This window comes from Euprymna scolopes, chromosome 2, assembly GCF_053919585.1.
Source record: "Euprymna scolopes isolate OS-2025 chromosome 2, ASM5391958v1, whole genome shotgun sequence".
Taxonomy (NCBI): Eukaryota; Metazoa; Mollusca; class Cephalopoda; order Sepiida; family Sepiolidae; genus Euprymna; species Euprymna scolopes.
In genome coordinates, this window is record NC_136483.1 from 107,715,395 (window position 1) to 107,787,483 (window position 72,089).

Here is a 72,089-nt window from a genome sequence, read left to right on the forward strand (position 1 = left end):
GAATAGTATATGAGATGCATTACAAGATAAAACAGGAATACTATATGAGATGCATTACAAGATAAAACAGTAATACTATATGAGATGCATTACAAGATAAAACAGGAATACTATATGAGATGCATTACAAGATAAAACAGGAATACTATATGAGATGCATTACAAGATAAAACAGGAATAATATATGAGATGCATTACAAGATAAAACAGTAATACTATATGAGATGCATTACAAGATAAAACAGGAATACTATATGAGATGCATTACAAGATAAAACAGGAATACTATATGAGATGCATTACAAGATAAAACAGTAATACTATATGAGATGCATTACAAGATAAAACAGTAATACTATATGAGATGCATTACAAGATAAAACAGGAATACTATATGAGATGCATTACAAGATAAAACAGGAATACTATATGAGATGCATTACAAGATAAAACAGGAATACTATATGAGATGCATTACAAGATAAAACAGTAATACTATATGAGATGCATTACAAGATAAAACAGTAATACTATATGAGATGCATTACAAGATAACACAGGAATACTATATGAGATGCATTACAAGATAAAACAGGAATACTATATGAGATGCATTACAAGATAAAACAGGAATACTATATGAGATGCATTACAAGATAAAACAGGAATACTATATGAGATGCATTACAAGATAAAACAGTAATACTATATGAGATGCATTACAAGATAAAACAGTAATACTATATGAGATGCATTACAAGATAAAACAGTAATACTATATGAGATGCATTACAAGATAAAACAGTAATACTATATGAGATGCATTACAAGATAACACAGGAATACTATATGAGATGCATTACAAGATAAAACAGGACTACTATATGAGATGCATTACAAGATATAACAGGAATACTATATGAGATGCATTACAAGATAAAACAGGAATACTATATGAGATGCATTACAAGATAAAACAGGAATACTATATGAGATGCATTACAAGATAAAACAGGAATACTATATGAGATGCATTACAAGATAAAACAGTAATACTATATGAGATGCATTACAAGATAAAACAGTAATACTATATGAGATGCATTACAAGATAAAACAGGAATACTATATGAGATGCATTACAAGATAAAACAGTAATACTATATGAGATGCATTACAAGATAAAACAGGAATACTATATGAGATGCATTACAAGATAAAACAGGAATACTATATGAGATGCATTACAAGATAAAACAGGAATACTATATGAGATGCATTACAAGATAAAACAGGAATACTATATGAGATGCATTACAAGATAAAACAGGAATACTATATGAGATGCATTACAAGATAAAACAGGAATACTATATGAGATGCATTACAAGATAAAACAGGAATACTATATGAGATGCATTACAAGATAAAACAGGAATACTATATGAGATGCATTACAAGATAAAACAGTAATACTATATGAGATGCATTACAAGATAAAACAGGAATACTATATGAGATGCATTACAAGATAAAACAGGAATACTATATGAGATGCATTACAAGATAAAACAGGAATACTATATGAGATGCATTACAAGATAAAACAGTAATACTATATGAGATGCATTACAAGATAAAACAGGAATACTATATGAGATGCATTACAAGATAAAACAGGAATACTATATGAGATGCATTACAAGATAAAACAGGAATACTATATGAGATGCATTACAAGATAAAACAGTAATACTATATGAGATGCATTACAAGATAAAACAGTAATACTATATGAGATGCATTACAAGATAACACAGGAATACTATATGAGATGCATTACAAGATAAAACAGGAATACTATATGAGATGCATTACAAGATAAAACAGGAATACTATATGAGATGCATTACAAGATAAAACAGGAATACTATATGAGATGCATTACAAGAAAAAACAGGAATACTATATGAGATGCATTACAAGATAAAACAGGAATAGTATATAAGATGCATTACAAGATAAAACAGGAATACTATATGAGATGCATTACAAGATAAAACAGGAATACTATATGAGATGCATTACAAGATAAAACAGGAATACTATATGAGATGCATTACAAGATAAAACAGGAATACTATATGAGATGCATTACAAGATAAAACAGGAATACTATATGAGATGCATTACAAGATAAAACAGGAATACTATATGAGATGCATTACAAGATAAAACAGGAATAGTATATAAGATGCATTACAAGATAAAACAGGAATACTATATGAGTGTCATTACAAGATAAAACAGGAATACTATATGAGATGCATTACAAGATAAAAACAGGAATACTATATGAGATGCATTACAAGATAAAACAGTAATACTATATGAGATGCATTACAAGATAAAACAGGAATACTATATGAGATGCATTACAAGATAAAACAGGAATACTATATGAGATGCATTACAAGATAAAACAGGAATACTATATGAGATGCATTACAAGATAAAACAGTAATACTATATGAGATGCATTACAAGATAAAACAGTAATACTATATGAGATGCATTACAAGATAACACAGGAATACTATATGAGATGCATTACAAGATAAAACAGGAATACTATATGAGATGCATTACAAGATAAAACAGGAATACTATATGAGATGCATTACAAGATAAAACAGGAATACTATATGAGATGCATTACAAGATAAAACAGGAATACTATATGAGATGCATTACAAGATAAAACAGGAATAGTATATAAGATGCATTACAAGATAAAACAGGAATACTATATGAGATGCATTACAAGATAAAACAGGAATACTATATGAGATGCATTACAAGATAAAACAGGAATACTATATGAGATGCATTACAAGATAAAACAAGAATACTATATGAGATGCATTACAAGATAAAACAGGAATACTATATGAGATGCATTACAAGATAAAACAGGAATACTATATGAGATGCATTACAAGATAAAACAGGAATAGTATATAAGATGCATTACAAGATAAAACAGGAATACTATATGAGATGCATTACAAGATAAAACAGGAATACTATATGAGATGCATTACAAGATAAAACAGGAATAGTATATAAGATGCATTACAAGATAAAACAGGAATACTATATGAGATGCATTACAAGATAAAACAGGAATACTATATGAGATGCATTACAAGATAAAACAGGAATACTATATGAGATGCATTACAAGATAAAACAGGAATACTATATGAGATGCATTACAAGATAAAACAGGAATACTATATGAGATGCATTACAAGATAAAACAGGAATACTATATGAGATGCATTACAAGATAAAACAGGAATACTATATGAGATGCATTACAAGATAAAACAGGAATACTATATGAGATGCATTACAAGATAAAACAGGAATAGTATATAAGATGCATTACAAGATAAAACAGGAATACTATATGAGATGCATTACAAGATAAAACAGGAATACTATATGAGATGCATTACAAGATAAAACAGGAATACTATATGAGATGCATTACAAGATAAAACAGGAATACTATATGAGATGCATTACAAGATAAAACAGGAATACTATATGAAATGCATTACAAGATAAAACAGGAATAGTATATAAGATGCATTACAAGATAAAACAGGAATACTATATGAGATGCATTACAAGATAAAACAGGAATACTATATGAGATGCATTACAAGATAAAACAGGAATAGTATATGAGATGCATTACAAGATAAAACAGTAATACTATATGAGATGCATTACAAGATAAAACAGTAATACTATATGAGATGCATTACAAGATAAAACAGTAATACTATATGAGATGCATTACAAGATAAAACAGGAATAGTATATGAGATGCATTACAAGATAAAACAGGAATACTATATGAGATGCATTACAAGATAAAACAGGAATACTATATGAGATGCATTACAAGATAAAACAGTAATAGTATATGAGATGCATTACAAGATAAAACAGTAATACTATATGAGATGCATTACAAGATAAAACAGTCATACTATATGAGATGCATTACAAGATAAAACAGGAATAATATATGAGATGCATTACAAGATAAAACAGTAATACTATATGAGATGCATTACAAGATAAAACAGGAATACTATATGAGATGCATTACAAGATAAAACAGGAATAGTATATGAGATGCATTACAAGATAAAACAGGAATACTATATGAGATGCATTACAAGATAAAACAGTAATACTATATGAGATGCATTACAAGATAAAACAGGAATACTATATGAGATGCATTACAAGATAAAAACAGGAATACTATATGAGATGCATTACAAGATAAAACAGGAATATTATATGAGATGCATTACAAGATAAAACAGTAATACTATATGAGATGCATTACAAGATAAAACAGGAATACTATATGAGATGCATTACAAGATAAAACAGGAATACTATATGAGATGCATTACAAGATAAAACAGGAATACTATATGAGATGCATTACAAGATAAAACAGTAATACTATATGAGATGCATTACAAGATAAAACAGGAATACTATATGAGATGCATTACAAGATAAAACAGGAATACTATATGAGATGCATTACAAGATAAAACAGGAATACTATATGAGATGCATTACAAGATAAAACAGTAATACTATATGAGATGCATTACAAGATAAAACAGTAATAATATATGAGATGCATTACAAGATAACACAGGAATACTATATGAGATGCATTACAAGATAAAACAGGAATACTATATGAGATGCATTACAAGATAAAACAGGAATACTATATGAGATGCATTACAAGATAAAACAGGAATACTATATGAGATGCATTACAAGATAAAACAGGAATACTATATGAGATGCATTACAAGATAAAAACAGGAATACTATATGAGATGCATTACAAGATAAAACAGGAATACTATATGAGATGCATTACAAGATAAAACAGTAATACTATATGAGATGCATTACAAGATAAAACAGGAATACTATATGAGATGCATTACAAGATAAAACAGGAATACTATATGAGATGCATTACAAGATAAAACAGGAATACTATATGAGATGCATTACAAGATAAAACAGGAATACTATATGAGATGCATTACAAGATAAAACAGGAATACTATATGAGATGCATTACAAGATAAAACAGGAATACTATATGAGATGCATTACAAGATAAAACAGGAATACTATATGAGATGCATTACAAGATAAAACAGGAATACTATATGAGATGCATTACAAGATAAAACAGGAATACTATATGAGATGCATTACAAGATAAAACAGTAATACTATATGAGATGCATTACAAGATAAAACAGTAATACTATATGAGATGCATTACAAGATAAAACAGGAATACTATATGAGATGCATTACAAGATAAAACAGTAATACTATATGAGATGCATTACAAGATAAAACAGGAATACTATATGAGATGCATTACAAGATAAAACAGGAATACTATATGAGATGCATTACAAGATAAAACAGGAATACTATATGAGATGCATTACAAGATAAAACAGGAATACTATATGAGATGCATTACAAGATAAAACAGGAATACTATATGAGATGCATTACAAGATAAAACAGGAATACTATATGAGATGCATTACAAGATAAAACAGGAATACTATATGAGATGCATTACAAGATAAAACAGGAATACTATATGAGATGCATTACAAGATAAAACAGGAATAGTATATGAGATGCATTACAAGATAAAACAGGAATACTATATGAGATGCATTACAAGATAAAACAGGAATACTATATGAGATGCATTACAAGATAAAACAGGAATACTATATGAGATGCATTACAAGATAAAACAGGAATACTATATGAGATGCATTACAAGATAAAACGGGAATACTATATGAGATGCATTACAAGATAAAACAGGAATAGTATATAAGATGCATTACAAGATAAAACAGGAATACTATATGAGATGCATTACAAGATAAAACAGGAATACTATATGAGATGCATTACAAGATAAAACAGGAATACTATATGAGATGCATTACAAGATAAAACAGTAATACTATATGAGATGCATTACAAGATAAAACAGGAATACTATATGAGATGCATTACAAGATAAAACAGGAATACTATATGAGATGCATTACAAGATAAAACAGGAATACTATATGAGATGCATTACAAGATAAAACAGTAATACTATATGAGATGCATTACAAGATAAAACAGTAATACTATATGAGATGCATTACAAGATAACACAGGAATACTATATGAGATGCATTACAAGATAAAACAGGAATACTATATGAGATGCATTACAAGATAAAACAGGAATACTATATGAGATGCATTACAAGATAAAACAGGAATACTATATGAGATGCATTACAAGATAAAACAGGAATAATATATGAGATGCATTACAAGATAAAACAGTAATACTATATGAGATGCATTACAAGATAAAACAGGAATACTATATGAGATGCATTACAAGATAAAACAGGAATACTATATGAGATGGCATTACAAGATAAAACAGGAATACTATATGAGATGCATTACAAGATAAAACAGTAATACTATATGAGATGCATTACAAGATAAAACAGGAATACTATATGAGATGCATTACAAGATAAAACAGGAATACTATATGAGATGCATTACAAGATAAAACAGGAATACTATATGAGATGCATTACAAGATAAAACAGTAATACTATATGAGATGCATTACAAGATAAAACAGGAATACTATATGAGATGCATTACAAGATAAAACAGGAATACTATATGAGATGCATTACAAGATAAAACAGGAATACTATATGAGATGCATTACAAGATAAAACAGTAATACTATATGAGATGCATTACAAGATAAAACAGTAATACTATATGAGATGCATTACAAGATAACACAGGAATACTATATGAGATGCATTACAAGATAAAACAGGAATACTATATGAGATGCATTACAAGATAAAACAGGAATACTATATGAGATGCATTACAAGATAAAACAGGAATACTATATGAGATGCATTACAAGATAAAACAGGAATAATATATGAGATGCATTACAAGATAAAACAGTAATACTATATGAGATGCATTACAAGATAAAACAGGAATACTATATGAGATGCATTACAAGATAAAACAGGAATACTATATGAGATGCATTACAAGATAAAACAGGAATACTATATGAGATGCATTACAAGATAAAACAGTAATACTATATGAGATGCATTACAAGATAAAACAGGAATACTATATGAGATGCATTACAAGATAAAACAGGAATACTATATGAGATGCATTACAAGATAAAACAGGAATACTATATGAGATGCATTACAAGATAAAACAGTAATACTATATGAGATGCATTACAAGATAAAACAGTAATACTATATGAGATGCATTACAAGATAAAACAGGAATACTATATGAGATGCATTACAAGATAAAACAGGAATACTATATGAGATGCATTACAAGATAAAACAGGAATACTATATGAGATGCATTACAAGATAAAACAGGAATACTATATGAGATGCATTACAAGATAAAACAGGAATACTATATGAGATGCATTACAAGATAAAACAGGAATACTATATGAGATGCATTACAAGATAAAACAGGAATACTATATGAGATGCATTACAAGATAAAACAGGAATACTATATGAGATGCATTACAAGATAAAACAGGAATACTATATGAGATGCATTACAAGATAAAACAGTAATACTATATGAGATGCATTACAAGATAAAACAGGAATACTATATGAGATGCATTACAAGATAAAACAGGAATACTATATGAGATGCATTACAAGATAAAACAGGAATACTATATGAGATGCATTACAAGATAAAACAGGAATACTATATGAGATGCATTACAAGATAAAACAGGAATACTATATGAGATGCATTACAAGATAAAACAGGAATACTATATGAGATGCATTACAAGATAAAACAGGAATACTATATGAGATGCATTACAAGATAAAACAGGAATACTATATGAGATGCATTACAAGATAAAACAGGAATACTATATGAGATGCATTACAAGATAAAACAGGAATACTATATGAGATGCATTACAAGATAAAACAGGAATACTATATGAGATGCATTACAAGATAAAACAGGAATACTATATGAGATGCATTACAAGATAAAAACAGGAATACTATATGAGATGCATTACAAGATAAAACAGGAATACTATATGAGATGCATTACAAGATAAAACAGGAATACTATATGAGATGCATTACAAGATAAAACAGGAATACTATATGAGATGCATTACAAGATAAAACAGGAATACTATATAAGATGCATTACAAGATAAAACAGGAATACTATATGAGATGCATTACAAGATAAAACAGGAATACTATATGAGATGCATTACAAGATAAAACAGGAATAGTATAAGATGCATTACAAGATAAAACAGGAATACTATATGAGATGCATTACAAGATAAAACAGGAATACTATATGAGATGCATTACAAGATAAAACAGGAATAGTATATGAGATGCATTACAAGATAAAACAGGAATACTATATGAGATGCATTACAAGATAAAACAGGAATACTATATGAGATGCATTACAAGATAAAACAGGAATACTATATGAGATGCATTACAAGATAAAACAGGAATACTATATGAGATGCATTACAAGATAAAACAGGAATACTATATGAGATGCATTACAAGATAAAACAGGAATACTATATGAGATGCCTTACAAGATAAAACAGGAATAGTATATAAGATGCATTACAAGATAAAACAGGAATACTATATGAGATGCATTACAAGATAAAACAGGAATACTATATGAGATGCATTACAAGATAAAACAGGAATAGTATATGAGATGCATTACAAGATAAAACAGGAATACTATATGAGATGCATTACAAGATAAAACAGGAATACTATATGAGATGCATTACAAGATAAAACAGGAATACTATATGAGATGCATTACAAGATAAAACAGGAATACTATATGAGATGCATTACAAGATAAAACAGGAATACTATATGAGATGCATTACAAGATAAAACAGGAATACTATATGAGATGCATTACAAGATAAAACAGGAATACTATATGAGATGCATTACAAGATAAAACAGGAATACTATATGAGATGCATTACAAGATAAAACAGGAATAGTATATAAGATGCATTACAAGATAAAACAGGAATACTATATGAGATGCATTACAAGATAAAACAGGAATACTATATGAGATGCATTACAAGATAAAACAGGAATACTATATGAGATGCATTACAAGATAAAACAGGAATACTATATGAGATGCATTACAAGATAAAACAGGAATACTATATGAGATGCATTACAAGATAAAACAGGAATAGTATATAAGATGCATTACAAGATAAAACAGGAATACTATATGAGATGCATTACAAGATAAAACAGGAATACTATATGAGATGCATTACAAGATAAAACAGGAATAGTATATAAGATGCATTACAAGATAAAACAGGAATACTATATGAGATGCATTACAAGATAAAACAGGAATACTATATGAGATGCATTACAAGATAAAACAGGAATAGTATATAAGATGCATTACAAGATAAAACAGGAATACTATATGAGATGCATTACAAGATAAAACAGGAATACTATATGAGATGCATTACAAGATAAAACAGGAATACTATATGAGATGCATTACAAGATAAAACAGGAATAGTATATGAGATGCATTACAAGATAAAACAGGAATACTATATGAGATGCATTACAAGATAAAACAGGAATACTATATGAGATGCATTACAAGATAAAACAGGAATACTATATGAGATGCATTACAAGATAAAACAGGAATACTATATGAGATGCATTACAAGATAAAACAGGAATAGTATATAAGATGCATTACAAGATAAAACAGGAATACTATATGAGATGCATTACAAGATAAAACAGGAATACTATATGAGATGCATTACAAGATAAAACAGGAATACTATATGAGATGCATTACAAGATAAAACAGGAATACTATATGAGATGCATTACAAGATAAAACAGGAATAGTATATAAGATGCATTACAAGATAAAACAGGAATACTATATGAGATGCATTACAAGATAAAACAGGAATACTATATGAGATGCATTACAAGATAAAACAGGAATACTATATGAGATGCATTACAAGATAAAACAGGAATACTATATGAGATGCATTACAAGATAAAACAAGATAAAAAGTACAGGACTGTACTATAATCAAGCATGTCTCTGACAGCATAGATGTAGCACTCTTCATTGAAACTTATTTTTTGTGTATTGATATTCATATTAAACCCCCTTATCTAGGGGTTTTCCTTGCTTCCCTACGAAAGCAAAATGTGACACAAGGTCGTTTTTGATGTGGGGAAAACAGATCCTCAAAAGTAAGGGCAAAATGAGCACTTTGGTAAGGATAAAAAATAGTAATTGTCTCAGTTTAGAGGGTTTCCTCTCCATTGATGAAAGACAAATTAACTTAAGTGTAGCATCAGAACAGATACTACACTTTGATCTTGGCTGTTGAAGTACTGCTGACACATTTGGGCTGGTGCATCTGCTACTAGTCTCTCGCTTCTTGACAGGGTCCAAAAGAGAGTCACCAACCTGATAGGTCCCGAACTGTTATCCAAGCTTCATTCCCTGTCCCCTCGACGAAATGTTGCATCCCTCTTCCTGTTTTACAAGTATTGTAATGGTGAATGCTCTGACGAACTGCAAGCCCTTGTGCGTCCTCGACGAAAATACCTCCAACAAACCCGACAAGCAGAGTAATCCCACCCCTACACAGTAGAGATCCCTAGATGTAGGAAGGCCTTCTACTCTAATAGCTTCTTCCTCAGAACTGATAGACTTTTGAATTCTCTTTCGGTTTCCTGCTTCCCCAACTATACTGACATGCAGTTCAAGTGTAATATGAACAGACATCTTAGCTAAACTCCTTACATGTTACGCCTGCAGCTTAGGTCCCTGATAGTCGCCCCCTAAATCAAAGTGGCAACTTTGACATTATATGGCCCACTCATGTTGTGGAAAAAGCTCACAACGTTACCCACGTTACAGACATCTAGAAGTGTGAAGATGTGCGGATGGATACACACGAGTCACATTTAAACTTCTCTTTCATCTCATCAACTGCACTCTTTTTTCCTGTTACTTCCACCCACCGTACACACATATTTCTCTAAATATGCAGGACCGGTCAGTTATTTTAGAAAAAAAAATCCTATACGTTAACAAATAAGTAATAAATAAAGAAAAGATACACACATTTAGATATTCCTCATATTAATTTTTATACGCACTCATATACGCATGTGTGTGTGTTAATTTGTCAGTGGCCATGTGTACTTTTGTAAGATTGTGTGCATTATATTAACGTATGTGTTTACGAGTGCATTTTTATGGTTGTGTAGTCTATTGCATCTAAGAACGTATAAGCGGCAGCGACTTGGTAAATCAACTAGTATATATATATATATATATATATATATATATATATATATATATATATATATATATATATATATATATGGGGGGGCTGCTTGAATTTGCGATAAGAGACTTTTTGAATCTGCGCTTATCGCAAATTCAAGCACAATTAAACACCGTGCAGGTTTCTATAACATAGCTCCATTAATAAGTAAACTTTTATTAAAAGAACATAATTTAACTGGAGACACAGGTTAACCTGCTCACACCATTCAAACACCCCCTGTCATAATTAATACATATAATCTCAATCAATAAATTACATAACAAAAAACACTCATTTCATTTCTGTTACAAACCTATATTTGAATTTCAACAGATATATTTCTTTCCAGTAAGAATATTAACTGCGTTCATATCTTTTAAAATTACATTAACGACTATATGACGTCACTAAAATTTCCCTCTCTTTAACAGCGCAAGTCCCCCCCTCCTTTTTGAATTTCCAACGTCTTTTTCCGTTTTTTTTCTGAAATAGAACAGCGTCACACTTTTCACGTGAAACATTTTCAAATATTTTGTACTGGTGTTTTTGGTTCTTAATCTCATTCATCCAGAGGAAGTCTCGAAATAAAGACGAAACGTTGATGGACACATAATACGGTTTGTTCCTTTTTATTTCTCTATTTTGTCGAAATACTATTTTTCCATTATTTTCATCACACACACACACACACACACACACACACACATATATATATATATATATATATATATATATATATATATATATATATATATATATAAATGAAGAGGCGACGCAAATGAACAAGGAGCAATTACCTCACTTGCCGCTTAGTAAGCGAACCAATTAAATACAACAGAATCGTTAATAAAAACTTTAAAAATAATAGATCTTATATGTGTGTGCGTGTGTGTGTGTGTGTGTGTGTGTGCATATATTTGCATACTTTTATATGATTGTGGATATTATATTAACGCATGTGTTTACGTGAGTTCTGTTGGTTCTTGAGTCTATCACATCAAAGCACATGTAAATCATCCGAAGCAAGTCTTTTGTCGCTTGTCCGTAAATAAAGATTTCATGCTAAGATAAATGACATTCAAAATTGTCAGCAGAGGACGTTAAAGCAATACCATTGTTTTATCAGCATTCCGTTTCCCTTCATTTTCTTTCTCCCATCCCTCTTTATGATATTATCATTCGTTATCCTTTAAACATTAGAATTACTTATACGATTATATTTTAAGAGATCTGATAAGACGCAACTTTTGGTCGAACGCATACATAGCAGATTTTCAGTAATCTAACACCGAATGGCGACAGTAACGAAAAATATATCGGCCGTTGTCTAGAGTGCTCGTATTTTCAATGTACAAGCAGCTCTGAACAACTGCACATATGTGCATGCATAAGAATGCGATTATATGCACATTGGAATAATGTTGTGACATTGTGGCTGCTGCATCTGGCACTAGTGACTAACTCTTAGGCAGAGTTCAAAAGAAAAAGTTTCAAATCCAACATGCCTCACACCATAGGCCAGGACTTAATCTCTGTCCCATCGGCGCAATTTTGCATCCCTGTGCCTGTTTTAATGGAATGTGATTTAATGAAATCATAGCACCTGTGCCCTCTTGACGTGCATACTCACGACTAACCCGACAAGCAACAAAATTCCACACCTTCATTAATAAGGTCGCTAGTTGCCGGAAAACCTTCTTTTCCCTCTGGTGACTAGACGTTGGAATTCCCTCTCTGTTTGCTGTTTCTCTGGCTGTACTAACCTGCAGAAGTTTAAATGTACCGTAAATAAATAGCTCGCTGCTCAACTTCCCACAGTCCACTGTTAAACATGATGCTCAGTAGTGGCCCTTTACGTCCATGTGGCAATATGCTTGTTTGGGCTGAAAAGAGTAAAAACAAGTGAAGTATGCGTTGTCCCCTGTGAGTGCACAGTTAACGAGGCATGAAAAATTACTAAGTTCAGTATTCACCCCCTCATTTAGCCCTAAAAGTCCCCAAGGGACCTCAAATCTTGGTGAAAATGAACAAACGGTGCAGTTTTAGGCCTTAACATATGTAAATTTGAATTCTACACCAGTCAAAAAGAAATGACTAGGTCCATCATTTGAAATCCCGTCCATTTAGCCCCCAAAGTCCCCAAGGTCTTAACATATTTAAATTTGAGTTCAGCACCATGCAAAACTGCTAAATAGACATACACAGAAAATTTTAACAAATATGGTGAAATAGTCCCAAAAATGGAGTTTTTTTATTAGCCATAAAAGAGCTCCCGGGACACACCCAAGAGTTATCGCGAAGTATAGACAAACAAAATTATATAGAAATCAGTTAGTTACAACTTTTCAGAAAGTTTTATAAAAATCCAAGGCATCAATTTTTTTAATAAGCACAAAATGTCAATTTTTAGCCATTTTAACCCGAAAGGTACTCCTAGGGGATAACCGAAGTTTTCCCGGAAAATTCGTTCTGTTACTTTTTTACGCATGTCATGTTTAATATTTGTGCAAATTTTTTTAAAAAATCCAAGGCGTAGTTATTGAGAAAAGTGCAGACAGACGAATGGACGAACGGACGAACGGTCAAAGGTGAATTTGCAGGTCCACCTTCCTTTTGTCGGGAGACCAAAAACAAAAATAAAATTCACATACGAAGGTTGTTCATGCCTAATGTAAAAAGTACATTTCCAGTCATTTGCCCGCTTGCCATTGTAACACGTTTATGCAGGGGATCGTATTGCGGAAGTAACAGACAATAGGTTAACTTAGTAAAAAAATGAAAGACTAGACGCTTACTGTTTCTTTCTGCGAAACGATGCAGACGTGTTCCGAAATACTTTTTCCTTCTCTCTATGTTTCACATAAAACAATCTGAGATCATTTAAACGTTTCCTACTGCAACAAGGTGAGACATAAAGTCAGTTTAACGTCGGAAGCGGGATCTAGTTTCGTCAACTATAGATATAATAATATTTAACGTGAGATAAGTACTTTAATCAAAATATAGATTAGTAAATTGAAGTCACTTGAATTAGAAACGAGTAGCGATTAGTAAGTCGCCTTCCGGAAGTGACGGAGAAAAGATTTGCTCTAAGAGGAATTTAAAGTAAAATAAAACTAAGAAAATTATTAAACTCAAGTATATGAGCTGTTGTTATTATACATTGGTGACTACTGCGAGGAACGGCGCTATGCTCTAACTTCTTACGAACAACGCCATGCAGTAAACACAACACTACATTAGAGACGCTAATCATAATTTTTACGTGGCGAAAATTCGAAAAAAAAATTTACGATGCGAAAATTGTGTTCCAAACGACCTCTTGAAGTCGTGATGCCCTTTAAGAAAGCTAAGAGCTATGCTACAGAGAGAAAATCTGAATGGATGCAAACTTTGCCGTGATCAAATCCGTCACTATTTCTTGGACGGGGCGCTTCAGGCGACTGACAATAAAGCAGTCCATGTTCCAAATGAGGATGTAATAGTCTTCTAAAACCTCGATCCACATAAGGATCTGACCCTCAGCTATTCATAGGCTTGTGTAAGAATGAGACAGATAAAAACAAATACATAAGGCGTGAGGCGAGTTTTAGAGAGCAGAGAAACAAGCAAGGAGAAAATGATTGTGTTAGAAATCGATTTGAAGTGCCTTTTTTATTGCGGAAAATTTACAAGCTATTTCGGCCTAAAATGAACAACGGTTTCTAGTTAAATATCATTCCTGAGTTTGATGAGATTAGATCAGATTTACGATGTATGAAAATTTCGATGTACGTTTGTTGCGTCCGGACGAGACCAAAGCGCTTATATGGAATATTTTTGGGAGCTATCAGTCCTATTTGAAGAAATACCAGATAATGGGGTGGCGTGTGAGTTTATGCGGAGGTTACCTGGCCCTGTGAAAAGGCTGTTATCTTCTTCCTCCGGGATTAATGGCCTGATCTTAGAGGATCTTTTGATTTGATCGAGTGTTGATGAAATACAATGTTGAATTGAAGGAACTAGATGTGGCTGCGGCACAGCCTTTCCTTATTACTAAAGCACATGTGGACATGCGCCGATATGTTTATAAGTGCTATAAATAAAATTGGCCTAATTATTTTGTGAGAGACTGCATACAGAGGACACAGGTCACTATCAACTCTATTATTGGTGCAACAAGATCGGTCATCTTGTCAGAGATTGTCCGGGAAACTAAGTTGAGAAAGACATATCAGAACCAGTCGCTTTCCTACTCAAAATGTGGACAGCGTTATTTATATGTACTGTTTATATTGATGACATACCATGCTTAGCTTTTCACGACATTATTTTGAGCATAAAGCTATGTCAGTCTTAGTCAACGTGTAACGTTGTACACACATGTACACATATGTTAACATGTAGACACTTGAAACCAACACGTTGTATACTCCGTCGTAAAGGGGACAATGACAAGAAATGATTCACTTTTTTCCATTGAAACAATGCCGTTTATTTTCGGGTACTTTCCCGCGTAAAACGCATTCCTTTTTGTTCTTTTTGTATATTTTTTCTTTTCTTCCTTGCAGTGACGTCACTTCGCACACACCTCGGCATTTGCATGCAGCTGACATACGTGTGCCTGCGCTCTTTTACAAAAGCAAAAGGGAACGGTAACATGCGACACACAGAACAACTGCAAAAATAGCACCATTATGACTCGTACAGAGATAAATAACATTGCCAGAATCGACGTGTTGATTATAAAAGAAAATTTTCTTAATTCTGGCATGTTACTTGGCATTAAAGCATTCAGCGATGTTCGCATCATGTAGTCTGAGAACCTGGATTTTGGAGACACATCCTATCTGTGCAGTGCTCTGTATAAACAAATTTAATTTTTTTTTTTTGCTAAATTTTACATTCAGAAGGGAGTGTGTTACATCCGGGACATGCACCAGAGAACTTGAAACACTTGAAATTATTAATATAATGAACATGAGTAACAGACCTGGATGAATAAATAAATTGGTTACGGGATGCAGAGAGTTTGGTTCAACAACAAAATAAAAGTCTTTATACATGCATGCGGTGTTTATACGCATTGGTCTTTCACGCGCTTTCCACTTCTTTTCATGATTGCTGTTCTGTCTAGTGTTCATTGCATCATTCACTCCATCTTTTTTTCCTTCTGATCGTGATTCGACATCAGGTCTGCAAGGCGAATAAAACTTTTTTCGTGCGGAAAAGTAAGACACGGATACTTCGCTGAGATTTCTTCATGGTTTTATTTAGTGAGAATGGACTTAGGAGAGAGAAACAAATTTTATCCTGATAATTATTCACTTCTGTAACTTAACTTTCTAATTTAAGAAATGAGGGACGCAGATGGACAGAAACATCGATAACATCTACCGAGATTATCAGTTTTCTACATGATTGACCGTGTCTCATTCGCATAGTTACTAATCTAAGAATCGTTTTTACTTTGCTTGAAACCATCATTGTTCGAGTCCATTGTGTCTACTGCGTTTGACCTCTGCCTCCCGCCTTATAATATGCACTAAATATTGCCCTTGCCAAAATTCACTTTAGTTAACTTAATTGCTACTAAAATAAACGCTCCAATATGCAACAGACGGACGATGATTACTTCAAAGATGCGACGATGCATTGAACACTTACTTTGTCTTCAACCGCAAATGTTGGTTCAATTAAAATAGCATATGGATTAAAAATATTAAATAGATTTTATATGCTGATCTTTAATAAATATTGCAGAAAAAAGATCGTCATCGAATGCCTAGCTTTCGTTTTCTAAACAAACTGTCAGTTTTTATATAATAACTAGCAGGAAGATGCGATGTTTTCCCTGATTGAATGATCAACGAATGTTTCAGACTCCCATATTTTTTATGGTCTTCGAAATCGGTGAAAACGTCAATTTTTCAATCAAATCGATTGATTGACTGCTTTAATTAGTTGGGGTGGGTATCGTCGTGCACAGGAAGAAAGCGGCACGTACTTTCCCGCGGTGACTTAGTCCAAAATACATTGTAGTCTACATTGCATCGTAGAAGAATCTACTTTTCATTTTATAAAATTATTTTATATACAATGGCTTGAAATAATGTTTAAATAAAAAAGTCAAGTAGCATGGCGCAATTATGCTTTAAACAGAGACATTTATTTAGAACGCATCTCTGTGATATCCAATAACCTACTGCTGATTTTATACGTCGGTCTTTTCTGCTTGTGTGGTAATAAAACTTTTTAAATGCATTGTTGATGTTAAGTTGTGTAATGTTTTGGTAAAAATCACTTCCTTCTTTCATCGGATTACTTCGATTATCGATACTTTTCTATGAAAAAAATTCAAATTCAGCCGAAATGTTGGATAATTGAGGGTAGCCAACACAAAGTAAACCCCATGCATTGATCCACCTTTCGTTCGATTTTTCCCGTAGTTTTTGCTTTCTTTCCGACAGCCATCTTGAATTATGTCTGCAAAGGTGTCGACCCATCAGAAAAGTTTTTAAAGAAACAACGACACTTTTTGTTACGGTTCGCTTGTTTATTAATTATTTTCCGAAAAATTAAGCAAACAATAGTTGAAGTACCTCAGAAGGATGCAAGCCCTTTAACTGGATAGACATCAACTCACAAGAAAATGTGAATCACATGAACAGAGATAGCAAGGAAGAGGAAGTGACTTCACTGTCTTTCCGGATCTGACATAATGCACTACAGCACAGTTTTCTACAATGGCCGACAGAAAAGCTTAATAACTTGCCTTTCCTCAATTGTAGCAGTAGCCGTAAGAAGAATGAAGGAGGCGAATGGTCGATAGTCCTTAATATATGCCATTATTTAACGAAACTTAAGAAACCAATAAATAAGCAGCATCTAAGTGGAGCCTTCGGACTGTCAAAATAAAAGTTAACAGCAATATATTAAGGGGCCTAACTCATGTCTAACGGACATAACCAATAATAGCGATGCGATGTCCGCATCAAGAAATGACACAGCTGAGTCACCAAACGACTATATTACTACTTCCGGTATATCGTCTTTATTTTAGGCCACAGAAATAACGAATAATGAATAATAAAAGCTCTTCGCAATCTTGCTAATTAAGGAAACTTGTTTCACTGTTGATAATATCTAATTTATTTGTTCAGTGTCCATTTATCAAGCAATGTTCAATTTTCACGTATTTGCTTTGTTTTGAAACTTTCTGATTGGTCAAGCGATGGTGCCAGATATCATCCAGGTTATTGTACTTTGTCTTGCCCGCCATCCAAGTCTACATTGCAAACAATTTTAATCGATAGTCAAGAAATGTTAAATATGAGAACGAAAGAACCTGCCTTCGGTGGAACCACATAAGTTTTAGATTTCGTATATGATAATAACCATCTTGCGAAAGATTTTTAATCAAGCTATATCCATGTTCATAACTATATATATATATATATATAGTTATATATATATACTAGCAAAAGTACCCGTCGTTGACAGGGTTCGATAACAGCCTACAGAAAATGGACTCTGATTTATGAAAGTATGAAAGGTTATGAAAACGAAGGGTTATAAAGAGATAGCTTCGAATTTGAGGGTATCAAAACCAAAGCAAAATATAATGAAAGTAAAAATAAAGTGGATAAACCCCATAATTTATTAAACCATACCTATTCACACCGGAACACTTATCACAATATTCTGTGGATCTATATTAAAAAACCTTGTTAAACTTTGTGACATATTTCCATTCTATGGAGGTCAGGCGCGAACGAACACCCCATAATTATATTATACCAATTTCTTCAAACTGAAACATAATTATCAAAGTATACTTACGCAGATAGATATGAAAAGTATGTATTAAAGTTTGTGCCTATTTCCATTCTATAGAAGTCAGGCGCGAAGGCAGACCAACAATTTTATTATACCATCCCTATTTAAGTTAAAACATACTTATCAAAGTATTATTATGTACGCGGGGCGTGCAATAAGTAATGCCTCTGACCCACTTCCAATTGTCTGATCTAGCTGAAATTTTGCATGTGCAATGATATATATCTCTACGGGTTATGTGGCAAATTACAGCTCTGAACTAATTGTGATTTCTGTTTTACAGGTGTTTGAACTGAGTCAGGTGTGAAATGGAACCTGTTGAATGTCGAGCAGTGATCCGGTTTTTGTATTTGAAAGGACGCACACCACAGGGGACTTTTGATGAAATGAAAGAAACTTATGGCGAGTATTCCCCATAAACTGACCTTGTAAAACGCTAGAATCGTGAATTCAAACATGGCCGGAAGTCTGTGGAAACAGCTCCCAGACCTGGTTGCCCCCCCCCCCTTCTGCCATTGATGAGGCATCTGTCCGTCAAGTTTAGGCTGCCATTTTGGAAGATCAACGCATTACTATTCGCCAAATAGCCCAGGATGTCAAGATTAGTACAGGGTCTGTGGAAACCATCATTTATGACCATTTGCATATGCATAAGGTGTCTGCCAGATGGATTTCCAAGTTGCTCACACCATTCCAGAAGCGAGAACGCATCGAGTGCTCGAGGATGAATTCGGAGATGTGCCGAGAAAATGAGTCAAAGTTTTTCTAAAGACTGATTACACAGGATGAAACCTGGGTCCATCACTATGATCCCGTGACCAAAGCTCAGTCAATGCAATGGAAGCACTTGGAGTCACCACCTCCAAAGAAGGGAAGGGTGCAGCCCTCCGCTGGCAAGGTCATGCTCACAGCCTTCTGGGACCAGGACGGAGTAGTGATGACAGATTTCCTGGCAAAGGGTACCACAATTACAGGAGCCTATTATGCTTGACTTTTGAGGAAATTAAGGGAAGCTATCAAAATCAAAAGGCGGGGCAAGATCAGCAAAAGTACCCTCCTCCTGCAGGACAACGCTCCGGTCCACAACTCGCATGTCGCTAGATCAGAAGCACGGGCATTTGGTTATGAAATCCTCACCCATCCTCCCTACTCTCCTGACCTTGCACCCTCTGACTTCCACCTCTTCCCAGCCATGAAGTTGTTTTAGCGTTTCCTAGATGATGTAGCCTTTATTTCTGAAGTCACGTCGTGGTTGGAAGACCAACATGGGGTGTTCTACAAAAACGGTCTCCAGAGCTGCATCAAACGATGGGAGAAATGCATAACTGTGGGTGGTTCCTATATAGAGAATGACTAATAACTGTGACAAGTTTCGTTGCTCTACTTTTATGGGAAGTGGGTCAGGGGCATTACTTATTGCACGCCCCTCGTACATCTATATAAAAAAAAACTTGTAAACGCTTTTTTTTATTTTTTATTTCCATACTTTGTGGACCAGGCGCGTACGTAGACCCCACAATTTTAATGAATCATCATTATGCCAGATCAAACATACCCATTTCTGTTTCTCGATACATCTTCTACCATTATATGTGATCAGTTTTCTATAATAGTCAACCATATAGGAGCCTATTCGTGACCAGACACACACACACAGACGTTCAGCTTTATATATATATATATATATATATACACGAGCTTTTCTGTTTTCACCGTCTGTCCGTTTCACTTTTCTCAGGAACTACTTGGATTATCTAGCTTAAACTGTGTTATAAGATGCAGCGACCTAAGTATTATAGTATCTGTTCGATGCACCATTAGGGATTAATTGAGATTAGTCACCATCACCATAATACCACATTTACTCTAGAAGTTTTCTCGGAAAATACTAAGTCAATCTTTCTGAAATTTTGTATGAACCTTTGTTATGATATCGAACTAAGTATTATTGTATCCGATCGATGAACAGTTGCGGATTAATACAGATTTATAGGAATACGTTTTTTTATGCGAAAATGGACACTAATGTAACTATATTCCACCGCAAATTGGCACACATCACCCAACGGATAAAAGTCTAGTATATAAATATAGGGTAACAATGGCTAAGTGGTTAACGAACTGAAAACTTGGTTGTGCCAAATTCGAATCCAGTTCGTTTTACAGACATACTTTCATCAGATCCACACTTGACCTTGTGTCAAACGTCCTGAAAAATAAATAAATAATACATATTAAGCTAATTGATAAATGAACTTAAAACCAATATTGCTAAGTGCTCACAACAAGGTAGAGCTTTATAAAAACAAATTACACACGCACGCGCGCACGCACATATATATAAGTTAAAGGTTAATGTTTATATAAAAAGAACTGTATATATCACTTACTAAAAGTGTGGTCTAGTGGTTAGAGCTACCGATTGTTATTTAGATTTTGTAGTTTTGTATGGATCTTTGTTATTATGAGGTGTAGCGAACTAAATATCATGGTACCGTTCGTTTCACAGTCCGGGATTAATTAAGATTGATACAAATTAGTATTTAAGTTCAATTTTTCTTAGAAGCTGCTGTGATTATCTGACTGAAATTTTGTATAATGAGGTGCAGCGAACTAAGTATTATGGTATCCGTTCGATGCATAGTTAGGAATTAATAGAGATTATTATTATTAATATAAAAATGAGCACACATTTAATCATGTTCACCCATCAATTTGGCATAAAGCATTAATTCTAAAGCAACTAGCTATAATTTTTGTCTGTCTTTAACGTATACCAGGAGCGACATGTAACAAGTTCTGGCATGCTACTTCAATGAGTGACGGGGCCGTGCAATAAAATGGAGACTCAGCCATGCTCGGTTATAAAAAGTTCCAACGGTTAAAACACGAAGCCTCACTCGTATCGTATAACTGTTCTTAGACGTTGACTGCAAAAGTTTTAGTGTACCTGAGACTCCACGATGTAAAATGCAATAAGATCGTGATACGTACTGTTACCTAAGGAAGGTTCTCGCTTAACATGTTGATGTGTCGTTATTCATGGGAGGTCCTCGACAAACAGGTTTATGTGTCGATATTTTCGGCTAGGGGGTAAAGAGAAAGAAAGGCAAAACAAAACGAAAGTGGCGTTCGTTCACTTCTGTCAGCAGCGATATGTTTAAAATGGATGACACGAGCCGTTGTTTGGTTTTCGAACATACATATTATAAAACAATGTCGATCGCAACAGTTTAGGTCTGTAAAACAAAATAACAAAGAAAAAAATAGTTAATGAAAGAAAAGAGAAACAGAATGAATGTATCAACGTTTTCGCTCAACAAGTCTAGTGATGGGCGCCATTGTTTTCTCTCCCTTTCTTTTTTTTTCCTTCCCTCTGCTATTCATATTTTCATCTATAGCAGTCATCACTGCTGGAGAGATGAAGTGGTGGGTTCACTCCCATACGTTATTAAGAAATCAAGTTTAAACTTAATGTTTCCTTCGCTTTCTGGGTTTTCTATCGTCGGCCGCATCCGTGCATGCAAGCTTTTTAATGTTCTTTATCGATGTCGGGGGAATATCTTTGTTGCTTCGAGTTAGTTACGATGGTTTTCGTTCTGGGTTTACTGAGTTGCTATTCCTCGGAGAGATTTCACAAACCTCCTAAATATCTTAAAGATTTATATATATATATATATATATATATATATATATATATATATATATATATATATATATATATATATATATATATATATATATATCTTTGTGGAACTGAGCTGCTTTATTCTTCTTGAGAACCTTAACCACCAGGCTCCCTCCAGAGCAACTCCGTTCAATTTCTAACTCAATTGACTGACCAAACTCTCTCTGTCTAACTAAAAATGGATGTGCAGTGCAATTTATGCTAAGGGAGGTGGTCAGTTCTAGGGAGACGATTTCCTTTCATCCACTAATCATTACTTACCATATCGATTCTCGCTAGAAGATGATTGGTCAACCGTCGATGCCAGACTAGTTGCCCTCAACCAGGCTTCCTAATGATCTCATGTCCCGGTTACAGCTTGGGTATAAACGGTCTCAATCTCTGGACTGACATATTTTTTGTCAACAACCGAAATCTTAAAACGAACTGACATTTCCTCTTAGTTCGGCAACCAATATTAACTAAACAAATCATTTTTTTCCTATTTTCGCTTAATCGTTGCGTTCAATCCATTTTCACTTGGTCGTAACGTCCAATCTATTATTCAGCAAACACACATATACATCTTCCCTGATATCTACCGATGGATGTATAGCTAATGTAATTAGGGCCTGTGGGCATTATCACAATTAGCGGGTGGTTCCAGTCCCACTTTGCTTTGCTTAAGGGTTGAATATCTTTGGACTAGCTACACCGATGAGGTACTAGGGTTCCGCTCAAGCGACAGCGTCGCAAACGATCTAAAATCCTATTATATAAATAATTTAGTAAATATTTCGAATTTCTTTTAGAATAAACATTTTAATTCAAACAATTATCTCTTCATTTCATTTGACTGTTGTGGTAAAAAATATAATCACTGATGAAAACTTATGTAAAATACATTGGATCTAATTATCAAAAGAATGTATGCTTTTGGAAAGGCAAAAACAATCGTTCAAATTTAATTTGCTTTTAAAACAAATTCGAGACCAGAGTCTAGTTGAATGTCGAAAAAAAAAGCTGAGTTTTAAAGCATACGGACAGACAGTGAAAAGCTACTAAACCAGGCACATAGTTTAATCTATGCGTTATAACTGCTCGCATATCATTCGCAAAAGAATACAAGTCATATATTGATAGACCGTTTTATTCACACAAGTTGTAGCTAGACACGTATCACAATCATTCTTACTATTAACACAGAAAGATTGTTATAGTTATTCAGTTTATTAAACTAATATGTATATTTTTCTATGTAAATAGACTTATTATCTTATATCATTATGTGTATAGTTGTGTTTGTCTATTCTCTAAACTTTCGTTTTCATTTGCTACAAAATATAATGATGCGAAAAAAATCGCAGCTAATTATGCATCAGGAATTTTAAAGGGAACAATTATTTTTGATAATTAAATATAGGACAAGCCCGGTAGAATAGTACATAAATACAGTAATTCGTATTATTTGGATTCTTCATACTACTGTTCTCGTCTTGAGTGTCATTTTCACGTTTCGATCGATGTAACCTTGTATTTTTCAGTCGCCCACACTGAGACTTGAACCTTTATCTTTAGGAGAATATCACTTTTACAATTGATTTTTTTTTCCAAATACTCTAACCACTGTGCCACGGTTCCGCAGTAAAAAATACATTTTCGAATTGTTTAGGACCTCTATCAAGTCATGGCTGACGGAAAGAGAGTATGCTACTCCCGTGAAGTAAATAAATAGTTCCGTTCGAAATTCCGTCCAAATTCCCGAGTTCGACAGAAATATTCCCGAGTTCGACATGATACACCTGAAGAAGACTGAAGATTACGTTGTAAAAATGACACTCAAGATGAGAACAATAGTCCGAAGAACCCTAATAATACACACAACCAGTCCTCATCTCAAAAATTCAAAAACTAAATACAGTAATATTAATAAAGACAACTTATTGCTCCCTTTTAACCTTGAGTAGAACAAAAGTTCTTGTTACCTCCCTTTACCGTCTCATTTACTAAGTATAATAAGGCAATGTTATTAGGTTGGTGCAAAAATAATGTCGTTTTTGACGCTCAACTTCATGACAAAAACGACATTGTTTTTGCATCAAAATAATAATAAGGAGCGTTCAAATCAACTCATGAAGAGAAACGATGTCGATAATAAAAATGCATTTGCTACCAGACAACATCTAGTAGATCGAAAGTTTCTGCTACCCCCACCCATCACTTAATGAATATAATCATTTAATGTTAGTCACAAAGTCTTCACGACACTACAAAAATTATTTAAATTGTGATACAACATTATATCTCTTTTGAATATTTTAATTCACATCATAATTTCTTTCGATATTATTGGACTAAATAGGTGAGGAGGAAGGGACAAATTACGCGGAATCAAGAATGTCATTTGTTTTCTTGTACTTGGCATTGTCCAGGAGCAATGAATATAGGATTACATTATTACATTTAAAAGGGACATACCCAATATATGAATTGTATTCTTGTTTTTCTTCACACTGAAAGAAGAAAAACCTACGTATCGACGTTGCCCGGGCAAATTTTGAAACCCAATAAACTCCTTCCCGTGTCTCTGTCACTAAGGTTGCTAGAAAAATGGTTGGACAGAGCACAAAATCGATTTGAAATCTAGTGAGGAATAATCTCTTCCGTTTTTAGGCACCTTTCTCACTAAAGGAATGTTGCGTTAGCTTCCCCCATCTCATTTTCTACCCTTCTCTACTTCGCCCCCCCTCTCTCTCTCTGTCTCATTATTTCCATGGAAAGTTCTCGACTGAGCTCCCATACATGATTTAGTTTCTCCTTGTAAAACATCCACAGCAAAGGCTCATCTAGCTACCACAATGGAAAAAAATCATCGTGTGTCTCGCGTCAGATGGAATTTCAATGAACAAAACTTCTTTGAGAGGATCTACCGCAAGTAGAACAGATTACTATGGGACTGCTTCGCTGTAGATTACAAAATGGTCGTCTTCATATCAAATCTAAACAAATAGTTAACATAAAACTTCTCCATAAGAACATTATTTTATATAGAAAAAAATGTCCCATCAGCATTCCTCAGTAGGGATGCCTCATATGATCGGCAATAAACATACACTTGAAGGAAGAGGTCGTGCCTGGAAGGATGATAAAAGAAAGGTTTGCACACCAGAATCAGGGCAAACATATATTTTTACCGGTGAATCAGTCATTATGAATTTTCATTAATCACGAGTATGTTAAAGCTGATGGAGTAGTTCTGAGTATTGTTGCCACATCTGAGCTGGTGCGCCAATCATTTGCCCCCAGTTGGGCAACATACAAAAAAGTGCCTCTAAGTCCCGCACTTTGATAGAATTCAGTGCACTTTTACCTTCCTCGAAGTAAATACACCTTAAAATAGTGGCGATTACCAGATACCGGATGACGACTTACTTTAACACTTGCCTTTAAACTTTCCTCCTTGCTCCCTGTTTTCATGGTTATACCGTCATGCTAAAATTTAAAGGTAATGTGAACAAATTTCACAACCCACTATAAATCTGGCCCATAATAACCACGACTCCTTGCGTTAAAGTTGTAATATATTAGACAAATAGTGATTTTTGTGAATTTTAAATTTAACCCGACACATCGAACCATTACACCACGTCACCTCCATATGGTGTGTGTGTGTGTGTGTGTGTGTGTGTGTGTGTGTGTGTGTGTGTGTGTGTGTGTGTGTGTGTGTGTGTAGGTTTACCATTAAAATCACATTCTGTCACATCTTCACAATAAGCACTAAATAATACAGCCCGTTTTAAATGAAATCTAACTCCGTATAAACATCGATAATTGTCACATCATTAAAATAAGACAAGTCTCCGATGGAATTACCATTTTTGTTTTCCGGGTGAAATATTCTTATCTTAGGCGTCATTCGTTCTTATAAGTTCTCTTATTGTATCTTCATCAGTGGATCTAATTCTGTACTTTTGAAATGGAGGATACAAATCGTTTATCCAAAGAATTTTTCGGGGTATTTTTTATTATAAAAATCGCTTTAGACAATGCACGAATACATTTGACGTAAAGGTTGAAGATGGCGTGATAAGTGTTAGACGACATATTTTGACTCAGAAAACCGCAATTTTCCCCCTTTGTCAGGAACATCTTACATGGAATATCAGGACTAAGGAGTTAATAAGGGAAGTGAGAATTACGAGGCTGTTGAAAGTAAATCTAAAGTTCACTTTCTCCTCATCATTATTACCATCCTTTGCAGTAGGATAAAGGAAAAACAATTGATGAAAAATATGACTCTTTTTCTCCAAGTGCTAAATATATATATTTTTTTAAATATATACATTTTTTTTTCAAAACTATATATACTAGCATTTCACCCCTTAACATTTATTATTTTGGGCACAAATAAAGTTATTAAGTTAGATCCATGTCCAAGGAACCTATATCTAAAATTTCAAGTACTTAGACCAAAAATTGGCGGAAGAAGTTTGGTAGAATTCTCAAAGGTCAAATCGTTGAACGTTGACCCCTTAACAGCCAAATTTCTGGCCGAAAACCGATTACAAAGTTTTTCCCAAATCTCAGTATCCTCTATATCAAATTTCGAGTTTGTAGACTGAAAATTGACAGAGTTATTGCGTAGGGAAATGTACACAAACAGACAGACACACACACAATTTTATAGATATATAGATAATGTTGGGAGGACTTCCTTGCATTTGCAGACTGGTATAAACCAGCACGATTAAATTTTATAATCTGTCTATCGCAATTCGTAAACCTTCTTTGTGTCGGCAGAAGGAATTGCTAAAAGCGTTAAATCTCTTCAGGGAACTTTGACCACCTCCCTTTTTTTTCCTCCTTGCGGTGCAATTTTAATTGATTTATACACGTTTTATTAAATTACATTATTGGTTTTAATCGTCCTTTTTGGCATCTTTAATTTACAAAAGATCCCCTCCATTGCTCTTTATTTTCGCCAGTAATATTATTTCACTGCTATCGAAAGAGCTCTTGAGAAATTTCGGCTGATTTTCGAATGTATTTCTAAATTCTATACCTCCAAACATTTATATAAAACTATATATGTAAATTATAGAATATAGCAAAGGAAGAAAAATTTGAATTTAAAGAAATGTGTGGAAACAATAAGATGAAAAGTATTACGATATAATAGTGCTAAAAAATGTAGATAAATATATTAAACCAACTTTTAACTTTAAATATTAAATCATTGTAAAATGTAGGACGATTTTGACGGTAAAGTAATTTAGTCAGTGTAAATGGATTCATTCGTGTTGCTAGTATATGGGCATTTTTAATACAATAGAAAACAAACATAAATTTTTTTTTTTATAATCTTATAATAAATATTGAAATATATTTTAATGATTAATACGATTTGCTTCAATAATTTAATCTATATTAGAATAGGAAAATATTCATAATTGAACATTAATTAAATGTAATACATGAAAAATTTAGGAATATAAAAGGAAAAAAATGAAAATAAAAAATGACTACAATATGAAATTTAAAAGAATATCCATAACGTATTATCGATTAGAAAGTGTAAGCTGAATAAGAAAAATAACGAATAAATAAATAAAAAACTCAATCATAATTAATTTGAGAAATTGTATTAACAAAGTTGTTTTCCTTTTAAAATAAAATATTTATAGAAAAGTAAAAAAAAAAAAACTATATCAAATAATCAAATAAGCTAAAATTATACAAAACGATGTAATTTCTTTTTAAATATATAAATATGACAATATTTAGGAATTGAAGTTAACAAATAAATTAGAAAAATTAGTTAATTCTTCGCAAAATAAAACAAATGGAACTCAGGTTTAGTTTCGAATCTAATGATAAACATTTAAACGTATAAAAAGTATTTAAACGAAAACATAAATTATAAATACAACAATTAATATAACTTAAAAATAGAAGGAAAAGGTGGTAAAATAAATAATAAAAAATAATATATAAAATAATGATATACAAAAAAAATTTTAACTTTGTAATATAAATTTAAAAAAAACAACAACATAATAATAATAATAATAATAATAATAATAATAATAATAATAATAATAATAATAATAATAATAATAATAATAATAAAAATTATTCATATGAGTGGATACGAAAATAACAAATTAAGACAAACCCAGCATGAAAATCATCTTCCTAACGAGAATGTTGGCGGTGTATTTCGGTTATTTGAGCCATGTAAATTGTTTAAAATAATGTTCTTTTTTCCTATGTTTTTAGAGAATATATTTGATGAGTAAGCCATTAAAAATATGACAAAGAGATCATTTTATTGACGTGTTAGTTGCAAAGAAAATAATATTGTAATAAGTTTCCTTTTGAAATGTAATAAACTAACGTCTAAAGAGAATTGATTTTGGATTTCTGAAAGCTATTACACACATACCTATATATATATATATATATGTGTGTGTGTGTGTGTGTGTGTGTGTGTGTGTGTGTGTGTGTGTGTGCGAGGATTTAGTATAAAATATAATCATAATAAACCTTATGGTTAGAATCCGTGTTTTAATTTTGATCAGAATCTATGACATAATTTTAATTTTAGAAAACGATTAAAATTTTCAGCTGAAGCTTAAAAAGTCTTAAGAAAAAGCTTAATTGTTATGTAATAGCTATGGATTAAATTTAATGTAAATCTGAAATATTTGAAATTAGAATTGGAATTACATGCTCAGATTATACTCTTATCCATCTAAAATACCTAAAAGGAATTAAAATTTGGAGAATATTTGTTAATTAATTCTTAAATTCCAACAAAAGTCGGAGATATCTGAATTTTCACGAAGACTTTCATCCATGTTACACCTCTTTTGCATTAAACTAAATTAAGCTAAATATACTTTAATCTAAACAGCTCTGTTTCAAAATTCATAATGGTTGGTTAATTAGTTTAGTCCTATACATACAAACATTTTTTTCTTATTAATGAATTCAATTTAAACTAAAAGAAGTACCATTTAAAATTGCCGCAAATAATTTCTTTGAATATTTTAAAACTAAACATTAATCTGAAATGAGTTTCCATGGCATTCATCGTGAAGCCCAAATATCAGCTGACGTAATATTTTAAACAAACACAGACGGAATTTGATGAACTACATTATCATTATTATTTATTTATTTATTTTTCAACTTAGTTCACCGGGCAAATTATTCTTCGTAATACATAATATTCAATAGAGGATTGATTCTATAATAATACATATGCAATCTGCATGAATTAAAGTATCATGTTTAAGCGTATTGTACAACCGAGCAACGCCGTGCGTCCAGCTAGGATATATATAATTGAGGAACTGTACAGGTTGAAACGATAAAGTTGTCGCCTAAAACTACGCTACAGCTTTATTTTTAAACTTTTATTGAACAAATCAATTCAGATAACTTGATTATGTAGTAAAGCTAACATCTATTCAATGTAGCCGCATTCAGTCTCAATCACCGCCTCGATACGGGTCTGAAACTTTGCCACAAGCGCAGGCGGGTGCTCGGTGAATACTCCGCGGATGGAGGCTATTAGGCTGGCTTTGGTGATGTGGAAGATTATGTTGGACGTATGATCAAACGAAGTAATACTGTGGGTTCAGATTGTGGGAGGAGGGAGGCCAGTGAGAAAAGGGTGCAAAGTCATAGCACTCCTTTTGCAGCTTAGCCTGGGTCTCTTTGGAATTGTCAGTCGGCGCCGTGTCCTGCTGGCACACATAGCGGCCAGATGATTTCACCAGGAGATTACAACACTCTTCAGCACATCCAGATACTCTTTGGTGTTCACGTTCATGCCGACTTCGAATATGTGAGATGGCATTATGTGGCCCTCACTTAAAACCACACCAAAGACTACAACCGTGGCCGGAAACTTTGTTTTCATCATCCTGGGCACGTCCCTGTTATTGGTGGCGATCCAGCGATGCATTTCGAGGGTGTTGGCAATGTTCCTGTTGTCAAAACTTGGATCGGTAGAGAGCATGAGTTGTACAGCGGTTCATCTCCGATCTCGTTTGTTGAACATTGTGTTCCTTTTTCAAATATGATAGAAGGCTTCTATCGCTATTGGAATTTGTACACAACTGGCCAACTAGTAGATGGTTTGCAACAACAAAAAAGAAACCCAGTTTTCATCAAACGGAAATGGAATCATGTCGTCTTTTCTGCGGTGACAATTTTATCGTTTCACTCTGTAATTCATGAACAGAATAGTTTTGCACAACTTTTATGTCCCTTTGTAACATATATTAACCGTATGTTTAGAATATTTATTCTTATTTTGATAAATGTCTCAAATTTACGGCTTAAGCTGATGGCAGTCTTAAGAAGAAATTGAACTTCATGGAATCTGAATCCATTGGTATCTAATGACTACGGATCATTCTTCTGTTCGTGTCATATTTCCGCATTCATTTTTTCATTTATTTATCCTACTGGTAAATGTTATTTTAAATTAGTTGAAGTGTGGATCAGAGCAAAACTAGTTAACATTCGATTACTCGTAAACCAAAGTCAAAAACAACCTATAATTGATATAAAACGCAAGAGAATAAAATTCTCTACCGAACCCATGGAGTTTTAACGAATGGAAACGGTTTATAAGATTATTTTAACATTTACAAATTCTAACAAATCATGCACACTCGTAAAAATAGCGTGGATTCAGGATTCATAAATGTAAACTATTCTGTACTTTTAATGTGTAAAAATGTTTTATATACCATTTTCTACAAATTAAAACTATGTATGCTCAGTAATCTGAAAAATATGAAAAAATATTGTAAAGCAAAACTTGGAAATGTAAAACAAAATAGGACGGTTTTTTAACTACCCTTTATATATATATATATATATATATATATATATATATATATATATATATATATATATATATATATATATATATCGATGTCTGCATTCAGTCTTGAAAGACAAAGGATACCCCTGTAGGGACAGCTGCGCGTGTTGCGCAATCACCAACCACGCCTCTCCTGAATCGGTACTGCTTGAGTCCAGTAGCAAGAAGTCCAGGACGACTGGAAACAATGCCGAGATAAGCGGAGAGCACATACAGCACCTGGAAGTCCCAAATGATCACCCATCTGGCACTGGTCAGGCTCATCCTTGCTTAACTTCAGTGATCTGACGGGAATCGGTGTCTCAAAAGTAATTGTGCCGTACACATACATATATACATAAATATATATACATACATCTATATATACACATATATATATACACATATAACAATAGATTGGAGCTCTGTGGAGCAGTTACTATGAAAATGATAAAGTAGAGAAAGATTAGTATAACGTTCTTTCTGTGAGTTATAGGCTATAGAGAAGAGAAAGAGACACGCCCACTAAAATAAAATCACTAACTCTCAAAAGGGACTATATCATGAAACAATTTGTCGATATTATTTTTTTTATATATATTTAAACCAGTTATACTAGTTATTTTATGGACACGCTCCAATAAATTGCTTCTGTAATTGATTACTCTCCTCCATTCCACACATCTGCCCCCCTCTCTCTCTTTCTTTTCTCTCTCTCTCTCTCTCTCTCTCTCTCTCTCTCTCTCTCTCTCTCCAAAGGCATTCCTGTGTTTATACGGGTGAGCAATCAGGTTGCTTGTTCTCCATGAAATATTTTTGGTTCACGTATCAACTATTATTACGTCTGTTTTAACATTTTAAAACATACCATTAGACAACGCCTGCATTTGTACACAGTATAATCACGTTGGTGCACCGGTTCTCGTTAGATCTTTTTTCTCTTCCCACTCATCGAGCTGACAACACACGTTTTCCTTCGATTCGAACCTCTAATGTAAGTGGCACCCGAATCACGTCGGAGTCACGAGTTTGTGGGGGATTCATTGTGCAGTTTATTAACCGGTTTATACACGCAGCCTATTCCAGTAACCGGATCCTACACCCACCCTACAAAGAGGGATCCAGCTATACAGCTGGTAACTAAACTGCACAATGGGTCCCCCACAAACTGGTGACCCCGACGTGACTCGGATTCCACTCACATTGGAAGTTTGAATCGAAGGAAAACACGTATTGTCAGCTCGATGTCTCGAGTTGAAACAGAAAAAAATGCAAAAAAAAAAAAAAAAATTTAAGGCATGTTCCTATAGACTGCTTACTTGTTTTTATTTTATTTGTTCTTCAGTAGCGTTCGAGATACCTAAGGAATTTCTTCTTGCCATATGAAGTGCCCGTTATTCAATGGTGTTACTTAAGGACTACTTAATATTGTGTTATGTAAGTGCTACTCCCAGAAGTGTGTATACGTGAAGGAGGCATTCTTGTAATGATAACTCTTGAAATATATAATTGCCTTTAACATGGAATTTGAAATCACATGTTTCGATGCGCTCACGTGTTTCTATAAGAGGTTCCGGTCATTTGTCGGTCTGTCTATCAGGTGTAAATTAAAAAAATATATTTTTTTCATTCTTAAATGTTAAAAGACATGGAGGCATTTTAATAATAACGGATTAAATCAAGTTTTAGTTTGCTGTTTTAGTCTAACCTTTTTATTTTGTTGTTAAAGTTTTGGTAAACCAATTTGTTAGTGAAATTATTATTGTACTTAACCATAAGAATACGCGTCCCAGGAGGAATAAAATTAATTCCCCGAACAGAACGGTTTTGGACCAATTTTATATCCACTAACGAAATCAAGATAATGATATTTAACCTTATATGTAAAATCCTTATTCAATCATTGATAAAAACACATTTTTTTTCATTTTGCATTTCAACTCGAGGCATTTTTTTTTTATTTATTTTTATATTTTTATTCATTCGTTTCTTGCACCTAGAAAAGTTATTTTAGTGACTTTTTAAGCCACCAAAATAAGCTAAAAAATAAAGCTTATTTTGGTGGCTTTTTGTTACCTTTATGTTAGTGTCTATCTATCACTCTCTTCCTCTCTCATGTTATATTGTCTCGTTACTTACTCCCCCTTCTCTCTCTCTCTCTCTCTCTCTCTCTCTCTCTCTCTCTCTCTCTCTCTCTCTCAGTAACGGACAGCAAAAAAAGACTGCTCTGAATTGAACGTCCGCAAACGTGACAGTAGTTTTCTTAGGAGGAATCTGTCTTATTAATAGATAATCGCATCAGGTAAAATACACTTTCCAATATAATTGCTCATCTCAATATTTAACATGCGCGAAATCTTAAGCCACACGTGCAATATATATATATATATATATATATATATATATATATATATATATATATATATATATATATAAGCCTGGAGAATCCTAGAGTGGATGAAATGCGGAATATTCAGTGTAGCTTAATCGCCATATACATTTTATAACTTATATATATATATATATATATATATATATATATATATATATATATATATATAGACAAATATTATTGAATAGCACGGAGTTATTCTGTTTTACAATTTTCCTTTTCATCTTCTCCAATCTCCGAATAGTCCTTTTTGTGTTCTTCTCGAAATTGTATGAGTTGGATCCATAATAGCGAGCGCTTTTGATAGAAGTGCTTCTATCATCCTCAGGCATATTGTAGAAATCAATGTAGAAATTTTATTTTAATTATATATATATATATATATATATATATATATATATATATATATATATATATATATATATATATATATATATAAATGTAACTCTTGGTTCGTTCGCAATTATTAGTCTAAAAACCACTGGACGAATGGCTTCCACGTTTTGGTATAATATGTTTACTATATCCATGTGTGTTTTTATATATTTCTTTTTAATTATAACATTATACTTAATTTTTCTATGATAAATAGGTGTTTTTCTTTGTACCGATAGGCCATTTTTTTATTTAGGGACAATTATTTATTACCGCTTCCTGTCACGTGACCAGTGTTACAATTTAGCGGTTTTCCTGCTAGATCTGCAATCTAGCGGGAATTCTAGAAAATCTGGAGATATTTGGCACCCACACACCCGCAATTTTAGATTAAAAAAATAAAGAAAAGCGCTTGAAAATACTTTAAAACATAAAATAAACTCATTCATGTAAGTAAAAAAAAGTAGCATTTATTGCCTTTGGTAACAATTATTTATTGATTATTTGTTTTATTTTTCACCTTTTTTCGGCTAACCATTTTAAATCTCGCTATAAAATCGATTTTTCCAAGTACATTTTAGGTGGGGGGGGATTCCAACCTCCGAATTTTAGTTTAAAATACGATCTAAGCAACCCTGCTTTATTTAGAAGTATTTAGTCGAAAATTGTAAAAAGCAAGAAACATCAGCAAAAAAAAAACTAAAAAAAAACTTATACCAATACAGTAGAATTTAATTATCTACCAACCTAAATACTTTTAATATGCTAAAACAAAGTTTTTTTGTTTTTTATTTTTCTAATTTCAAAATATGTTGCACCATTATTGTGATGTTTAATTTGCAGTATATTTCAATTTAACTTTTATTATAAAAAGTTTGAGTTTATAATTTGTTTCCTGCAAAAAAATACCTTCTCTGAAAAAAAACAGGCAAAACTAGCTGATAAAATATGTAAGACTTCTGGGGAGCTAACCGCTTCAATATAATTCCAGAAACATATAGTGAGAAAACACGGAAAATTTTATATATTGAATATACTATATTTATAATTTTTTATGGTAGGAAGTTAAAATATGGAGTTTGGGGGGGATTAGTGATTTTTTTTATTTTTCAAATAATGATCGCAGAATATAATGAACTAATTATTTTTACTTAACTCTTAGTGAAAATGTTTTATTTTGTTTAAACAAAAAATACCTTTACTAAAGTTATGGTTTTCAGTAGTAAATAAAAAACGCAAGAATTTATTTTTGCTTTTTTTATTATAAATAAAGCATCGTAATTTGTAACAATAAAAAATAATTTGTACAGTAACATTACGAAAAAAGCCCCTAAAGTCCGTATTAATGAATTCGATATAACTCGAAGAAAAATGAATTCTCGCATACTATTCAGGAAATTAAAGATTCAATTAGATTCCTATTTCAGTCACCTATATTATTTAGGGTGAAATGAGTTTAGGAATTTATAGCCAAACCTAAATATTTTTTGCTTAAAAAAAATAGCATTAATACAGTAAGTTAGGTAAAATTTGCATAGAATGCTCTGCTTTACGGTTGTAAAAATGGAACGGAAATTTGAATTTCGTTCCCTTTTAAATTCGGTACATTTTTACATTACGTCCAACTCATCGTTCACATTCGACACGTCAACTTTTATAGATTTTCGGGTATTCTGGCAAGATTATGGGTGTCTATTCGGAAAGCCGTTCTTAACATGGGTAGATTGGTAGGTGTGTCAGAAATTTCGTGAAAAATAGTGAATAATTCCACCTCGTCTTTCCAAGATGTAATGTAACTCAAGCCCTATTTTTTTCCTAATTAAAGGAGCAAGGACCAAGGTTTCATTAAAAAAAAAACAAAAAAAACATGTTTTTTTTTTAAAAATGTTTTAACTTGGGACTTTACAGGTAAATTTCTAAAAAAACACTACTTTTTTGTTTTAAATTTGAATATATTATTTATTGACCTTTTCTCTTCAATTTATGATATATAACACTTTGGTGAATAAATTATTTACTTTTTAATAGATATTTCAAAATAGGAGGCGTGAATTATTCTACCCCCTGTCTTTCCAAGCTTATAACTACTCGAAAAATGTAATTGAAGCTCTAATTTTTTTTTCAATTAAAGGAGCAAGGACCAAGGTTTCATAAAAAAAACAAAAAACAAAAGAAAAAACAAACAACGTGGTTTAAAAAGAAAGGTTTTAAACTTCGAACTTTACAGGTAAATTTCTAAAAAAACACTATTTTTTTGTTTTAAATTTGAATATATTACTTATTGACCTTTTCTCTTCAATTTGTGATATATAAACCTTTGGTGAGTAAATTAATTATTTACTTTTTACTAGACACTTGAAAATGGGGGGGGTGAATTAAAATAAACGTTTGTCTAAAATATTATATTATATTATTGGAAAGAGCATAAAATTTCACATTGACCCTGAAAATATCGTAAGAATAGAATCAATAGAAAAAATTTGATAGATTTTTAAAGTTTAAAAATTGAAAAATATTGAGTTCGTAAAATTCATTACTGTTTTTTAAAAAATAAAAAAAAATATTTCTATTACTTTTAAAACAACTTTAATAGTTTATTTTGGAAGTATAATCAATAAAGAAAATAAACAACCCACTTTTAAAAGAGAAATTACGAGATTTTTATATTTTATTCGCAGTTTCGTGATAGGGGTGTAAAAAATTCCTACAAAAATTCTGATACATCTACTAGATTGGAGTGTTTATTCATTGTAAACGTACCCGACAACCTATAAATGTCGACATTTCCAATGTGAATGGTAAGCTGGACTTATGTAAAAAATAACAAAAAGATATACCAAACTGAATTTTCGTTTAAAAATGGAATTATTTCCCTTTCGTTATTAACTTTTAAAAAAAAAAATGTTTTAATAAATATTTTGTGTTTTATATACATAACGTACAATTGTTGAATGTTACTGTTTTGATTATATTCGTTTGTGGGGGGGCACAATTAAAAAATTAAGAAAGATTAAAACGAAGCGAAATTTAAGTTTCAGTTCCATTTTTACAACAACCGTAAAACAGCGCATAGTCAGCAAGTTTTATCGTAATTTATAAGCATAATATTGAAAGACTAAATCAACATTTTATTTATTTTTTTGCATAATTAATGATGGAAGTATTTTTCTGTTTATTTTCTTAACATCTGTTAAAAAAATAAATAATTTGTACATTCTCTTGAAAAAAAGAATCAAACTTTTCTCTACTTTCACATGTGTTCCATTTTAAAAAACTGAGCCACAGCAACGCGTGGCCGGGTACAGGGAGTATATATATATATATATATATATATATATATATATATATATATATATATATATATATATATATATATATATATATATATATATATACATTTTTTATAGTCACGTGGTAGCTTGTTTCAAGTATGGTGAGCGGACTTTTTTCTTTTTTTTTAATATTAAATATATTTATATACGTACACGCACACACACACACACACACACACACACACATATATATATATATATATATATATATATATATATATATATATATATATATATATATATATATATATATATATTCGAAATTTATCCCAAACATTTCAAAACGTTTCGGTTGCACTCATAATTAATATTATTTATCTGAGGCTTCTTTGTTTTAATGTACAACGCCTCGAGTATTCTTAGCCTGTTTACATTCCTCTCGCTCTGTAATACGCTTGTATTTTCTACCATAATTCTTCGAAATTCTGAATGATGGCATCCATGCCCCTTCACATGTTGTGATATGGAGCTAGAGTCAGAGAGGTGGAGAGTCAATCTTATACAATTCCGAGAAGGACACAGAAAGGACTATTCGGAGAGTGGAGAATATAAAAAGGAAAATTATAAAACAGAATAACTCCATGCTATTCAATAATATTTGTCTAAATGAGAAAGAGAGAGGGGGAGAGAACGGTCAAAAAGACAGATAGACATTCGAAAATCTGTCTAATTTGCATAACTTCTTTTTAAATAATCTATAATTAATGCGTGCTGATAGTATTTATTATATTATTTATATAATTTTACTGTGTTATTTTTCCTCTATATCTACAATTGTTTTGTTGATATCAATAGTAATTAATTAAAGTATAAGAGGAAAGAATAAATTACAAAATGTTTTCTTAAAATATTCTTAATTATAATTATAAGGGGAGATAACTTAAATGAAAGTAATACTTTTAGTTAGCTGCAAAGATATAATGAGGAGTCATAAGATATCACAGAGGGATGGGTGACAGGTCAGCCTCTGTCTTTTTCTCTCCCCTCTTCATTTCTCTGTCCCCCCGTCTCTCTCTCCCTCTCTCTCTCTCTCTCTCTCTCTCTCTCTCTCTCTTACTAGCTCTGTCTCTACATTTGTTTCTCTCTCTGTTTCTGTGTTTGTAGGTAGCTATTTTAAATATAATAAAAAAAATAAAATTTGCATCGTTTTTTTTTTCGCCCACTTTTCTCTAACGACCCCTAATTTTATTTGTTCTTTTAATTCCTGTTGAAGCAACATGTGTTATGCTTTTTTTTTTACATATTATTTAAAAAGTTTCCTTTTAATAAATTATTTTATCAACATTCCCCAAATATATAATTTAATAAAAACAGCCATGCTGCTTTTTTCTTTCGTGTTATTTTCGGTCAATATAAATTCCTCCTGGCCTCGATGTCCAAAATAATAAAAAGCGTTCCAACCACTCTGCTGTCTAATTTCTTCCAACTGCAAAATCACAACTCTCTGCTCACAAAACTCGCTCTTCCTATCGCGAAATCCTAAATCGCAGAGTCTCTATAAAAGGCTTTTTATACAGGATGACCCCCCCCAAAAAAAACGGGCCCCAAATCTAATTAGGCCCCGTTTCTTAGTTTTTTTATCCGAATGAAATAAAACTTTGCTATAACTAGTTTATTATATTCAAAACATCACATCAAAACACTAGGGTCTTTGGCCTTTTTTCTCCGTTCTACAGCATATGTTCTAGATGGCCTCTATTTAGCTTTTGTTTTTTTTTGGGGGGGGCACCCTGTACTACAATCAGCAGCATCTCATTTGCATAAAACAATCAGCTGGATTAACATAGAACTGGAAAGACAGACATTTTTTTTTCATTTTGTCTGTATGGGATCGCACAAGAAACAGATGTGCACTGATGTTTTAATGGCTTTCAATTAAAGTCAATTTACGATACATAAATTAAATATGTTTCGGCATTGCTCATAACTAATTTCTATACATTTAACTTAAATTATGTCTTAGAAAAAAAAACATTAAAACCCTAAGTTATGTCACATTTCATTGTGCACGTGAAAAGCCGTAAAGAAAATTATATCGGGAAATTATAGTCGCCATACAAACAAATGAAGAAACCGGCTAGCTACAGAAAATCGATAACTCAACGTTATTAGAATGTGTTTAACTAGAAAATTATGAAAAGATGTTATCCTTCTAATTTAGCATATTTTGCGTTATTTATAAAGATGACGATGATTTTCCCACCAAATTTAAAATGAGGACACATTTAGCATATTTACCCATCAATTTGGTATAACGCACTCCTTTTAAATCCATGAACAAAATCTTTCGTCTATTTTTCACAAACAATAAGTGAACTTGCACCTACAAGACAAAGGCCCATTTGACCTCTGGTTGACCTGATTCTGTGTGTGTGTGTTCTATTTAGCCTGGATATCCAGTGTCCTGACCTGCTCTAAATCTAGGTTAGTTTTTTTATGTTATATATATATATATATATATATATATATATATATATATATATATATATGATAGTTCATTTACATGCATGTCCATTTATTTTATTTATTTATTTATTTGTTTATATTCTATTGTTTTTGTTAGTTTTAAAGTTATTTTGTATCTCTATCTCAGAGTAAATTTTATCCTGTGAACACAGCTGTTCGCTATCTCTCTCCCACAGTCCAACAGATGCTGAGGGTTCTTTAAAGTACAAGATAGCAAATTTTTCATGAAGGCATAATCTACATTGGTCGTCTAGGTTTCTACAGGTGTCTGCCTGTCTCACTATTTTCCATTCGACCACCGACATTTATTTAGAAGTGGGCAAAATGTGCGGTATCTACAGTTGCACCCATCCTGTTCGTCATTAGTATTTTTATTTCTAGTATGGTTGTTATTGTTGTCCGGAGTTGGTTTCTTATTATTATTATTATTATTATTATTATTATTATTATTATTATTATTATTATTATTATTTCTGCTAGTTATATATGTGTCTTTTTTGTTAGTTTTATTTTTGTCATGGTGTCTACTTTTTTATTATTTATTTTGTTGTTGTTTACATTGTTTTTCCCGCAACAAACCCCTTACACAAAATGTTCAATAAAAATATCCTTAAGTTATCCTAAAACTGCTGCGAAAATTTAGAGATGATAATGAAAGCACATAAAACAAAATATTAAATAAAAACAATGTAAACAACAACAAAATAAACAATAAAAAGTAGACACCATGACAAAAATAAAACTAATACAAAAGACACATATATAACTAGCAGAAATAATAATAATAATAATAATAATAATAATAATAATAATAATAATAATAATAATAATAATAATAATAATAATAATAATAATAAACCAACTCCGGACAATAAAAACCATATTAGAAATAAAAATAGAAATACTAATAACGAACAGGATGGGTGCAACTGTAGATACCGCATATTTTGCCAACTTCAAAATAAATGTCTAACCAAAAGCATATTTTACCAGGCCACAATATTTGCTAAAGAAAACCCGAATAACAAGAAATATTACGTAGGTATGACTTCCTTAGATTTCAAAACTCGATATTATTACCACAAAAGTACATTCAACAATAAAAAAAAACACCGTATGAAAAAAACGCTAGCAAATAAATACTGGAAACTCAAGGAGAGCGTCCGTTCGCCGGTGGTCGAATGGAAAATAGTGAGACAGGCAGACACCTGTAGAAACCTAGACGACCAATGTAGATTATGCCTTCATGAAAAATTTGCAAGTTAAAATATGGTTGAATATAGTGTCTTTAATTATGGGCTAAAATCGTTGGCAAAGATATAAACATACGATTTAATGTAACGTTACGAGGCGTTACACCTTACTTTAGTAATTCATAAAAAAGAAAACTGCAAATAAATAAATAAAAACTGGAAAAAAAAAATTCGAGTCGGCATTTTTTTTCTCTTAAAAGCATTGCGGCTTAATACCACTTAAAAAGTATCCCACTGCCACATAGCCAACTAACCTGGTCGCATTGTGCTTTCTTCCGACCGCACGCTAGACACAGCTGGTCCATTCTCGCCTTCACTTTATACGTCCGTCTCCTTTCTTCCCTCGGTCACATGGTGTCCTTTATTTCTTTTTCTTCAGACGCTAGCCAGAGCACACTTGCCAATTTACATACTAATTCAAACGCTGCTCCTGTTGCTAATACAATCGCTTGTCATTCATCATTCTCTGCTGATGATATTTTTATATTTGCCCATATGCGCTGTTACAAAAGTAACAACTTGTGTTCAATGAATTGTTCACAATGTTGCGGCATTAAATAATCCCAAAACATTTGATATGTCGTAAAACAGAAAAACCAGATCTCATGTACACGGAAATGCAATACGCACTCATACGTAAACTCACTCTCATATATATATATATATATATATATATATATATATATATATATATATATATATATATATATATACACGCATATACACACACACACACATATATATACACGCACGCGCGTTCGCGCGTGTATATAATCAAATAACATAAATAACACCGTACGGCGGGGTAAATACATCGTATTCCACATCGTAACCTAAAAAAATTAAAAATCTCCTCTCGAAGAATTCTGGAAGAGCAGTATTACTCTGAAAAGGTTGCTCAGTCACACGCTGCAATGTATATTGAATGTCATAATATCAAGACTAACTTACCCACCGCTTGGTTACCGCTTTCTAGCTTCTTTTATAGACTGGGTAATCCATGCTCAGGAGTGTCAGGATCTTTCACTTATATCACCTTTCCCCGAACTAAATTCTTCACCGAATATGGTTTTCAATATTTCTGTTTTGGGGGGATTAAGACGTGGGTGTTGTTAAGTTCTCTTTCTACTACTATTCCTCCATTCAGTCCATGTATTTCACATTTAGAAGAATTAGTTTTTATTTCGTTTTTTTGTTGTTTTTTTTTTTCTCTCTGTCGGGAGCCCAGTATTCATTGACATTTCTTCATCATTCTGAGTAGTTGCTCTGTATTGGGTCTCAATTAATTAACATGTCTCTTACAGACGAAATTTGCTCTTGAATTATGTAGATAACTGGGTTCTTCTAGTTATACTATCCTCCCAAAACTATTTTCTAACATGATAGTTCCTAACGAAAACTTTATCCTTTTTTTATACGATTTATAGTCATCTTCATTTTCATATATTTCTTTCTATCTGACAACAACCTATCGAATATGGAACGTATTTCTCTTGCATTCATGATCTCAGCAGGCGATAAATTTCCCTTTATATTCTGATTTGGCGTTATTCTGTTAATCAGAGAAGTTTACATATTTTTTCTTTTTGGTGTCGAACCGGTTTGCTTTTTTTAATGCTCGTTTAAATATATCCACAAACGTCTTTGCCTGACCATTATACATCGGTGTTTTGTATTCGATCGCTAACGAATATCAATGAGCACACTTCCGGTGAACATCGTACCATTATCAATATGGTATTCGGTACTCCCAGTCGACTAAACACTTCGTTTAGCACTCTTATTATATTTGCAGCTGTTGGGTGTTTATATTTAAAAAATCTCTTGCCATTTAGAGTAGATACGAGGGGCGTGCAATAAGTAATGCCCCTGATCCATTTCCCATAGCAGTAGAGCAACGAAACTTGGCACAGTTATTAGTCTTTCTCTATATAGGAACCACTCACAGTTATGCATTTCTCCCATCGTTTGATGCAGCTCTGTAGACCGTTTTTGTAGAACATCCCAAGTTGGTCCTCCAACCACGACGTTGACTTCAGAAATCAAGGCTGCATCATTTTGGAAACGGTGTCCTTTCAAAAACAACTTCATGACTGGGAAGAGGTGAAAGTCAGAGGGTTCAAGGTCAGGAGAGTAGGGAGGATGGGGAGGTTTCATAACCACACGCCCGTGCTTCTGATCTGGCGGCATGCGAGTTGTGGACTGGAGCGTTGTCCTGCAGGAGGAGGGTACTTTTGCTGATCTTGCCCCGCCTCTTGATTTTGATAGCTTCCCTTAATTTCCTCAAAAGTGAAGCATAATAGGCTCCTATAATTGTGGTACCCTTTGTCAGGAAATCTGTCATCACTACTCCGTCCTGGTCCCAGAAAGCTGTGAGCATGACCTTGCTAGCGGAGGGCTGCACCCTTGCCTTCTTTGGAGGTGGTGAGTCCAACTACTTCAACTGCATTGACTGAGCTTTGGTTTCTGAATCATAGTGATCGATCCAGGTTTCATCCTGTGTAATCAGTCTTTTGAAAAACTTTGACTCATCTTCTTGGTACATCTTCAAATTCATCCTCGAGCACTCGACGCGTTCTCGCTTCTGGAATGGTGTGAGCAACCTGGGAATCCATCTGGCAGACACCTTATGCATATGCAAATGGTCATGAATGATAGTTTCCACAGACCCTGTAATAATCTTGACATCTTGGGCTATTTGGCGAATAGTAATGCGCCGATCTTCCAAAATGACAGCCTCAACTTGACGGACAGACGCCTCATCAATGGCAGCAGAGGGGGGGTGACCAGGTCTTGGAGCTGTTTCCACAGACTTCCGGCCATGTTTGAATTCAAGATGGCAGCGTTTTACAAGGTCATATGATGGGACATTATCACCATAAGTTTCTTTCATTTCATCAAAAGTCTCCTGTGTGTGTGTGTCCTTTCAAATACAAAAACCGGATCACTGCTCGACATTCAACAGGCTCCATTTCACACCTGACTCAGTTCAAACACCTGTAAAACAGAAACCACAATTAGTTCAGAGCTGTCATTTGCCACATCACCCGTAGAGATATAAATCATTGCACATGCAAAATTTCAGCTAGATCAGATGACTGGAAGTGGGTCAGGGGCATTACTTATTGCACACCCCTCATATCTACGATTACTAAATAATATCCATTTATATCTACGATTACTAAATAATATCCATTTAACGGTTCTGCATAGTCAATGATCAATGGATACCGTCTTTGGCTAGGACTGATTTCTTACTGATGGTGATTTGGTTGCTATTTGACACCTTTTACAACGTCTTACCAAATCTTCAACGTCCTCGTTCATTTTCGACCAATGAGTAATTTCATTCTGGATATACTCGGATGACCCTAAATGAAATTATTTCCAAATTTTTCATAAAACGTGTGGTATTACTACGCCTCGTTTTAAATTGAAAATGGTGATACTTTTAGTTTTTTTTATATTCTTTTCGTTCCATTTTACGTGTTAACCATGTTGATTATGTAATCGTCCGTTTTAGCTGGGTTTTTTTTTTTATTTCTCCCAGCGTAACTGCGTTACTAAATAGTTCTGTTAGTTCATGTTTCAGTGCTGCAATGAAGGTTTCTTCCAATAGTTCAGCGTTTTCGTGATTAGTCTCGAAAGACCATCCACGTGTGCAGTTTTACTTAGATGGTATATATTGTATTTTAAAGTTATAATTTAAATAAAAATCACACTCCATATTTCTAATCTATTTGCGTAAAGGGAAGAAATACCTTTTTTCGATCCAAAAATCGACAATAAATAGTCTATGATCGGTTTGTAGAATGAATGTTCTTCCATGAATAAATCGATTAATCTTTTTCACAGCATGCATAATTGCGAGTCTCAATTTGACTCGAGTTTTCTCTGCATGTAGTAATATTTTTGAAGCAGGGGTTATAGGTTTTGTTACTCCATTCTTAAATATATATAGGAGCTATAATCACTTGCAGCTACTATTAGTTATTTTTTATTGGACCTGCAAAAAAACTAATAGTAGCTGCTAAAGCTAAATCCGCATTTTTTTTTTTCGGGGAGCATCACATTTTTACGCACCAATTTATTCAATGGCGTTCTCAATTAGTACAACTTAGGAACATATAAATTGTAGTCTGATAATCCAAGAAATAATTGTAATTTAGTTACGTCATTCGAAATAGGCATATTTTTTTATTTCTTCCCTGCTAATTGAGTTCGATCAACTTTCATGATCGATTAACTGACTCAAATATTCTATTTTGTTTATCTCACTTTTCCAGGCCTACCTTAAATCCGTATTTTTCAATTTTTTCTAAAACTTTTCGGACGTGACTTATGTTCTTCGAAATGTTCACTCTTTAATGTGTAAGTTAAGTATGCCATTGCGTAATCCAGACTAAACAGCATCGGATTCATAATGTGTCGAAACAGGCTCGATGCTACTTTCAAACTGAAAAGAAACCGTTTTAGTCTATAGCTATGTGTATTTATGATTAAATACTTGGTCTGTTCTTCTAGGTTGACTTGTAGATACGCTTCTGACAAAATTCGAGATTTTTCCTCCATGTAACTTCGAAAATATCTACTTCGATGTAAATAGTTGATATGAGGGATTCCTTAGACATTCAGACTTGTTGAGTCGTCTGCGCAGACCCTTATTTGATTTTTTTTTATTTTTGTTTTGTTTTTTGTTTTTTTTTTTTACGTAAACTGTAGGTGATGCCCATTCAGAGTAGTTTTTCTTCATGTTCTTCTAATCTTTATAATTCTTTGTCTATCGTTTGTAACAATGAAAAATGGAACTTTTCTTTTTCGCTTAAATACTGGTTTTAAGTTGTCGGAGTTCGAATCTCACTTCAATTTTTGTGCAACAACCAAGTTCAGCAAAAATTTGACCAAGTCAGCAAAAATGTCGTTAAATTCTTTTTAAATCCTTAATTTTTCAGTTCGTTTTTGATTTTTTTTTTTTTTTCAAACACGGCGCATTTAATCTGCAAAACGAGTTTATCGACTTCTCCCATGAATTAAATAAGATTGTTAAATCAATGCCGAACAAATTGGCATTTTTCCTCACATGACATAAATTTTCGTTTTATGCCCTTTGTCCTGGAGTGTTACCTTAGCATCGAAATACCTCTAGCTATTTTTTCAAAAATACCTCTCGCTATTTTTTCCTATATTTTGTAACTCAGGTTTGCCTTTTTCCATGTAGTTCCGTTAATTGTAAAAATGTCACTCTCTGTATCCAGTAAAATAATATTTCGACCATTAACTGTCATGTCAACATATTTTTCCCCCGTTATTTTTCGTAACTTTCGATAAAACTGAATTTATCATTTAGGCTTCTGAAAATTCCTCTTACTATAAATTAAAACCTTATGTGCCGTCTCAAATCTTGTCCCTGTAATGACAGCTCCTTGTAGTACGAGTCGAACTTCCACACGCGTTGCAATTAATTTTTCTTTCATGGGGTCTTTTACCTTTCATAATATTCTCTTTCCTTTCTTTATAATTATTAATTCCGGCAATATTTTTTCAATACATATGTTACTCCGTTTAATGTTAATTTCTGATATTCCTCCGATATTTTCTGTAATTTTATCTCCGTATATTGTTCTAACATTTTCAATGTCTTCGACCGAATCACTTTATCCTTATTCGATGTCAAACCTTGTACAAATATTAAACACGTGTTCCTTCAGGTCTAAGTTTGCACCGTTCACACTGGGCATTTACTTTCCCATCGTATGCGACAATCTCTATCGCCTTCATTAATTATGTTCAAACAATTATACCTGCTATGAAACAGAATATCCCGTTCTCCAAATAGAGTTTCTCCAAACAACATCTCTTCCGGTTTATTCAGCAAAATTTACTTCGAATATTTCGTGTTTTTGTGAGCGCCTAACTTTTGTAATAATAACAATGTTTTGATCGGACTAGGATTGACACCTTTTCGCAAACATTGTCTCGTACCCTTTGAAGTACGCAGGGCAAGTAATTTCTTCCCCAGGTTTATGTCTAAATTCTGACAGCGAGCTCACTATACCCTTAACCTTTTCAGAAAAAGGTGTTCGAACCTTACTCGAGTTCACCTTGTTTTAACTCGATTTTTTGCAAAATGTCCTGCTGTTTTACAATTTGTCTGTCGTTCCTGGTATATTTCTTGTTGCTGTACAAACTGATATTGTAATTGTTGAACCGCAGCGTCGCGCATGTTGTAAATTACGTTAATTGTTCCATATTCAACTAAAACTATGTGTATATAACACAATACAACTAAACGTTGCCCAATAATTGCATGCTTTCGGTAAGACAACGTAGTTTTACTTTTTTACCTTCAAAAAGGAGGAGGGGAGCAAAAACTACTTACGTTAACTTTTTTTTTTTTTTACTTTACGCTGGTTTGAATTTCTTTTTAACAATTCAAATCCTTGTTATATTTTCGGGTGTGTTAATCTTTTTTTGAAGTAAATCTAATTTTTTCGCACGTCCTGTCAACATTTAAATTAGGATGATATATTTCTTTTTTTTATTTCGTTACAGCAAAAGTCTACGTTGTTCATCCAAGTTTTGATAAATTCATACGTGCTGAAAGCTCGTTCATTGTCGTCAAATTTTGTATAAATTTGTTGCAAGCTCGCAATTGAATTCTCAGTCGCCAACCTTATATAGATTTGGAGCAAGTTCGTAGTCGAATCCTTTGTCGTCCATCTGATACAGATTGGATGGGTTCTTTTTCGAATCCTTCGCGCCAATCTGATGGGGGAATATAATCAGTATAAAATTATGAGAATCATAACACAGTGTTACAACTTACTCAAGTTTATTGTACGGCGGTACAATGTAACAAGATATTGCCACTCGATTGTATCTTGAATGCTCTAGTTTCAAGACTAATTTACTCCTCGCGTGGTTCGCGCTTTTGTATAAACTGTGTGATCCAATCTCAGGAGTTGTCGGAATCTTCCACTATTTCTAATATACGTTCACACACACACACACACACACACACACACACATATATATATATATATATATATATATGTATGCATATATATATATGTATATATATGTATGCATATATATATGTATGTACATATATATATGTATGCAGATATATATATGTATGTATATATATGTATGTATATATATGTATGTATATATGTATGTATATATATATGTATGTATATATATATATATATATATATATATATATATATATATATATATATAGTAATTTATAAAATATATATGACGATTAAGCTACACTGAATATTCGGCGTTTCATCCACTCTAGGATTCGTCAGGCTTATGCCTGACGAATCCTAAGCCTGACGAATCCTAGAGTGGATGAAACGCCGAATATATATATATATATATATATATATATATATATATATATATATATAACATATTTACTTCCTATCTGTTTCTCCATTCTAAGACCTAATACCTTAATCAATTCCTCACACCACCACCACACAAAATAAAAACTAATTTCAAAAAGATCCAATAAAAACTTATATACACCTACGGGAGTGACTATTGATCAAGAATTTCCCACTATATTTTGCCTTAAGTCCAATCCGCTAAGATAAACTGAACATTAGAATTTCCATCCTCCTGACGAATATGAATTTATTTCCATTAAAGTTTTAACATGATTTTCAGTTAAGATATAATTAAATCATGTACCTAGGATGAATTATATACACAAATCATGCCTACATCAATAAAATTAGCTTCAACTCTATTTAATTTATTTGAAGTATTCTATAGATATGTTTTATTCTAGTTCCACTTTCTTCAGCTATACCATTTTTTCTTAATTATTCACCTAGTATTAATTTTTAGTCCTTCCCTCATTGTTGTTGACAAGGGTTTTATGCTAGTATAAAATCATTATTTGATCTTATTTAATTTAATTTTACTTATATTCTACGTAAATTATTTTTGGAGTTGAAAAAATAGGAGACTTTACTTTTTGAACGATCCTTGTATATACATATATATTTTTTTCGGTCAAAAACCGCAGGCGTTAAATTTTATTTCATTTTGACTCCAATTTTGACCCGTTAACATTCATTGTTTTGAGCTCAAATCAAATTAAAAAGTTTGATCCATGTTCAAGTAGCCTACATCTTAAATTTCAAGTGTTTAGACACAAAATTGCCGCAGGAGTTTGGTAGTTTTCAAAGGTCAAATCGTTGAACATTGATCCCTTGACAGTCAAATTTCTGTCTGAAAACCGATTACAAATATTTTCCCAAATCTCAATACCCCTTATGTCAAATACACACGCACACACACATAGACAATTTCATTTATATATATATATATATATATATATATATATATATATATATAAAAGATTTCTCTTTATTTTCCTTGGTTATGCCTCAACGCAGCAAGTAACTGCCTTAGTTTCAGTTGGTAGATTGTAGTGTTCTTGTTTATTGAGTAATGGCCGAAACAAGAATATTCGAAACCACATTATACAATCTACTGGCCGAAACCAAGAAAATTGCTCGCTGCATCGAGAAATTAACTATGATAATCAAAATAAAAGAAAGAAAAACCTATATCGCATTTACTAAAACCTACTTAAATAATGACTTACTGCCAAATAACATATATATATGTGTTTGTGTGTGTGTGTGTGTGTGTGTGTGTGTGTGTGTGTGTGTGTGTGTGTATGTATGTGCGTGTATGTGTATGTGCATCTAGCTGCCGTTACTTTACTTTATTCGAAGGTTCGATGTCGTAAGTTTAACAATTTACAAATCGAAAATTAGGCAGAAATACTTTTTCCACCGATCTGTCTATTATTAACTTACTGAAATTGCTTTTAAATTCTTTATTTCAAAATATTGTGCACTTTATCGAATTTTCTAACTTACTGTAGTCAACTATGTTGTTTTTTACAATGCCCCGATGCTGTGATACATTAATCTGACATTAGAAACTATATTTTATATATTGCAATATTTTTAGTATTCTGAATTTGAAGTCGATTCTGTATCACAATATTCAACTCACATACGTTCCTAAGTGATTATCCATCTAAGTACCTCGTGACCTCACCACCACTTCAAACTCCAGTGCTTTCAGCGCGGCTTGATCACTTAACTGATAAGCAAGCCTGAGTAAATAATTCCAGTAATAAATGATGATGGTCATGTCTACATCGACAGCATCACTATAAAGGCGGACGTACAATGTTTGCCGGAGTATCGATAACTCGAAAACACTCAAAGCGCAATTCATAAAACCATGGTTTCCATCTACTTTTCCATCAGACGCAGATCAAAAGTTCATATAAGCTAGCAAGCCAGGATCGAATTATCGTTAAAATCAATAGCTTCTGCCTGCCTATTTGTTCATGAACAAATACGTCCTAAGAGGGGTTACTGTTGCTACATGCGAGGAATTGTCTATTCATAGAACACACTGCCGCGGGATAGCTTCTCATCAGGATACAGCATTGTCGTTCGCAAATTAAATGTAAATAAATTTTTATTTAGCCGTCTTTTTAAATAATCAAAATCATTACTAATCACCACGGTGTTGTCTAACTGTCCACTTGATACCCATGGAACACTTTTTTCTCTGAGTATCCGTTGGACCATGATAATTGGTGATACCTGAGTAAAAATATGTTATTATGTACCCAGAATAATGGAATGGTGTAGTGTATATATAAATTGTATAATGTTGAAAAAGAATGGAAAAGCAAATAAGTTTTATGGACTGTGTGCGTATGCACCAATAGTATTACTCATTAAATTCCGATTAACGCCAGGACTTCCTGTTTATATACAGTCATCCACATATAGTACTGTTTCGCTGTTTCATAGTTCATCAGTGCGACTAGACAGACAACTGCCTCAAGCTAGGATCGAAACCCGACCGCCCAAATGACAGTCAAGGCTTCTCACCATTGCGCTATACGGCTGCTGCTGCTGTGTGGGTAATGATTTAACGATGTTTTGACATCGTCCAAATGCCTCCGCTCGATTTGTGTACACAAAGAACGTTGCTTAATACGCTAGTGGCAGTTTCTATATCACTTTTCGATATGCTCAACCCAAGATAGGGAGCATAGATGTTATTTGTTTTCGTTTTTGCGATACGTTTTGAATGAATTCAATTATTTACCACCGTACACACACACCCTTCTTAGGAATATTATGAACGTTAAGCCGGGAATTTTGAACGAAATACTTTCAGGTAAACCATCGGTGGTTTAGAAGATTTCTTGTAATTATTAAAGGAAAGAACTTAGTCTTGACAGCATTGAACGTTACCATTCATTTTTGACCCCATTCCACTACCGACTGGAGGTCTTCCTTTAGGGGTTCCGCCATTACTTTGGATATGTGTCCATTCGTTTTCCCCGCATGTCTGTTATAGAGCGTGGTGTCGTCAGCAAATATACCCATCTCAGAGACTATTTTATCAGGAAGGTCATTTATGAATATCAGGAACAATAAAGGTCCAAAGATCGACCCCTAGGTACACCTGCATTTATATCATATTGTTTAGGCGGACGACAATCGAGGACAACCTGGATTCTTCTCTTATTTAAGAAGGGTTTAATTGTTGAGTATTTCTTCCATTAATACCATAAGATCTGATTTTCATGGGAAGACCATCATTCCATACCATGTCAAAAGTTTTAGATATGTCTATGTCTACTGCCCTCCTCTCCCCTGCCTGATCCAGTGTATGTTATATACGTTCAGAGATTACAGTTAGAATACCTGCAGTAGAACGGGCTGGCCTAAATCTATATTGGTGGTCAGACAGAAGTTTAGCAACTGTAAGATGGTGGACTAGGGCTTGATTAATTATAGACTCAAATATTTGGCGAAAAGGGAGAGAGGGGCTAATGGGGAGATAACTTAATATTACAGTTATTTCGCCAGAATTCTTGTAAACTAGTACGACATAAGCAGTTTTCCAGCAGTCAGGAAAGCAAGAATCGTTAAGGCATTTGTTGAAGAGTTTGGAGAGACCTGGAGCAACCTCAGTGGAGCATTTTTTTAATAGTACAGCCGGGATGACATAAGGTCCACATGATTTTGAGGTGTCTAGGTTTTGTATGATGCCAAGTACTTGAGAAGAGGTGATTTTCAGATCACCTAGTGTAGTTTCTGTCCCCAAAGCAAAATTAATGGTTTGCTGGGTCCAAAGTAGAGTTTGGCCCAAAGTGACGAGCAAGCATGGTAGCTTTCTCGGTTACCGTGCAAACAACGTCATGATTATTGGATAGTGAGGGAATTGCTGAAATCACGAGTTCCTAATTTCTGCGCTTCAATACATTTTCTGGTAGTTTCGGTATATTCTCACTTAGCTGTTGCTAATTCTTTCTTACAATTTCTTCTAGCTTCTATAAACTTTTGTCTGTTTGAACTGGGCTTATACCGTATAAATCTACGGTATGCACGTTGCCTCTGAGCAATGGCAGCTGCGCAAGTAGAAGTAAACCATTGGGAAGAGTGAAGTTTTCTATAGAACTTCCGTGTTAGAACATGCTTTTATTGCTGCTTTCAACCATCTAGTGGTCTCTTGCGCACTGTTTTGCAGGAAGAGAAAATATGTTTCCCTATTGGGCATCTCTTATGTGCCCCTAATGGCATCCCGGTCAGCCTTATTGTAGTACCTTGTCGTTTTGAACAATGGTTCTTCATCTTGGGGTCGAAAATTTAGAGTAGTGTCTATCATTATCACATCATGATTACCATTCCCGAGTGGGCAATGGGCATTTGTTACATAATCCTCAGGAAATTTTGTCAGAAATAGATCTGGAAGTGAGGCTTGCTGGTCCTGATGATCTGGAATACGGGTCAGAAATGTTACTGTCTGTGTCAAGGAATGGGATATAGAAAAGTTATGGATGATGCTGCCGGCTGTGTCTGTGTAGTTAGAGAAACCAAACCATTTATTGTGGTGTGCGTTAAAGTCACCAAATACATGTATTTGGGTGCTAGTGTAAAGGGAGAGTGCTACATCTATGTTGTCAGAGACATGATTGATTAGAGTTCCGGGTCGAGGTAGTGCGATAAAGAAAATACAGGTAGCTAACGCTACGTTGTAAAGTTAATTTAATGAATACCTGGTCATCTGATTCTAGTTCAGATTCCCTATTCATGAGAGGGTGTTACGAATAGAGACTCCAAGTCTGTGCATGTGTCTGTCAAAGTCGTTACGACAAAGTTGAAGATAACCAGACATGTTAAAGATGTTCGGGGGGATAAAGGAGTGCAAGTTAATTTCACTAACTGCTAAGATATCCGGGAAGTTTGCTAGGAGAAATGATTCTACATCATCTAAGTCATTGATTTATTTTTATTCCAAGCTATTATTCTCATCTTTATTAGTTGTTGTTTTCATCTTTATTGGTTGTTATTTTTCACGACGTTTCGGCCTTCGTCAGGTGGTAACCGCGACGGATAGGAACTTCGAATCTCCTAACTGCATTCTCAGCACTGCCATCCGTAGTTGTTGTTGTCTCTCCACGTTTTGGCCAAGTAAACCTCTGGCCGGCTTTGGGTAGGATTGAAACCGCTATCTTCAGACAATGGCCATCTGGAACCGTAGAGATTCAACGTCTCTATCAACTGCGCCACGGGCCCCGAAGGGCGATCAAGGTTGGATTCTTTGATCTTATAAATCCAGTTTATTTATTATCTGATCTTCCATAGTCGGATCTGTACCAATTGGTATATATATTATTCCTTAATTGGAATTCATTTTATGAGATGAGCTTATATATATATTAATTTATTTTTATTTCGGACTATTATTCTCATCTTTATTAGTTTCGTCCAACTATTCCTCTGGCCTTCGTCAGGTGGTAACCGCGACGGATAGGAACTTCGAATCTCCTAACTGCATTCTCAGCACTGCCATCCGTCATAAATAATAAAGATGAGGATAATAGTCCGAAATAAAAATAAATTAATATAGATAATGCTCATCTCAAAAATGAATTCCAATTAAGGAATAATATGTATAATCTAAGTTAGTTCTTAGTTTACGGATATTTGTAAATGCAAGCCTCAAGGGAGGAGTCGAATCAGTTTTCGAATGTGTGTCTGGTTTGATCGTTATTTTGGATTAATCTGTCATTTCATTTCATTTCGTAGTTTCAGTTTAGGGTGGGAGGTGCTAGACAAGGCGGATGTGCATAGCAACAATTATGCAACAAGTAGACAATTAGCCGATTCCCCGTTCACAGAAATGTAACCTCGGGAATCCCCACCAGAAATGAGTGTAGGGTCCCTTTTCCATGCGCAACATGGCACTGCAAATACCCTAATATTATACAATTGATGATATAGCAGCCGCTCGAACCGTTACCAAAAGGTTAGGGCTCCTGTACTGTTAGTCGAAAACAGCAACCAGCACCCTCAAATCTGTCAGACAAGAGTAGCCCAGTCCAATCATGTTAGCATACATGGTAAACAAACACCCCAAAATGCTAAGGCTTAGGGAAAGGGAATGAGACGGATATGGGGGCGGCATTTATTGCCGTAGTCAGGAAACAAGGCTAAACGCTGGCCATCTCTAATGAGTCCCTGTGATCTCACCTCTGGTTCTGGCTAATAGACAAAGAAGGAGTATGGAAGTCAGGCAACAGGCAGAGCCCATGTACTCCTTAAGCAGTTTATATTTGCAAACCGGTGATTTGATCGAGTTACCAGCTCTAGGTAGGTTATCGACCAGGGCGGAGAAGGCGTCCCTCCCCAGTTTAATGTTAAAACGTATGAGGTCAGTGGCACAGCTTTACATTTCGGAGTTTTCCTTCTTCTAAATGGACTACCTGACCAGATCTACGGGTCCATCAGCATCAAGAGGGTTATCCCTGCACTTGGTTTCAAAGCCAGGTATTTCTACGTCTCCGCATGGGCAGTTAGGATTTATAGAGTTAGTATCAAAGATAATTAGTATCTGCTTTGAAGTTATACTTTTCAAATAAAGATTTAGATTGAAAGCTCTGGACTATTCACACGTTTTGAGTGGCAAAAGTATGAGTATAGGGTGTGGATTTAAGGTTAATATCTACTAGAGTTTAGCAACGATTTGTGAATTAATAAATACATTGGAAAAATTATAGTATAAAGAGTTAGGGTACGATTCGAAATGTGTTTTAGGAGTTAGTTTTCATGTAAAGACAATCACCAGTACGTTCCCCAATCCAAGTGAAAGAACGATATAGAGTTGATACTATGTATCGACTAGCCTGTATGCCCGGCGTTGCCCGAGTGTTTGGAGATATGTGTTGAATAAAAAAAAATCTGCAATTTCTCTATGCTCGTATCTACTATAAATATGTCCATAATACTATTTATTTCTAACTAGCCTTGGTGCCCGGTGTTGCACGGATGTTTGGGGGTATATGTTGAGCAAAAAACAAAAAATGGTAGTAGGCAGGCAGGCAGACAGGCTCGAACCCGTACCGCGAAGGAGGAAAAGCACGTGAAAAAAAAACATGAAGTGGCCAAGGTTCATGCGGTGCCTGAAAAGGTCTCGGTTTACACGTGAATGACCCGCCAGGTCTTTCACTTAATAGTTTTGACCATATTGTAGAGGTGGGAGAGTAATTCTTTTAGTCGAATATTGTGTGTGTGTGTGTGTGTGTGTGTGCGTGTGTGCGTGTGTGTGTGTGTGTGTGCGCGCGTTTATCTATCTATCTTTATTTATCTTTCTGCTTTTCTCTCTCTATATATATGTTTATTAAATTTATTTCATATATATATATAGTCATTCGCATATAGTACGGTTTCGCTGTTTCACAGCTCATCAGTGCGGTTAGACAAGCAACTACTTCAAGCCAGGATCGCCCAAATGACAGTCGGAGCTTCTAACCGTTACGCTGTACGACTTTCTCTCTCTCTCTCTCTCTCTCTCTCTCTCTCTTTCTCTCTCTCTCTCTATATATATATAGAGAGAGAGAAAGAGAGAGAGATCACTTTTAATTCGTTATGCCATTTCTTAGTGACATCTTTTCTATGCTTACAAACTTTGATAGCTTATATATCCTTCTGGGTTAATGATATGTCACCGCAGAAAGACGTAGGCCATGGTGTAGGGGTGAATACCGAGGCAATCCCATGTGGAAAAATGGCATAACTATCTTCCTGTAGCATGATGTCATACCAGAAAAGTAAACCATTAAACTCATCCTATATTTAAAAACTCGTACTTATAAAATATTTATGTTCATTGTCATATAAGTATGCAGGTTACACAGGAAAGTTGTGTGCACTTTCTTAATGATAAGGTTCTTCTGAATCTGGATGTAACACCTGAATAACGGGTATTTTTTGTGAAAAACAGAGAAGACACTAAAATTGAACTGACATATTCAGATACACGTACTCAAATCGCTGCGCGGTTCCGTCATTCGGTTAGTACACTCATGAAACCATGATTAGTGTTTGATAGATGTTGGCGAGCAAATTTATCGGTTAAGAAACTATTGAATATTTCCAACAGTATGCTTCTTTTTTTGCGTGAGTTTCTTTGTTTCACGGCGCATTAAAAATGTTGGGGTCATTTGCGATCGAATTCAATCAGTCATGTTTCAAGTATTTAATATCCTTGAATGTTTATAAATCAATTTGGTTTGTAGTCATAGGTTTGTATATTAATAGTCTGCAAATGATAGACCCCATTTCACCCATGAAAGAGACTCTGACAGGTACTACCACACCAGGTCAAATTAGAAGTAATAGTGACCCAGTCACCCCCCTCAAATCTCCTAAATTAGGACCTAATACATATATATATATAAAATATATATATATGTGTGTGTGTGTGTGTGTGTGTGTGTGTGTGTGTGTGTGTGTGTGTGTGTGTGTGTGTGTGGTAAGCATGGTCTGGAGTTCGATTCCTAGAAACAGTCAAGCTACGCTGATGAGAGGTAGTTACCTTGAAACACGCGTGTACGTAGATTACTGTTTTAAAAATAATAAAAATGAATTAAAATATTGTATACGTCCAAATAAATTATGCGCGACTTTCTAAGTAAATAAAAATGAGCGTCGAGGCGAGGCCAGTATTTAACCGTATTTATCCTTTAAAAAAACAACGACAACAAATCTATATATATATATATATATATATATATATATATATATATATATATATATATATATATATATATGATATAATGGACTGATCCAACACCCCTAAAATGAATGAATGGACTGTTACGTCTATAAAAAGACAAGCAAACTCTCCTCACGTGGGAGACAGAATTTAGTACTAAGCTGTCAATGGACGCTTAGAAATGTGTGTACCTTTTTACCTAAATAAACCCTTTCTGTACAACCCCAGTAATGACTTGTTATTCATATAATCTACGATATAACAACTGGCGACGAAAAATTCGAACGAAACTCACCAAAAAACAAAGCGAAAGAAAAAGCACACAAGAAGATTAACGAGCAGAAAACAAAAGAAATCCAAAGAAGGAAGAAGAAAAAAAAACTTCGACAGAGCCAACATTTAAAAAGTAAGTGTTTCAGTCGGTTACGGTCCTAAAAAAAAAAAAAGAGAGAAATTGACATTTTGAAGCGAACATTTTTTTTGAAAAGAACATTTAAAAAAAAAAAGAAGTGTCCATTTCAAGTTTTATTCGGCTGGAAGTGTTTTTTTTTTCTCTCTTCGGAAGGAAATTGTGCTTTTAATTCATTGAATTTATAGGACATTTGAGTGAATCTTTTGTTTAATTGTGTGGTTTTGTAAAAAAAAAAAAAATTTTTTTTAACATGGAGCAATTAGCGGAATTCACTAGAACTATGCAATCGGCATTGTTTGCACAACAAAAGCAAATGGAATTACTTCAGCAACAACAATTGAAGCAAAGCAATTACTACAGAGTATTTTAACGCAGCAGAAAGACTGTCGTTTCACTCCTGAAGGAATAGCAAATTCTTTATCCGAATTTGTATACGAGCCGACAAATGGGTTAACTTTTCCGGCATATTTTCGGAGATACGAAAATAGTTTTGCTAAGAGATGTCAGTCTTGGACAGACGAAGAGAAGATTATCCTTCTTCTTCAAAAACTTGGATCTCAGGAAAATACAAAGTATACGAATTTTATCCTGCCAAAGAAACCTGAAGAGATTTCTTTTAGTGAAACAATAAAAATATTGTCAAACATTTTCAGTGAACGAGATAGTCTATTCTATACACGTTATAAATGTTTAAATATCACGAAGCAGGAGGACGAAGATTTTATTACTTATGCAGGGAAAGTGAATGCTCATTGTGAATCCTTTAAATTAAAAGACCTCAAAGAGGATATGTTTAAAAGTCTAATCTTTGTGCAAGGTTTAACAGCCTCTAAAGATAAGGATATTCGTTCAAGGATATTATCAATTATGAACCAAGACACAGAAATAACGTTACAAAAAGTTACGGAAGAGTGTCAGAAACTGTTAAATTTAAAGCAGGACAATACAAGCATCGAAAGAAAAAATTTTGAAGAAAAAAATATGGAAAAAAAAATGGAAAGGGTGATGAAATGTGCACACGAAAAATCCTGTAAGACATGTGGGGGAAAAACCACTTCACTAAAGATTGTTACTTTAAATACAAAATATGTAACAAATGTAATAAAAAAGGCCATAAATCAACGGTATGTAGGAAAGGAAAATACCGAAAAGCAGAAATAAAGACCATTGGTTCTAAAAATGAGTCTAGGTGTGATAAAAGAAAATATATTGAAATTAAAATTAATGGCTGTAATGTGAACTGTCTTCTAGATACGGGAAGCGACATAAGTATAATTGACGAAGTAACTTGGAAGAAAATTGGGTTTCCAAAGTTACAAAATACAAAAAAAAATTGCCAGAAGTGTGTCTGGAAATAAACTAAAATTTAAGGGTGAATTATTTACCAATGTGTCTCTAAAGGAGAATGCTGTGAAAACCAAGTTATATGTCGTACCGGGGAAAAATTCTAATTTGCTCGGTATAGACTTAATGATTCTTTTTAATTTATGGGGAAAACCCATAAGCTCATTTTGCAATAAAGTAAGTTTGGCGGGTTTAGAAAATTCTAAACTACCAGGAAAGTTTATTGACGAATTAAAAAAAAGACTTTAAAGAGATATTCTCTGAAGGTTTGGGTTGCTGCACGAAAACGGAGGTGAAATTTGGACTAAAGGACGAAGCTAAAGAAGTTTTCAAACCCAAAAGAAAGGTTCCATATTCAGCATTAGAAACTATAGAGAAAAAATTAAAGAGACTTCAAGATATTGGAGTAATAGAAAAAGTGGACTACTCTGAATGGGCTTCACCCACGGTTTACGTTAAGAAGAAAAATAATAAAATCAGGGTATGCGCGGACTTTTCGACAGGTCTAAATGATTGTCTCAAGGAGCATAACTACCCGCTTCCTACCCCAGAGGAAATTTTTTCGAAGTTAAGCGGAGGAAAAACTTTTACAATTGGCAAGTAAAAGTCCAGGAAGATTGTACTAAGTACCTGACATTAAATACCCATAAGGGACTATTTTCACTAAAACGTTTGCCTTTTGGTTTAAAAGTAGCCCCAAATTTGTTCCAGCAAATTATGGATACAATGCTAGCAGGTTTGGATTTTGCTATGGCTTATCTAGATGACATCCTTATAAGAAGTAAAAATGTGTATGAGCATAAGATCCACATTGGCAAAGTATTCGAGAGAATATCAAACTATGGATTGAAAGTGGCTCTCGAAAAATGTAATTTTGGGATGGACAAAATTGAATATTAGGGACAAGTGATTGATCGAAATGGTAGAAAACCTAATCCTAATAGGACTGAAGCAATCAAAAACATGCCTAGACCAGAAAATATAGTGCAGCTACAGTCATTTTTGGGACTAGCAAATTATTATAATTCTTATATCCCAAATATGCATGAACTAAGAGTACCTTTAAACGAATTATTGAAAAAGAATAAAAAATGGCTCTGGACAAAAGAATGTGATGAAGCATTCCTAAAGATTAAAAAATGTCTGTTATCGGATTTAGCATTAGCTCACTACGATCCGAAAAAAGAATTAATTGTAGCAGCAGATGCGAGCGAATACGGTTTAGGTGCTGTGCTACTACACAGACTCAAAGATGGATCGACTAAACCAATTATTCATGCCTCAAGGGTTTTGCTACCCGCAGAAAAAAATTATAGTCAGATAGAAAAAGAAGGTCTGGCAATTGTATACGCCATGAGGAAATTTCATAGGTTCATCCATGGAAGATTCTTTATCTTGGAAACGGACCACAAACCTTTGTTATCGATTTTTTATTCCAAAAAAGGAGTTCCTACTCATACGGCTAATAGATTACAAAGATGGAGCATGATTCTGTTAAACTACAATTTTAAAATGAAACACCTAGCATCCAGCAAAATTGCACACGCAGATGGTTTGTCCAGGTTGATCCCAAATAAAACTGAATTACTTGAAGAAACTGTTATAGCTGCACTAAAAGAAGAAAATGAACTAACAGATATATTAATAAATACTGTTAGGGAACTTCCGGTAACACTTGAGGAAATAAAGAAAGCAGCAAGAACAGATGAATACATTAACAAGATAAAAAAAACAAGTGGGACAAAAAGAAAAGAAGAGGAAAGGATTAACAGTTTTTCCATTTTCAAAGTGCGATGAAACTCTAATGTACGCAGATAGAGTGGTAATACCTCAAGTATTACAGAAGAGAATTTTAAAAGAATTCCACATGGGACATCCTAGAATCTCCAGAATAAAAGCACTAATGAGAGCATATACGTACTGGCCTGGAATGGATCAGGACATAGAAAAAATGATAAAATTATGTAAGGGTTGCCAACTAGCAGCAAAAGCGCCGCCCACTAAGACGCAACCTTGGCCTAAAACAGATATACCATGGACGCGGATCCATATAGATTACGCAGGACCTCTAAAAGGATATTATTACCTGGTAATAGTAGATAGCATCTCGAAATGGCCAGAAATTTTTAAATTCAAACATCCTACAGCGGCAAACACAATAAAGGCGTTGGACGAGGTATTTGGGCGTTTTGGCGTACCAAAAACAATTGTTAGTGATAATGGCACCATGTTCAAAGGTCAAGAATTTAAGATCTACTGTGAGTCACTGGCCATAGAGCATATCACAATACCAACTTTTAGCCCTCGATCTAACGGACAAGCTCAAAGATTTGTCGATACTTTTAAACGAGCGTTAAAAAAGAACGATAACATCGACACTGAAGAAAAAAGTCTTCAGAAATTTTTAGCAGTGTACAGGATAACGCCTAATTCGAATACAAATGCAAATTTATCCCCAGCGGAAATAATGTTTGCCAGAAAAGTGCGCTCTGTGTTCGACCGGTTAATTCCGAGTAAAAAAGTAAAAAAAAAAGTGTAAAAGATAATGTACGATACAAGATATATAAGGACGGGGATAAAGTTTTTTTCAACAATTATCGGGCAGGGAAGAGTTTTTGGGAAGAAGGCATAATCTCAAAAAGAATTGGAAGAATGGTCTACATTATAAAAGGTCAGATATTTTCCTACAAAAAACATATAAACCAACTCAGACCCCGATATATTGAAATAGTTAAAAACAATGAAGTACCGATGGAAGTACTGTATGACATTTTTAACATAGAGCCTCCAAAAAAGGAAGCACCAGTAACTGAAAATACAAGTCACTCTCCAAAATCAAAAAATTCGCAAACGCAAATTTTAAGGAGAAGTGAAAGAAAAAGAAAAAGAACTGAATTTTTTGGACAGAGTCAAAAAAGAAAAAAATAGTGAAGCGAAATTCTAGGGAAGAATTTAGCTTGGGAGGAAGGTGATATAATGGACTGATCCAACACCCCTAAAATGAATGGACTGTTACGTCTATAAAAAGACAAGCAAACTCTCCTCACGTGGGAGACAGAATTTAGTACTAAGCTGTCAATGGACGCTTAGAAATGTGTGTACCTTTTTACCTAAATAAACCCTTTCTGTACAACCCCAGTAATGACTTGTTATTCATATAATCTACGATATAACAATATACATACATATATATTTATACATACATATATATACATATATATATATACATACATACATATATATACATATATATATACATATATATATACATACATATATATACATATATATATACATACATATATATATACATACATATATATATACATACATATATATATATACATACATATATATATACATACATATATATATACATACATATATATATACATACATATATATATACATACATATATATATATATATATATATATATATATATATATATAGTCATATAGTCATCCACATACAGTATGAAAAATAGATTAAAAGTGGAAGGACCTGAACACTCAACATTTCACTCTATTTATGCGGGCTTTTTAAAGAGGGATGGTCAGTGACTATCCCTCTTGAAAAAACCTGCATAAATCGGGCGAAACGTTGAGCGTTCAGGTCCTTCCACCTCCAATCGATTTTTCATATCGTCGGATTTCATCCATCTTAACAATCATATATATATATATATATATATATATATATATATATATATATATATATATATATATATTAGTTTTGGGATGATTAACCGGAAAAAATCGGAGCTTTTTGGGGTATCGGAATCGGTATCGGAATCGGAAAAATTTGAGCTTTTTTCCGATGCCCAAACCGATTTCTTAAATTATCTTTTTTATTTGATTTTGGTTTAAGAAACATCTTCCACGGCTTGTAGTAATGATAAAATAATAAATATTTAAAATATCCAGTAAGACTAAAATCTTTAGATAACCCCCTCCCAATGTGTTTTTATTTTTGTGAAAATATGGTCACATTTAAGATGTGTTTTTACGGTAATCGGAATAAAATAACACTTTTTTAGTTAAATATTTAGGGATTTATAAAGAATCCGAATCGGAATCAGTAATTGTATCGGAATCGGGAATTTAGTACGGAATCGGTAATTGTATCGGAATCGGGAAAAATACTGGAATCGTCCCATCACTAATATATATATATATTTATATATATATATATATATATATATATATATATTTATGCTTGTACATAGCTCTATTTTACGTATCTATCCTTATAAAAATGATATCTTTAAAGAAGAATATTTAAAGCTGTAGTATTGCACTATTGAGCTATCTAAATGAGAACATTGTTATTCATTCATATGCAACCACTGTCCCTAGTAGTTAAATTACATATGAAAATATTAGCTTGTATACATATATAATATACTAGACTACCCGTGACCCGTTGGGTTAGTATGTTATATTAGCTATGGAATTAATGTATGAGCGTGACACTTGTGACGTAAAGAAAATAGTTTTTTGTGACATAACAGAAATATTTCTATGAAAGTATATTAAAATGAAAAAATAATATAAACACTTCTATGAGTCGTTCTGTTTAAAATTGTTTATTTTTGAAAAAAAAACTTAGTCATTGAATTATAAGTGGTTTGCCATACTCATAGTTAAATGTGCACTGAACAGATACCATAATACTTAAAGTTAAATTCAAATTTTGATATATCTTTTAATTTAAACGCAAAAAAAAACAACTGTTACGCTGAAAACGTACACAGTAAAACAATACGTTTTATCGTCGCGTTGATAAATTTGTAACGCAAATTAAAAAAAAACATATTTTGGGGGTTATTTATTTATATTGGTAGTGTAGAAGAAAATGTATGAATGTTTAAGAAAGGTGTATTAAAAAAATGGAAAATAAATTTAAAAATTAATGAAGACGGTGGGTAAATCGCCGTTGTAAAATGCTCTTATGGTTCTCAACGGGTTAATGTAGATTCATTTGGAAGAAAATTGCGTTAAAATAACATAAACATAACAAGGAACTGAACGATGTAAGAAAAATACAGACAGTATTAAAAATTTGGATAATTTAAACGCGACAAAAAAAAACAATTGGGACGCTGGAAATGTACACAGTAAAACAATATGTTTTATTGTCGCGTTGATTATTTGTTTATGTACGCATGCGGAAGTCGTAAACCGGATGTTGGGTTACAACACCTGTTACAATGTCATTTTAGTTTTATAATTATATAGATTTATAACTTAAAATATTGCAGCATTAAGAATTTATTATATAATGTTAAATTGAATTTAAAAAAAAACAATTTAATGCTGCAATATTTTAAGTTATAAATTTATTATATTTTTTACTAGAATATCTTGTCCTTTTCTTTTCCAGTTTTAACAACTAGTCCTTTACTTTTCCATGTTTAAGCCTAACAATATTACTGTTCATGCTCGCATTTTTTTTTAATTGTAATCCATGATTTTTCCAGGCTTCCAATAAGTCCACTTGCCTCCATAGATATATAATATACACATATGTAATAACAATGTACGGCCCTCGTCTGCTTCAATAAAATACCCCCAATATCTCCCTTTTATTCTTTCATCCTCTCTGTTTTACTTGTTACTTCTCTTTTCGCAACAGCAGTGAATTAGTAGCAATACTAGACGTGGTTGCTATGGAAATCAGTCATAACAAAACGTCGCTCACCTCCTTATGTTTTTTTTTACGATTTTGAGCACGACTGAATTCATCATAACTTTTTTTTTACTGAAAGAAAATTGATTTTTTTTTTTTTTCACAATATAACCTAGAAGGCGATCTATAAACTGTAATAATTGTTTGAAATGTAGTCGAAAAATGAGTAAGCGGTGAAGCTTCAAAGCAGTTCTAAATGACTAAAACTGACACTTAACCATATATTCCATATATTTGAATGATGCATTATATCAGTCGGACTCTCGACTTTATACCTAAATGGCATTGCATCTGACAAATCGATATGTGATTATGTCTGCCCCTTGTTTTTTTTTTTTTGTTTTTTTTGTTTTGTTTTTTTTTGGTTGTTTTTTTTTTTCGTATTTTTTTTTTGCTGATGTATATTTTTAAGAAGAATGAAGTTTATTAGATTCATTTTTATTTTTTTCAAATGAACTTCTTCTCCAATCGGAACATTTTTGACGAGGAAGCCATCTTTCTTTTCTGAAGGAAATTTAAAAAATATATGTGTGTGTGTGTGTGTGTGTGTGTGTGTGTGTGTGTGTGTCTGTCTGTCTGTCTGTCTGTCTGTCTGTATCTGTGTGTCTGTGTATTATATTATATTATATTATATTATATTAGATCCTATCCTCATAAAAGATGTTCGATGTTTAAAATAGAGTATTGATGTAAGACAAAATAAAATTATGGAAACATCAAAAATGTTACATTATTTATTAACTACCAGGACATGTTTAAATTCCACAGAATGAGAAACATAATTAATCAACAAATATGTTTTGATACAGCTGATATTTTCTGGATATCGCAAAAAAATTAATTTTGTGACAGAAAAAATAATAACACGCAGCAAATAGCAGTTTATTAACATTTCTATGAAAATAGTTTCAATTGTATTTTAAATATAGAACTGACCTTAATGAAATAGATTAATAAGACCTAACAAATACTCAGAAAGTAATATTGTGCTACATAGTTCAATACAAATAATAAAATCACATTATAAGAGAACTTTTAATTTATTTCTTCAGTTCCGCAACTCTTAACAGACAATGTTCTTGATTTTTGCCCTGTGTCTTTCGAATGTTCTCTCTTTTTTTACGTAACGTTTTACTGATTCCTTTCTTTAGTAAAGAACTGCTGCACGTCGAAATTACTACAGATTTTTTAATACCATTGCACAATGATCATATATTCTTATAATAATATTCGAAAACGAGGCTATATTAAAAATAAAGTCATTTTCATGTTTTGGTCCAGGGTTGCCAGATTGTTTCTTTTTTATGCCAAATTTATTGAATTTGGCTTTTTTAAAGCGTAACGGACGTACTAAGTACGAGAGGAAGGAGCACTATATTATATAGATCCAGTAAATGTTCAAAAATCAAATAATGAAAGATAAATGAGAAAATTTGAAAACCTGAAAATGTTGTGGAATGATAAAATCATTTTCATTTGTTGCTGTTGTTGTTGTTATTGCTGTTGTTGTTGTTGTTGTTGCTGTTGTTGTTGTTGTTGTTGTTGTTGTTGTTGTTGTTGCTATTTTTCTTCTTCTTCTTCTTCTTGCTGCTGCTGTTTTTGTTGTTGTTGTTGTTGTTGGTGGTGGTGGTGGTGGTGTGTTGCATAGGGTGTTATTTTTAGTAGAGGACTGATGTTATTTGTTGCCGTTCATACTTGTGTTAGTCTTAGAGTGATAGAGACAGTCTTAGGAGTGTTCATGTGTTGGGTGTTCATATGTCTTAAGATGTTCATGTTGTAAGAGATAGCATATTGGAAACATAAACAGGTATATATAAAGAGAGAGAGAGATCTGTATATATATATATATATATATATATATATATATATATATATATATATATATTAGACAGTGTACATGTTACTACAAGAGAACCAATTCAATGAGAGAAGATTTATGAATATCTTGATAGATAGACTGAGAGATAGTGCGTTTGACATTTACGTTTTGACAGTTGTGCATATAATATAAACACGTTACCTTTCTCGTTGTAATGATGAACACAGAAGACGCAGATACACAAAGATGATGACGTCCTTTATTTCATGACCGGTCCATGATTTCGCTTGAGAAATTCAAAGTTTCTTTACATGGCTATTTCTAAAACCCTCTCACTTCTAGAGGGTGTCTTGATTCTAACGGAGAATCGGTCTGAACCTTTCTGCTTCTCTCCGACTCTTCTCCCAGACTCTCAGACTGCATCTAAAAGCTCTACCTATATTGAGAACTCGTCACGTCATCGCATGATTAAACACATGCTCATAAAGCACGTTGGATGACTGCGTCACGTTGCCAAACTACATACGACCCCGAGTTCAGTAACCTATTTTTCAAATAACATTTTTACAAAATATATTTACAATTTCAATTGACGATTAAATTCCTTAACGGAAACAAATTTCATTTTTACATTCCTTTTCCTAAACAATTGCAATTCCTTATTTCAATAACATTCTGCATTTATTTTAACATATGATCGGAATTTTCAATTCCAAATCTAGCTTCGCAAGTTCGAATCCTTGACTATCCTATTTCATATTTATATTTAACTAATTCCCTATTTTTTTACTTACATGAAAAGGGGACATCCCTTTTATCATGTAACAGTTGTTGTTGCTGTTGTTGCTGTTGTTGAAGAAGAAGAAGAAGAAGAAGAAGTCCGAATTTTCGCCAAAACCTGGCTTTATCAAGGAGATGTCAGTTCGATGAAGTTTTTTTTTTTCTTTTTCATAATATTGTTTTAAGAGGTGGAAACCCCCCCCCCCCGAAGAGAAAATACGTCTTGTATCGGTACTGTGTAAAATCCGTGTGTGTAATCGCTTGGTTTAAGCGTGAAATTTAAGAAATGGAAAAATCACACATTTTAGAAAAATGATTTTCTCATTTCACATTTTCAGGTTTTCAAATTTTCTCATTTAAATTTATAAAACAAAATGCTTTCTAAAATGTGTGATGTTCCATTTCATAATGAAAGATGTTCCTATTCCATGGATTTTCAAAAATTAGGCCCTTTTAAGGAAATAACTAGCAAAACAAAATTATAGAATTGCTATAGAGTTGCTAATTAACACAAAATTGAAGTTTTAAAATTCCAATGTTCGGAAAAGGTTATTTAGAAGAGTAAGAAGAAGAAGAATGGAGAGAGAGTTTCAAACGAAAGGATCGCATAGAAAGTAAAGTTGTTTTTTTTTAAACATTAGAATCGTTTCATCAATTGTTAATACGGACGAGAAATTTATATCTATAACAAAAACATTATCAACAACAGAATCTTCACGTTTAATGGATTACATGTATAGAAGGTTTATCCTATTTATGGTCATTTGATACCGAGCACACAGTGACTATTTGCTAAACTAAGCACCTCGAGGATGTTACAACTGATCATATTATGAAAAATTAATGTAATGATAAAAAATAAAAAAGTGACTGAATTCAGCATTTGCCCCCCCCCTTAATTTAGTCCCAAAAGTCCCCAGAGGACGTCAAATCCTGGTGAAAATGAACAAACTGTGCAGTTTTAGGCCTTAACATATGCAAATTTGAGTTTTGCATCATGAAGAAGAAATGACTAAGTCCATCATATGTCCCCTCCATTTAGCCCCAAAAGTCCCCAAGGCCTTAATATATTTAAATTTGTACATATTTGTGAATTATTCCACAGATTTCAGTCTCTTGGATTATCTTGGACCATCTTCCAATTACACGATTTCCTTGGATTTTACTTGTGCGAATGGAAAATTAAATTAACTTTCTTGGACTTACATTTTTTGATTTTACCGTCATTGGTTGCTTTTCCTTTCACCTGGCTGTCCATTCACGTGAAATCATATTTTCTTCACAATGTTCCCTCTGCTTCACTTTTTATTATTAAGTAAGATATTTGACTTACTTGCAGTTTCATCAAATACTTTTGTATGCAAAATCCGATCCCGCATTTTGCTAATTCCTACCCTCTGATGAGAAGGAAAGTATTTCTTCGAAACTCTGCGGATTAAGGACTATCCACTTATTAAGCGTTTCCTTTTCAGATTAAATATGTTTTTAACTCTTTTTCAAAGTGTTTTTTAGCATGTTTTATTAACTATTTGCTCTTATTTTAAGCTCTATCTCCTATTTTGTTTTATTGAGCTTTTACATCTGATTGAGATTACTTTATAAATATTAATTCTTTAATATTTATAATATACTTTAGTTTTGCCATCTTGGATCATTTTGGTAAATTTAATTGTAATTTTTATTATATATATATATATATATATATATATATATATATATATATATATATATATATATATATATATATATAGGAAATAAATACAGACAAATATAAACATCTATATATTTCTCGCATTAATATTTTATTCATGCAAAGACTTTTCGTATCTATCTGCGTTAGTATACTTTGATAGTTATGTTTCAGTTTGAAGAAATATGGTATAATAAAATTATGGGGTACTCGTTCGCACCTGACCTCCATACAATGGAAATATGTCACAAAGTTTAACAAGGTTTTTTAATATAGATCCACAGAATATTGTGATAAATGTTTGTGTGAACAGGTATGGTATAATAAATTATGGGTTTTTTTCTATTTTATTTTTACTTCCATCATATTTTGCTTTGGTTTTGATACCCCCAAATTCGAAGCTATAACCCTTCCTTTTCATAACCTATTATACTTTCATAAATCTGAATCCATTTTCTGTAGGCTGTTTTTGAACCCAGTCAACGACGGGTACTTTTGCTAGTATATATATATATATATATATATATATATATATATATATATATATATATATATATATATATATATATATATATATATATATATACGCTGGAATCCGTTGCGCGGATGGCCCGCATTAACCGTGAAACACGTGTCCGTTGCAAATTATATTTTATGAATAAATAAAAAAGAGATATGTATAATTCCTCAAATTTTTACATTTTCAATTTTCTGTTTATATATTTGTAAAGAGTTTATAAAATAAAAACAATTATAAACACTATCATAGACACAAAAACATCTATATATATATATATATATATATATATATATATATATATATATAGATGTTGTTTTGTTTTTGTTTTAGCGATATGTTTTGAATGAATACAATTATTTACGAAAGTGTATTTCTACCTAAATGCGAGTTGGGAATAATTTTCCCTTTTTAACCAATTTGGTACGCCCACATGAGGAGCGGTATATATTTTTAAAATGTAATTATCCACTGACACGTGTTTCGTCGTCTACGACTCATCAGAGTGGCTGTATCTAGCGAGATTCGAAATCGGGACCCAACGGTAATGAGCCAAAACCCTTACCCCTAGACCATCTCGCCAACTGTCTGGATATATCGTGATGTACTTAGGTGTTGTTTTGTTTTGGTTTTAGCGATATGTTTTGAATGAATTCAATTATATAAGGAAGGGCATTTCTACCTAAATGCGAGTTGGGAATAATTTTCCTTTTTTAACCAATTTGGTGCCCCCACATGGGGAGCGGTATATATATTATTTTTAAGACATAGATATAGGTATAAAGCCCCTATAATAAACTAACGGGGAGTTATTTAGGGGATTAAGAAAAAGTGGCGAGCTTTAGTGAAAATCAATAATTTCGAATTTCTGTCGTTGAATACGTTGTCCGATTGCCAACTATGTACACATGCCGTCATTCATAGATATTTAACTTCCTTCTATTCATGCATTGATTGCTAATGGCCTGTAGGAAAGATGCTCGTTAACACGGCTTTGTAACTGGATTCGAATCTATTTAAAATATCTAATGTTAATATTTATTTTAAAATATCATATATATATATATATATATAAATTTAAAGGAGATTAGAACAATAGTCTAAAGAGCAGAGTGTATTTTAATGCAATAGTAAAATTACTAATTTAATTAAAATACAGGAAAAGAAAAAGTGCTCGTTGTAATTTAGATAAGCTCGATAGGTAAATATCCTAGAGCTAATTTAATATCTAGTAATGTGATTGATAATTTAAAATTCAAATTAGAATTAAATTAAAAATCCGTTTCACAAGAAGGAACAACAACAAAGTCAATAATTTGTTGTTCCTTCTTGTGAAACGGATTTTTAATTTAATTCGAATTTGAATTTTAAATTATCAATCACATTACTGAATATATATATGCGTGCGTGTGTGTGTGTGTGTGAATGTATGTGTGTGTATATATATATATATATATATATATTTAATAATATTATACGTACCCGTGATCCGTCGGGCCACAGTAATTATTACTATCTATTCTACTTTAATTTCATTAAAAATTCGTATACTGTGTCATATTTCCCAAGACATTCCTCTTGCATAATAAAAAATATTAAGCCTCCTCACTTCTATATTATTCAGCTGATGACCGCTTCGTTTGTTACCCAATTTCTTTATGGTTTCATCACTGTGAGTGGATATCCAAAAGGATGAACACTAGTGTCTGTAGGTATTTAATAATTATTATAGCGAATAATTATGTCAGCCCCTTTAAGAAACTGGTATCTTATCGTTGAGCATTTTCAGTTGAATTAAAGTCGGCTAATTCAGCTCTCGTACGCAGATCATCATATAA